This window comes from Pongo abelii, chromosome 20 (genome assembly GCF_028885655.2).
Source record: "Pongo abelii isolate AG06213 chromosome 20, NHGRI_mPonAbe1-v2.0_pri, whole genome shotgun sequence".
NCBI lineage: Eukaryota > Metazoa > Chordata > Mammalia > Primates > Hominidae > Pongo > Pongo abelii.
In genome coordinates, this window is record NC_072005.2 from 16,475,010 (window position 1) to 16,535,957 (window position 60,948).

At 51.0% G+C, this 60,948-nt stretch overlaps 1 protein-coding gene and 1 long non-coding RNA gene across 3 annotated transcripts; one reads left to right on the forward strand and one right to left on the reverse strand.

Annotated features, from left to right (window-relative positions):
• Window positions 1-9,100: 9,100 nt before the first annotated feature.
• LOC129051897 (uncharacterized) lies at window positions 9,101-47,742 on the reverse strand. Of its 2 annotated transcripts, none has more exons than XR_008516430.1 (3): window positions 47,506-47,740; window positions 40,723-40,830; window positions 9,101-9,466 (listed from the first exon to the last, which is right to left on the reverse strand). It is a non-coding gene; the product is annotated as an uncharacterized LOC129051897 (long non-coding RNA). The 2 variants fall into 2 exon arrangements; XR_008516429.2 differs by lacking the exon at window positions 9,101-9,466 and adding an exon at window positions 38,933-39,739 and having other exon boundaries at window positions 47,506-47,742.
• A 239-nt stretch (window positions 47,743-47,981) lies between these two features.
• On the forward strand, window positions 47,982-51,909 carry KLF2 (KLF transcription factor 2). The gene is made up of 3 exons (XM_024237927.3): window positions 47,982-48,198; window positions 48,432-49,251; window positions 50,073-51,909. Exons 1-3 carry the CDS (start codon window positions 48,124-48,126, stop codon window positions 50,246-50,248), a joined length of 1,071 nt encoding a protein of 356 aa, XP_024093695.1. The 5' UTR covers window positions 47,982-48,123; the 3' UTR covers window positions 50,249-51,909.
• The last annotated feature ends 9,039 nt before the right edge of the window (window positions 51,910-60,948 follow it).

Below are 60,948 nucleotides of genomic sequence, written 5' to 3' on the forward strand. Positions count from 1 at the left end.
CCTGCCTCAGCCTCCCAAAGCGCTAGGATTACAGGCATGGGCCACCGCACCCAGCCTAAAGCCTTGATTTTTAAAAAGTAGTGTACTTGGCCGGGCGCGGTGGCTCACGCCTGTAATCCCAGCACATTGTGAGGCTGAGGTGGGTGGATCACAAGGTCAATAAGTCAAGACCATCCTTGCCAGCAGGGTGAAACCCCACCTCTACTAAAAATACAAAAATTAGCCAGGCGTGGTGGCGCTCGCCTGTAGTCCCAGCTACTCAGGAGGCTGAGGCAGGAGAATCGCTTGAACCTGAGAGGCAGAGGTTGCAGTGAGCCAAGATTTTGCCACTGCACTCCAACCTGGAGACAGAGTGAGACTCTAACTCAAAAAGAAAAAAAAAAAGTAATGTACTTAATCAGATATAGAAAGGAAAGAAGCCAGCGCTCCATTCTACAAGGAGGATGAGCTCGAAAACATAACGCCAAATGAGAGAAGCCAGACCCCAAGGCTGCATAGTGTGAGATTCCATTGATATGAAATGCCCAGAACAGGCAAATCCATAGAGACACAAAGAGGAAGAAGAGGAAGCATGGTTGCCACCGGCTGTGGGGCAGTGGGGAGTGATTGCTGATGGGGACAAGGCCTGCTTTTGGCAGGGATAAAAGTATTTTGGAATTAGATAGAGGTGGTGGTTACACAATATTGTGAGTGTGCTAAATACCACTGAATTACTCACTTTATTTTTGTTTTTATTTTCATTTTATTTTTTGGGACAGAGTCTTGCTCTTGTCGCCCAGGCTGGAGTGCAATGATGCAATCTCGGCTCACTGCAACCTCTGCCTCCCAGGTTCAAGTGATTCTCCTGCCTCAGCCTCCCGAGTAGCTGGGAATACAGGCACCTGCCACCACACCCGGCTAATTTTTTGTATTTTTAGTAGAGACATGGTTTCACCATGTTGGCCAGGCTGGTCTCGAACTCCTGACCTCAGGTGATCTGCCTGCCTCGGGGCAGATTCTAAAGTGCTGGGATTACAGGCATGAGCCACTGTGCACAGCCTGCTGACTTTAAAATGGGTAATTTTATATTGTATGAATTTCTTAAAAAAAAAAAAAAAAAAGCCGGGCACGGTGGCTCACGCCTGTCATCCCAGCACTTTGGGAGGCTGAGGTGGGCGGATCACAAGGTCAGGAGTTTGAGAGCAGCCTGGCCAACATGGTGAAACCCCGTCTCTACTAAAAATGCAAAAATTAGCCAGGCATCGTGGCAGGCGCCTGTAGTCCCAGCTACTGGGGAGGCTGAGGCAGAAGAATCGCTTGAACCTGGGAGGCAGAGGTTGCAGTAAGCCAAGATTGCACCACTGCACTCCAGCCTGGGCAACAGAGCGATACTCCATCTCAAAAAAAGAAACAAAGCAAAACAAAAAAAAACGGCATATAACTTGGGGAGTGGTAAGAACAAAGGCTCTGGGTCCAAATCCTCCCTGGCCTGCCAATGACCAGTTGGTGGGCTTAAAGCAACAATTTGGCATTCTCAGACCTGAATCTCCCATCTGTAGGCAGAATGGGGATACTGAGGCTGGGCCTCAGGAAGACCACCACCATCTGCCACCCAGCTCACTGTAGTCAAATTTCCCCAGCTTCCCCAGTAACAACCTTTATGGCCACTTTTTCTTTTTTCCCTTAGGATCCGATCCAGACTCACACATTGCCCCTGGGGCTCTTGTTTCGTTCCCCACCTTTCATCAGGAACCATGCTGCAGTCTTTCCCAGCCTTTCACGACATAGACATTTTGGTGGAGTTGAAGTCAGTTGTTTTGTGGAACATATCCCAGCATGCTGGCCTGATGGTTCCCTGTGACCAGGTAGAGGGTGTGAATTTGGGGCAGGATCCATAGAAGCAATAGTGGGTCTTCCCTGGTGCATCGTATCAGGAGGCACCTGACATCGGCTTGTCCAGTTGCTGGGGATATTAACTGTGGTCTTATTTTTTTCTTTTTCTTTCTTTCTTTTCTTTTTTTTGAGATGGAGTCTCATTCTGTCACCCAGGCTGCTGGAGTGCAGTGGCACGATCTGGGCTCACTGCAAACTCCACCTCCCGGGTTCAAGTGATTTTCCTGCCACAGTCTCCCGAGTACCTGGAATTACAGGTGCCTGCCACCACATCTGGCTAATTTTTTAATTTTTAGTAGAAACGGGGTTTTCACCATGTCGGCCAGGCTGGTCTTAAACTCCTGACCACCCACCTCAGCCTCCCAAAGTGCTGGGATTACAGGCAGGAGCCACCATGCCCAGTCTCTCTCTCTTTTTTTTTTTTAGAGACAGAGTCTTGCTGTGTCACCCAGGATGGAGTGCAGTGACACAAACATAGCTCACCTTAGTCTCCAGGTCCTGGGCTCAAGTGATCCTTCTGCCTCAGCCTCCCAAGTAGCTGAACTACAGGTGTGCACCACTATGCCCTGCTAATTTAAAAAATATGTATTTTTTTGTAAAGAAAGGGAGTCTCACTGTGTTGCCCAGTTTGGTCTCAAACTCCTAGCCTCAAGCAATCCTCCTGCCTCGGCCCCTCAAAGTGCTGGGATTACAGGTGTGAGCCACTGCGCCCGGCCAAATGTGCTCTTATGATTCAGGCGATGGGATTATATGTCTTAAAATCTTCCCAGAGCAGGGACCCCAATGTGCAGGAGGAGCTAGAAATGACTCCCTTAAATCTCTTATCTGCAGAGCCCCGCTGGCCCTAGCCTCCATTCCGTCTCAGGGCTCCCTCATTGCAATGTCTTTTCCTTTTTTCTTTCAAAAAAACATCTGCAAGTAAGCCCAAAGTCTGATCAGGCCAGGTGACACGGAGCCAGCAGGGCCAGGGATGGCTTAGAACCTTTTCTGAGCAAGAAGCAGGACCATGTGAGGGCAGATGGGATGCATTCCTGGAGACTTCCTGGAGGAGATGGCCTCTGAGCCACATCCTAGAAATGAGCTGCACCTACTGCCATTTCAAGGGTTCTGGGGCTCCTGGAGAAGTCTCCAGGGGCCTTTTTCGGGCCTCACCCAGTAGGACAGCCCAGGGGTTCTCTGGTCCCCCCTCAGGGGCTCATCTGGACTCTCGCCATCAGATGTTGGTGGCAGTTTCCCCACGCGGTGGGGAAGCACATTCATGCCCCCATCATCAGGAAACAGACCACTCTGCCTTTTTTGAAGTTTACGATCTACAGGCAACTGGATTTGAATCTCTGATTTTATCCCTCCCTCTCTGGAGGCTGAACCACAGGCCACTGTGTTCAGTCCCTGCCTGGGAGCTATTGTGGGATCTCAGGTCTGTAATTTTTGCTGCTCGGGGAAAGCCTTGGCAGGAATATGGGGGGCAGAGAACAGAGGGACAGACGGCTGGCTTCTCTCACCAAGCCTCAGTTTACCCATCTGCTAATGGGGGTGAGTAATTCACACCTCACAGGAGGGCAGTGAAAAATCTGTTCAACGCTGGGTATGAAATGCACAGCCTCCTGGAGGCAGCCTCCATCAGAGTTTCTTTGTTTCTCTGTTTTGAAACAGGGTCTCACTTTGTCACCCAGGCTGGAGTGCAGTGGCGCTGAATCACCGCTCACTGAAGCCACCACCTCCCCAGCTCAAGTGATCCTCCCACCTCAGCATCCCGAGTAGCTGGGAACACAGGCTCATGCTGCCACACCTGGCTAATTTATGTTTATTTTATTTTATTTTATTTTTTTGAGACAGAGTCTTTGCTCTGTCGCCCAGGCTGGAGGGCAGTGGCATGATCTCTGCTCACTGCAATCTCCGCCTCCCGGGCTCAAGCAATTCTGCCTCAGCCTCCCAAAGTGCTGGGATTACAGGAGTGAGCCACCACGCCCAGCCCACCTGGCTAATTTATTTTTAATATTTTCGTAGAGACAGGGTCTCAATATGTTGCCCAGGCTGGTCTCCAACTCCTTGATTAAAGCAATCCTCCCACCTCAGCCTCCCAAAGTGGTGAGATGGCAGGAGTGAGCTACTGCACCTGGCCACACTCAGGGTTTTGTCTATTCTTGCATGGAGGGGGACGTCTGTGCTTTTTTTTTTTTTTTTTTTTTTGATGGAGTCTCGTTCTGTCGCCCAGGCTGGAGTGCAGTGGCACAATCTTGGCTCACTGCAAGCTCTGCCTCCCGGGTTCATGCCATTCTCCTGCCTCAGCCTCTCGAGTAGCTGGGACTACAGGCGCCCGCCACTATGCACGGCTAATTTTTTGTATTTTTTAGTAGAGTCGAGGTTTCACCATGTTAGCCAGGATGATCTTGATCTCCTGACCTCGTGATCCGCCCGCCTTGGCCTCCCAAAATGCTGGGATTACAGGTGTGAGCCACCATGCCCAGCCTTTATTTTTTACTTTTTTTAATTATTATTTTTTTTGAGATGGAGTCTCACTCTGTCGCTCAGGCTGGAGTGCAGTGGTGCAATCTTGGCTCACTGCAACCTCCACCTACTTCCCGGGTTCAAGTGATTCTCCTGCCTCAGCCTCCCGAGTAGCTGGGACTACAGGTGCACACCACTACGCCCAGCTAATTTTTTTTTTTTTTTTGTATTTTTAGTAGAGACGGGGTTTCACCATGTTAGCGGGGATGGTCTTGATCTCCTGACCTCATGATTGCCCGCCTCGGCCTCCCAAAGTGCTGGGTTTACAGGCGTGTGCCACCACATCTGGGTAATTTTTGTATTTTTAGTAGAGACAGGGTTTCACCGTGTTGGCTAGGTTGGCCTTGAACTCCTAACCTCAGGTGATCCGCTCACCTTGGCCTCCCAAAGTGCTGGGATTATAGGCACAAACCACTGCGCCTAGCCTCTGCTCCCTCCTCTACCTCCCATCAAAAATAGGCAAGTGGGATTGGTCAACTGGGGGGTAATTTTAACTGCTGACACCAGGCAATGTCTGGAGACATTTTTGGTTGTTGCAGAAAATCTGGGGAGGGGATGTTACTGGCATCTGGTGGGTGGAGGCCAGGGATGCTGCTCTGCACCCTACTGGGCGCAGGATGGCCCCACAAAGAGAATAATCCAGCCCCGAATATCAGTGGTGCTGAGGATAGGAAGCTACAGTACCCAATACTGTATTTCCCATGTATCCAGATGACTCATGGTTGGTGACTTTGTAATTTGATTTGATGTGATTTGTATATGAGTCAATGTTACAAGCTGCTACTGTTTGAATGTTTGTCCACTCCAAAAGTCAAGGAGGGCTGGGCGCGGTGACTCACGCCTGTAATCCCAGCACTTTGGGAGGCCGAGGCAGGCAAATCATCTGAGCTCAGGAATTCGAGACCAGCCTGGGCAACATGGTGAGACCCCCATCTCTACTAAAAAACACAAAAAATTAGTCAGGCATGGTAGCTACAGCTACTCAGGAGGCTGAGGCAGGAGAATCACTTGAACCCGGGAGGCAGAAATTGCAGTGAGCCAGGATCATGCCACGGCACTCGAGCCTGGGGAACAGAGAGAGACTCTGCCTCACACACACAAAAAAAGCCAGGCACAATGGCTCACACCTGTAATCCCAGCACTTTGGGAGGCCAAGGTGGACAGAACACCAGGTCAGGAGATCGAGACCAGCCTGGCCAATGTGGTGAAACCCCGTCTCTACTAAAAATACGAAAATTAGCTGGGTGTGGTGGCAGGTGCCTGTAATCCTAGCTACTCGGAGGCTGAGGGAGGAAAATCGCTTGAACCCAGGAGACGGAGGTTGTAGTGAGCCGAGATCACGCCACTGCACTCCAGCCTGGCGACAGAGCGAGACTCCATCAGAAAGAAAGAAAGAAAAAGAAAGAGAGAAAGAAAAAGAAAGAAAAAGAAGGGAAGGAAGGGAAGGAAGAAAGAAAAGAGAGACTTAATCCTCAATGTGGCAGCATTGAGAAGTGAGACCTTTAAAATCATGATTAGATTAGATTATGATTAGATTATGTTATGATTGGGGCCAGGCTCGGTGGCTCATGCCTGTAATCCCAGCACTTTGGGAAGCCAAAGCGAGTGGATCCCTTGAGCCCAGGAGTTCGAGACCAGCCTGGGCAACATAGTGAGACTCTGTCTCTGAAAAAAAAATTAAGAAAGAAAGAGTGAAAGAAGAAGAAAGATCTGAGATAGCAAGTTAGCATGCCCAGTACTCCTCTCCAGAAAGTCTCCACCAGGAGGAAGTCTCTCACCAGAACTGTCCCTTGACTTTGGACTTCCCAGCTTCCAGAAATTAACAAATACATTTTGTTTCTTTATAAATCACCCATCTTCAAGGCTGGGCACGATGGCTCATGCCTGTAATCCCAGCACTTTGGGAGGTGGAGACAGATGGATCACTTGAGGTCAGGAGATCGAAACCAGCCTGACCAACGTGGTGAAACCCCATCTCTACTAAAAATACAAAGTTAGCTGGACGTGGTGGTGCATGCCTGTAGTCCCAGCTACTCCAGAGGCTGAGGCAGGAGAATGGCTTGAACCGGGGAGACAGAGGTTGCAGTGAGCCGAGATTGCACTATTGCACTCCAGCCTGGGCAACAAGAGCAAAACTCTGTTTCAAAAAATAAAATTATTAATATTAATTAAATTAATTTATTAAATATTAAGCTGCTTTTATAAAAATAAGGTGAGTACTGCCCTGGTTCTCACAATGTCTGGGATACTTTTGGTGGTCATGGATGGGGACAGTGGGGAGGGAGGCAGGTATCCCTACTGACATGTGGCTCAGAAATCTTGAACTAAGAGAAGCATCTTCCAAGGGTGGCCTCTCTGCAGTCGTGACGTCTGAGCTGGGATCTGAACATGCCACCCTGAGCAAAGTTTGCAGGCCTAGGGTGGGGGTTCAGTGGACGCACACATGCGAGTCCAGAAAGACCCAGTGGGTTTGAGGAACAGTGACAACAGGCCCCTGGGCTGGGGCTGAGGGAGAGGAGTGACAGAAGGTGATGTCCCAGAGGCCAGATCCTGAGGCCTCTCCCTCGATCCCGTGATGTTTCAGAAGGTCCCTCTGGCTGACGGGCGGAGAATGAGCTGTTGGGCTAGGGGAGAAAGTAGATGGCTCGGGTTGATTCCCCGGGCAAGATGAAGGTGGCTCGGCAGAGTTGGAGGGGGCTGGTGAAACGAGGAGGAATTGCAGGCTGGGCAAAGTGTTCCTGCAAAGAGCGGGTTTTGCAAGCCATAGGGTCTGTGTTGCAACCACTGAACTCTGCCTTTGTGTCCCCAAAGCAGCCTTAAGATGAGATGTGACAAATGGGCACAGCCATGTGCCGATAACTTTATTTATGGACATCAAAATTTGAATTTCCTAGAGCTTTCACATGTCACAAAATATTTTTCTTTTAATATTCTCCCAATCTTTATAAAATGTAAAAAGGCCAGCCCAGGCAACATAGGGAGACCCCGCCTCTATGAAAAGAAAAAGAATTAGGCAGTCATGGTGGTGCACACCTGTGGTCCCAGCTACTCAGGAGGCTGAGGCAGGAGGACGGCTTGGGCCCAGGAGGTTGAGGCTGTAGTGAACTATGATTGTGCCACTGCACTCCAGCCTAGATGACGAAGACAGACCCCATCTATTTTTTTTTAAATGGTTAAAATGGTCAATTTTCTGTTAAGTGTATACATATATGTGTGTGTGTGTGTGTATGTGTGTGTCTGTGTATATGTGTGTGTGTATGTGTGTGTCTGTGTATATATGTGTGTGTGTGTATATATGTGTATGTATATATATATGTGTATGTATATATATATATGTGTATGTATATATATATATATATATATACTTTTTTTTTTTGAGTCGGCGTCTCTGTCACCCAGGCTGGAGTGCAGTGGCGCGATCTCAGCTCACTGCAACCTCTGCCTCCCGGCTTCAAGCAATACTCCTGCCTCAGCCTCCCGAGTAGCTGGGATTACAGACACCTGCCACCACACCCAGCTAATTTTTGTATTTTTAGTAGAAACAGAGTTTCATCATGTTGTCCAGGCTGGTCTTGAACTCCTGGCCTCAAATGATCTGCTCGTCTCAGCCTCCCAAAGTGCTGGAATTGCAGGTGTGAGGCACTGTGCCCGGCCTGTTATGTATATTTTATCACAGTTTTAAAAGATAAATAAAACATTCCGAGCTTGAAAGCCAAAACACAGGTGGTGGGCTAGATGGGACCTTGGGGTCATCATCTGCTAATCACAGAGCAATCCAAACAGGTTGGCACTTGGACCAAAAGTGTGTGAGACCCAGACCGAAGGCCAGGTGGAACCCAGACTCACAGGGGATTTGCTCATAAGGCAAATCTGGGTGAGGACGCACCTGCTCCAGGAAGGGAGGCGAGGTTGCTCTAGCGACGATGAGCCTGGGGTCTAGGTGGCAGCAGCAGGCCAAGTGCCAGGCGCCCCAGGGATGGGGAAGGATTGATTGAATAAATGATTAAAGGAACGAGTGAGTGGATGCACAGGTGGATGGGGAGGGGTTGTGCTGTAACCACCATGAAACAAACTCCACACTTTGATGAACCACGTGGAGAGGGAGTGGACAGAAAGAAGAAACTGGAAGTTGGGCCGGGTGCGGTGGCTCATGCCTGTAATCCCAGCACTTTGGGAGGCCGAGGCAGGCGGATCACCTGAGGTCAGGAGTTCGAGATCAGCCTGGCCAACATGGTGAAACCCTGTCTGTACTAAGAATAGGAAAATTAGTCGGCCGTGGTGGCACGTGGTGCAGGGCTGAGGCAGAAGGATCGCTTGAACCCCAGAGGTCGAGGCTGCAGTGAGCCGAGATCGTGCCATCGCACTGCAGCCTAGGCAAGAAGAGTGAAACTCTGTCTCAAAAAAAAAAAAAAAAAAAGAAAAAGAAAAGAAAAAAGAAATTAAAAAAAGAAAAAAAAGAAAATATTACCTAGAGTAAAAGAAACCAGACAGAAAAGGCCACATATTGTACAATCCTGTCTATGTGAGATGCCCACAGAGGCAAATCCATAGGGCCAGAAAACAGATTGGTGTTTGCCAGGGACTGGGGGTGGAGAAATGGGAAGTGACTGCTAATGGGGACAGGGTCTCCCTTTAAGGTGATGAAAATATTATGGAACTAGGTAGAGGTGGCGGTTGCACAACACTGCATGTATAAAATGCCACTACTTTTAAAGTGGTTAATTTCAGGTGAATTGCACTTTAATAAAAATAAACAGAAGTATTTAAAAATCCACCAATGCAAACATTTCTCTGTTCCTCTGTGGTGGGGGAAGGGACACGCACTTTTTTTTTCCGACCTTAGGAAGGAACAAGGGAGCTGGGGTCCCCTCCCAGCCTGGGAGCCCTGGGCACAGTCCCGGCTCATTTGTCACCGCTATCGGAGCCGTCCTCGGGCTGGTGGGAGTTCAGGGCTCTGAAAGGTTTTCTGTCAAGGCTTGAAAGGGGGCCAGGTTTTTTTCCCCCCGGAGCCGCGCAGTCTCGGGGCTGTTGTTCTCAGCAATCGCAGGGCCTCGTGTTAGCAGGAAGCACAGCCAAGTAGGGTTTCCTGCGTGTTGGAGAGAGGAAGCTCCGTAATGTTCTGGGAGGCGATGGTTAAAAATAACTCCAGTATATAAAGACAGCGGAGGGTCCCCTTGCTCGCTCACTCGGGCGCCGGCCGGCTGGACGCAGGGCCGAGCAGGTGGTTTGGGGCCTCGGGAAGGCCAAACCCCCGCCTCTGGGCCCCTGGCTGGGGAAGACACCAGCCAAGTTCAGAGCCCTAAGTCGGCCTCACTTCCAGAACTCAGCGTCAGGGACACCGTGGGCGTTTCTGTTTCAAAACGCTTTTCTCCAGCAAAGAACGTAACCTCAAGCTGCTGTCAGGGTAGAGGAATCCCTGCCCCCCGCCCCCACCCAGATAGGTTGGGCCGTGATTTTGGCTGTGCCTGGCAGTGACGATGTAGCGCACCCAGGCTGGGGGGCGCTGGCAGCCAGGGTTCAAATCCCAGCTCTGCCACCTAACGCTGGGACTCAGTTTCTCCATCTGTAGAATGGAACTAACAATAGCTTCTATGCTTTTGTAAGCACTAAACACAGAAGTTAAGCTTTGGGAGTTAGGAGGGTGTGACCTGGTAGATGGATGTCTGCCCTTTCATAAGCAGATTTTGTTTTGTTTTGTTTTGTTTTGAGACGGGTCTCACTCTGTCACCCAGGCTGGAGTGCAGTGGCAAGATCACGGCTCTCTGCAGCCTCAACCTCCCAGCTCAAGCGATCCTCCCTCCTCAGCCTCCCAAGTGTCTGGGACCACAGATGCACGCCACCACGCCTGGCTAGTTTTCTTTTGAATTTCAGTTAAGACAAGGTATCACTATATTGCCCTGGCTGGTCTCGAACTCCTGGGCTCAAGAGATCCCCCCATCTCCGCCTCCCAAACTCCTGGGATTACAGGCATGAGCCACTGCGCCTGGCCACAAGCAGATTTTTAGAGTTGTCATTGCCGTCGGAACAGCTGCCCAGACAGCAAGAAGAGCAAAAGCCTGTCTGGGGTCAATGCCAGGGTTTGAGGCTTTCAAGCCTGGGTGACCCCACAACAGATTCAACACATACAAAAAGGATCACAAGGACACGTTAGAAACATCTCGATGCCAAAATATCCAGTGACAGGGATGAAATGGACACATTCCTTGAAAGACACAAATTACCAAAGCTTACTTAAGAAGAAATAGATCAGCCGGGCGCGATGGCTCACGCCTGTAATCCCAGCACTTTGGAAGGCCAAGGCAGGCGGATCACCTGAGGTCAGGAGTTTGCGACCAGGCTGGCCAACGTGGTGAAACCCCGTCTTTACTAAAAAACAAAAATTAGCTGGGCATGGTGGCGGCCACTGTAATCCCAGCTACTCAGGAGGCTGAGGCAGGACAATTGCTTGAACCCCGGAGGTGGAGGTTGCAGTGAGCTGAGATCGCGCCATTGTACTCCAGCCTGGACAACAGAGTGAGACTCTGTCTCAAAAAAACAGAAAAGAAAGAAGAAGAAAGAGAAGGGGAAGGGGAAGAAGAGGAGGAATAAGGGGAAGAAGAGGAAGAAGAAGAAAGTAGAAAGAAGAAGAAGAAGAGGAAGAAGAAAAAAGAAGAAGAAAGTAGAAAGAAGAAGAAGAGGAGGAGGAGGAGGAGGAGGAAGAAGGAGGAGAAGGAGGAGGAGGAGAAATAGATCACCCGAATATCCCTGTATCTATGGAATAAATCAACATCGTTGTAAAAAGAACTTCCTACAGGCCAGGCATTGTGGTGGGTGCCTGTAATCCCAGCACTTTGAGAGCCCAAGGCAGGAGGATCGCATGAGGCCAGGAGTTCAAGACTAGCCTGGGCAACATAGCAAGATCCCGTCTCTACAAAAAATATAAAAATTAGCTGGGCTTGGTGGCTTGTGCCTATAATCTCAGCACTTTGGGAGACTGAGGTGGGAGACTCACTTGAGCTCGGGAGTTTGAGACCAGCCTGGGCAACACAGTGAGACCCCGTCTCTACAAAAACATTTAAAAATTAGCCAGGCATGGTGGGGTGGTCCCAACTACTTGGGAGGCTGAGGTGGGAGGATTACTTGAGCCCAGGAGGTCAAGGCTGCAGTGAGCTATGATTGTGCCACTGCACTCCAGCCTGGGTGACAGAGTGAAACCCTGTCTCTAAACAAACAAAAGCCTTTCTACAAAGAAAACTCCAGGTCTGGATGGTGTCCCTGGTAAATTTCCCCTAAACATCTAAGGAAGAGAGAGCATCACTTTGATAGGTTGGTGCAAACATAATTGCGGTTTTTGCCATGACTTTTAAGCAATTACATTTGCACCAACCTTACACAAGGGCTTTCACCAAACTGAACAGGAAAGAAAGCTTCCCGACTGGCATTATATCAGGGGCTGCTCCGGGCATGCTGGGGACTGTCCTAGGTGCCGATGGCTGGCTTGCTGCTGTTCACAGGGGCGCTGGGGCTCCCTGCCCCCCAAAACAAGATCCTGTTCCCTTCCAGGGAGGCGTGTTCTTCTGTCGTTAGGGCAGAGCCCCGGTGGGGCTCGGGGAAATGAAAGACATGTTTGCTCTCCAGAAATCTGAGCCCGCAGTGCCAGCTCCCCTGAAGGGCGCCTTTGTACGCTGCTTGTTGCCACAATTAGCGCCGTCCCTGACTGCGGCCTGCAGATCGAGGCCGACTTGGCTCTGAAGCCCCTTTCGGGAGTCACCAGCGTCCTCCATGGGCTCTGACGTGGGCTATTTTTAACTGGCCAAAGGGGAGTTGTTATGGGCCAGCAGCAGCGGGGGACTTGAGGGGAGAGAGGATGGGGGTGTTGGAGAGGCCAAGTGCTGTGGCCGGTGGCTGGGGTCTCTGTGGGGAGCAGTGTCTGCAGCCCTGGGCCATGGGGTGTGGAGGCAGGGACCTCGGGCCTCAGTTTCCTCATCTGTCCAATGGTGGCTTTCACTTCATAGGGGGCTTTTGTTCCAAAGTCGCAGGAGGTGGAATTCCATCAACCAGTCCCAGGGTCCTGCCCTGCCTGCCTCTCTCCATCCTGTTCTCTGTCCCTCCCTCTCTCTGTGTGTCTCTCTGTGTGTGGGGGTCTCTCACTCTCTGGGTCTCTCGCTCTCTGAGTCTCTCTCTCTCTCTCTCTCTCTGGGTCTGTGACTCTTTTCTGTCTCTCTGTCTCTCTCTGTGTGTGTTTCTCTCTCTGTCTCTGACTTTCTTTTTCTCTGTCTCTCTGTGTGTCTCTGTATCTGTCTTTCTCGCGTGAGCCTCTCCGGTGTGAGTCTCTCCCCCTTCTCTCTCTGTGTCTGACTCTCTTCACTCCTCTCTCTGTCTCTCCCCCTCTTTCTCTATCTCTTGCTCTTTCTCTCTGTGTCTCTGTTTCTCTCTCTATATCTCTCTCCCTCTGTCTCTTTTCCTGTCTCCGTCTCTCCCCCTCTGTCTCTCTTTATCTTCTCTGTCTCTGACTCTCTCTGACCCTCCACATCTCTCCCAGGGTATACAGTGTGTTTCTGCAGCTGTGTCTGGGCAGGGGGAGCACCCCATACCCCAAGAACAAGAAGGGTGGCCCTGCGGCCTCCATTCCTTTCATGGGGAAAAGACTGCAGACTGAGTGGCTCCCCGTCCCCCAGTCGACCCTCCAACTCCAAGGCACTCTGTGTGTTCAGAGCCGCCCCCCCAGTCTCCACGTCCCAGCAGGGAGACCCCGACTTCTGGTCTCATTCAAAGCTTTCAGAAGAAGGCTGTGCGCTCTTTGCAATTAGATTTTCTTAATTAAATAAGCAGATGTCCAGACCTCTCTGGGAAGGGACTTGGAGCTCCTGCCAAGCCGTCCTGGGTGACCATGAATTCCCAGGGGGTTGGTCTCAATAAGCAGCAGCCCACGGCCAAGAGCACACCTGCTGATGCTCTGGGGACATCCCTGTGCTGAGGGCAGGCACTGCCCCTACCCCACCTTACAGAGGAACGCAGGCTTAGAGAGGGGCAGTCTTGCAACCAGGCCAACAGGGGAGGCTGCCTGAACCTGGCTTTTTTTTTCTTTGGAGACGGAGCCTCACTCTGTCACCCAGGCTGGAGTCCAGTGGTGCAATCTCGGCTCACTGCAACCTCTGCCTTCCAGGTTCACGCGATTCTCCTGCCTCAGCCTCCCGAGGAGCTGGGACTACAGGCACATGCCACCATGCCCAGCTAATTTTTATATTTTTAGTAGAGACGAGATTTCACCATGTTGGCCAGGCTAGTCTCAAACTCCTGACCTCAAGTGAGCCACCTGCCTTGGCCTCCCAAAGTGCTGGGATTACAGGTGTGAGCCACCACGCCCAACCTTTTTAAAATTGTGGTAAAATACATGTAACATAAAATTTAACCATCGTAAAGTGTGCAATTTGGTGGCATTTAGCACGTTCACAAGGTTGTGCAACCACCACTAGTATCTACTTCAGAGCATTCCATTAGTCCAAAAAGAAACCCTGTCCCAGCGGGGCATGGTGGCTCATGCCTGTAATCCTAGCACTTTGAGAGGCCGAGGCGGGTGGATCACGAGGTCAGGAGTTTGAGATCAGCCTGACCAACATGGTGAAACCCTGTCTCTACTAAAAATACAAAAAAAATTAGCCGGGTGTGGTGACGGGTGCCTGTAATCCCAGCTACTCAGGAAGCTGAGGCAGGAGAATCTCTTGAACTCAGGAGGCGGAGGTTGCAGTGAGCTGAGATTGCGCCACTGCATTCCAGCCTGGGCAACAGAGCAAGACTCTGTCTCAAAAAAAAGAAAAAAGAAAAAAAAACCCTGTCCCCATCAGCAGTCACTCCCCATTTCCCTTCCCCCATCCCGGGCAGCCACTAATCTGCTTCCTGTCTCTACAGATTTGCCTGTTCTGGGCATTTCATATCAATGAAATCATACACCATGTGGCCTTTTGTGTCTGGCTTCTCTCACTCATATTTTTGGAGTTCATCCACGTTGTAGCGTGGAGCAGTGCTTCATTCCTTTTCACAGCTGCATAATATTCCACTGCATGGATGGACCACGTTTTGTGTATCTGTTCATCTGTTGACAGACACCTAAGTTGTTTCCACCTTTTGGCTGTTGTGAACAGTGCTGCTGTGAACATGCATGCACACATCTTTGTGTGAACACCCACCTTCAATTCTTTTGGGGATATTCCCCAAGAATACACCAAAGAATACCAAAATCCTTTGAGTATGAGTATATACCACTTCAGGGTGGAGCTGCTATGGTATATGGTAATTTTTTTACTTTGTTATTTATTTTATTTTATTTTTTTGAGATGGAGTCTTACTCTGTTGCCCAGGCTGGAGTGCAGTAGTGCAATCTTGGCTCACTGCAACCTCTGCCTCCTGGGTTCAAGCAATTCTCCTGCCTCAGCCTCCCGAGTAGCTGGGACTACAGGTGCACACTATCACACCCGGCTAATTTTTTTGTATTTTTAGGAGAGATGGAATTTCATTGTGTCGTCCAGGCTGGTCTTGAACTCTTAACCTCAAGCAATCCAACCGCCTCAGCCTCCCAAAGTGCTGAGATCACAGGCACGAGCCACTGCGCCCAGCCGTGATATGTTATAAGGTAATTCTATGTTGCACTTTTTTCTTTTTTTTGAGACAGGGTCTTGCTCTGTCACCCATGCTGGAGCTCAGTGGTGCAATCATGGCTCACTGCAGCTTCAACCTCCTGGGTTCAAGCCATCTTCCCGCCTCAGACGCCCGAGTAGCTGGGACTACAAGTGCATGCCACCACTCCTGGCTAATTTTTGTATTCTGTTTCACTTTTTGAGGAACCCTCCTGATTTTGGCCCTGGCAGAATTAAGGCTGAATTATCTACACTCCCTCGGACACACCTGCTGTCCACAGCTCCCCCAGCTCCCTGATGGCGGCCCCCAGGAACAATCCTCAAACTGCACCAGGTCTTTCCTCACCTTCTTCATCTGTACATCAGCCGTGGTGACAATGTAAGGAGATGACATCAGAAAAGGCCCCAGCTGTGGCCTGGCAGCTCAAGTGAAAATCATTGTTCCCTTACCCCACCCCCAACCCAGGTAGGGTTGACGGATTAAACACAGGACGCCCTACTCAAACGCGAGCATCAGATAAACAATGAATTCCTTTTTTTTAGTATAAGTATACCCATTCCATGCACTATTCGAGATATACTTATACTAAAAAAAAAACTTGTTGTTTATCTGAAATTCCAATTTAATGGAGTGTCCTGCATTTTACTTGTGAAACCTGATAAGCAGCCTTTGTAACAGTTGGTTCTCACAGCCAGGCAGAAATTGAAGGGGATGCTAGGTTTTCTGTTTGTTTGTTTGTTTCTTTTGAGACAGAGTCTTGCTCTGTCACCCAGGCTGGAGTGCAGTGGTGCGATCTTGGCACACTGCAACTTCCGCCTCCTAGGTTCAAGCGATTCTCCTTCCTCAGCCTCCCGAGTAGCTGGAACTCCAGGCATGTGCCACCATGCCTGGCTAATTTTTTGTATTTTTAGTAGAGATGGGGTTTCACCATGTTAGCCAGGAAGGTCTTGGTCTCCTGACCTCGTGATCCGCCCACCTCGGCCTCCTAAAATGCTGGGATTACAGGTGTGAGCCACCGCGCCTGGCTGATGCTAGGTATTTCAGACCCCAAGTCACCCATCCACCCATCCAGCCTGTCACCCAGGCTGGAGTGCAATGGTGGTGATCTGGGCTCACTGCAGCCTCGACCTCCTGGGTTCAAGCAATCCTCCCACCTCAGCCTCCTAGGTAGCTGGAACCACAGGTGCATGCTCTCATGCCTAGCTAATTTTTGTATTTTTTTGTAGAGATGAGCTCTCGCTATGTTGCCCACCTGCTGGGACTCAATCCACCAAGTAGATGTCTCCAATTCTCCACCATTCCCCAAGACAAGTCTGGTGACAAAGAATTGGTTCAGAACCTGGGAAGTCTTTGAGGGTCCACTTTCATCAGATGACACATGATCTAAATTGGTCCCCACCCCCAGGCCGCCGGAAAGGCTAGTGAGCATGGGGTGAGCATAGAATCACCACTCTATGAAAACACGCCTCCCTCAGCCCTGCCTCCTGGGCCACCGAGGTCTGATTCACGCTTCCTCGTATTCAAACAGAGTCGGTGCAGCTGGAAGCAACCCTGCCAGGGGTAAGTCAGCCAGAGCAGGTAACATTTCTCCCCCTCAATTTTTCCCAGAACCCGGCTCCGGGCCCAACACAGGATGCCTGGGGGATGTCAGAGGATTCTAAGTGAGGAAACCCCTGCCATCCATCGCTGTTCTGTTCCCCCAGGGATGCTTTGTCCAGGGCCCACTGATCCATCACACATACAAGGCCCAGAGCCCTGGAATGCTTAAGAGCCCACAAAAAAATAGCCTTTTTTTTTTTTTTTTCTTTTTTTTGAGACAGAGTCTCACTCTGTCGCCCAGGCTGGAGGATAGCGCTGCGATCTTGGCTCACTGCAACCTCCACCTCCCGGGTTCAAGCGATTCTCCTACCTCAGCCTCCCAAGTAGCTGGGATTACAGACACATGCCACCACGCCCAGCTAATTTTTATATTTTTAGTAGAGATGGGTTTTCACCATGTTGGCCAGGCTGGTCTCGAACGTCTGAGCTCAGGTGATCTGCTCGCCTCGGCCTCCCAAAGTGCTGGATTACAGGCATAAGCCACCACGTCCGGCCACACTCTATGTTTTTGAATGTTAGGAGGGACAGAGGATCCCATATCCAGCATGTACCGGGAGAGACAACCCATTTCTCAGATGATAAAACTGAGGCTGAGAAAAGAGAACCAACTCGACCAAGCTCTAGGCTGTTGTTCTCTAAAAAACTTTTGTGGGGGAAGTGATTTTTTTTTTTTTTTTTTTTAAGAGACAGGGTCTCATTCTGTTGCCCAGGCTGGAGTACAGTGATGCAATTGTAGCTCACTGCAGCCTCGAACCTCTGGGCTCACGTGATCCTCCGCCTTCAGCCTCCTGAGTAGCTGGGATTACAGGTGCATCCCACCACACTTAGCTTTTTTTTTTTTTTTTTTTTTTCATTTTTGTAGAGATGGGATCCTGCTATGTTGCCCAGGCTGACCTTGAACTCCTGGTCTCAAGTAATCCTCTCATCTTGGCTTCCCAAAACACTGGGAGTACAGACATGAGCCCCCGTGCCCAGCTTGATTTTGTATCTTTTTGATGCTCTGGGCTCTGTGGGGTGTAAGCTGTAGATACTTTTCTTTGTAGATAAAGTGCCTGCAACTTACGTTTAGTTTCAGGGGATCCATGAACCCCTCTGAAGCTCACACAGGGGAGCAATCCTGAGTCCAGATCAAAGCCTGTGAAATCAGTTTAAATTGTGGCTCAGCCAAGGATCAACCGTGCCTCAGTTTCCCTCCTCCAACACATCACTATAGAGTGGTGGAAATATTACTGGCTCTCTGAGTCCCAAAAACTAAGGAGGATCCATGCAGGGCCTGGCATATAGTGGGTTTTCAATAAACAGTTTTCTTCTCCCCTGTCTCAGCCTGATGCTCCACAAACTCTCAAACACACACACACACACACACACACGTGTGAGCATGAGCCCGCAAAAACACAGCTGGCCATTTCATTGATCGATTGACTTTTGTTATTATTATTTTTAGTAGAGACAAATTCTCACTATGTTGCCCAGGCTGCTCTTGAACCCCTGGGCTCAAGCAATCCTCCTGCCTTGGCCTCCCAAAGTGCTGGGATTACAGGTGTGAGCCCCTGCGTCTGGCCAAGCTGGCCATTTTATTTATTTATTATATGTATTTATTTATTTATTTGTTGTTATTATTATTATTTGAGACAGAGTCTTGCTCTGTTGCCCAGGCGGGAGTGCAGTGGCGCAATCTTGGCTCACTGTAACCTCTGCCTCCCGGGTTCAAGCGATTCTCATGCCTCAGCCTCCCAAGTAGCTGGGATTACAGGCGCCCACCACCACGTCCGGCTAATTTTTGTATTTTTAGTAGAGACAGAGTTTCACCATGTTGGTCAAGCTGGTCTCAAACTCTTGAGCTCAAGCGATCCTCCTGCTTCGGCCTCCCAAAGTGCTGGGATGATGGGGATGAGTCATCCCACTGCGCCCAGCCAAGCTGGCCATTTTAGACTCAAGACCTTCACATTTATTCCTGAGGAAAGGAAAAAAAAAAAAAAAAGAAGAAGGAAAACTCCCTCTCACTACACATAGTTTCAAAAACTGCCCTTTCAGTGGAAAAGTTTTTTACATCTTAAGAAAAACCTGATTGTTTAAAGTCAGGTCTGCAGTAAACGGGCGGCTATTTTTAAGTGCTTGGGGACATATGTCTGCAACCCATGGAAAGAAGAGAAGCCGTTTGTCTTGGGAGCTTGTCCAGAATGACTGGAGTGACGTGGAGTGCGGGGTTGGAGGTGGGAGTGGGGGGTGGGGGGCACAAGCTGTCAGCCTGCCAGAAGCACAAAAATACTCCCAAAATATTCCAGAACATTCCTTCTCGAGTCGTCAGAAATCATACCATCCGGGCCGCGCCTCAAAGTTCCCACTCAGCAAGCAGTTGTTTTCCGTTTCATTTTCCCTCTTCTTTTTTTTTCCCCTCAAATTACATTTGTTTTTCCACAATCGAAGGCGCTCACACACATCTCACCCTGAAATTCAGACAAACTGTTCTGACCTAGAATTGTAAACAGCAACCTCTCCACCCCCTCCCGTGGCCGGGTGTTTGGGTGACACTGGAAAAATCTTCTAAAGGCAGGGAGAAAAAAAGGGAGTTTTCCAAAAATCGACACAGGGCTTACGTTACACAGAGTTTATGCAATCAGCCCCTGGAAACAACTAGACGGGCCTCCCCAGCTGCAGAGGCTCTGAGTAGCAATAAAGTCGTGAGAAGGGAAAGTCAGTCTTTGGCAAGAATCCCCGACTCCCCCATGAAAGTGATAAGGGCGATGTGGACCGCAGCTGGGAGGCCAACTGCGTATTTGAAATATGTTGGCAAGGCCAGGTTCTCGTAAAGCATCACAGAGGTCCTGTGGAATAGATTCCTCCAGCCTGAGACCCTGGCGCACCCTCGGGTCATTGGTGGTGCGCCAGGATTTTATTTATTTATTTGCTTGCTTGTGTGTTTATTTTTTTAGAGACAAGGTCTTGCTCCGTCACCCAGGCTGGAGTGCAGTGGTGCAGTCATAACTCACTGCAGCCTCAACCCCCCAGGCTCAAGGGATCCTCCCACCCTCGGCCTCCTAAGTAGGCACATGCCATCCAGCTCAGCTAAGTTTTGTTTTTTTATTTTTTAAGTTTTTGTAGAGATGGGGGGAGGGGTTTTGCTATGTTGCCCAGGCTGGGCTAGAACGCCTGGCCTTAAGTGATCCTCCCACCTCGGCCTTCCAAAGTGCTGAGATGACAGGTGTGAGCCACCACACCAAGCCTCAACAGGAATGTAGACACTTTCTAGCAGCATCTCCTCCACACTCCTAGGGCCCTTGGGGGCTCCATTTGGTCCCTAATGTCTTCTCCCATTTTGCAGAAAACAAAACCCAAAGTGCAGAGAGAGGAGGTGGAATGTGATTCAGGGATAAACCACACAGAGAAAGCCTAAAGTGAAATCTGTCTGCTGCCGTGGGATTTCCCTTAAAGATCCCTGTCCCTTGGCCGGGCGCAGTGGCTCATGCCTGTAATCCCAGCACTTTGGGAGGCCGAGGTGGGCGGATTACTTGAAGTCAAAAGTTCGAGACCAGCCTGGCCAACATGGCGAAACCCCGTCTCTACTAAAAATACAAAAATTAGCCAGGCGTGGTGGCGAGTGCCTGTAATCCCAGGTACTCAGGAGGCTGAGGCCGGAGAATCGCTTGAAGCCAGGAGGCAGACGTTGCAATGAGCCAAGATCGCACCACTGCACTCCAGCCTGGGCAAAGAGGGAAACTCTGTCTCAAAAAAAAAAAAAAAAAGAAAGAAAAGGAAAAGAAAAAGAACAAGAACAAGCACCGACTACATGCAGAACATGAAAGAACTGAGTGGACGTGACGCTGAACAATGAAAACGGGCCAGCTATGGTGGCTCACACCTGTAATCCCAGCATTTTGGGAGGCTGAGGTAGGAGGATCTCCTGGGCCCAGGAGTTCAAGAGTAGCCTGGGCAACACAGTGAGACCTGTCTCTACAAAAAATTTAAAAGTAGGGCAGGAGGATCACTTGAGCCCAGGAGGTCGAGGCTGCAATGAGTTGTGATTGCACCAACTGCACTCCTGCTTGGGCGAGAGGAGTGAGACCCCAACTCAAAAAAAAAAAAAAAAAAAGGAGGAGGGGGAGGGAGAGGGGGAGGAGGAGCATCACTGTGATTCCACTTTAGGGAAATTAGGCAAAACTCCTCTCCAGCGACAGAGCTTGGAGTCACTCAGAGAGGGAGCCTTTGCAGGCGCTAGACATTCCTGTGTCTGGATCCGGGGAATTGATCATGCCAGCAAAATCCAGCGTGTACACTCTAGATTATCACGCTGTGCTGCATGCAGTTCTATCTTCATTTGAAAAGATCAAGGCTGGGCGTGGTGGCTCACGCCTGTAATCCAACCACTTTGGGAGGCAAAGGCCGGTGGATCACTTGAACCCAGGAGTTGGAGACCAGCCTGGACAACATAGTGAAACCCCATCTCTACCAAAAATACAAAAAATTAGCTGGGCATGGTGGCGCATGCCTGTAGTCCAAGCTACTTGAAGGGGTGAGGTGGGAGATTTCTTTCTTTTTCTTTTTTTTTTTTTTTTGAGACAGAGCCTCTCTCTGTTGCCCAGGCTAGAGTGCAATGGCACGATCTCGGCTCACTGCAGCCTCTGCCTCCTGGGTTCAAGCGATTCTCCTGCCTCAGCCTCCCATGTAGCTGGGACTACAGGTGCTCACCACCACGCCTGGCTAATTTTTTGTATTTTTAGTAGAGATGGGGTTTCACTGTGTTGGCCAGGATGGTCTCGATCTCCTGACCTCGTGATCCGCCTGCCTCGGCCTCCCAAAATGCTGGGATTACAGGCGTGAGCCACCGCGCCTGGCTGAGAATTTCTTGAACCTGGGAGGTGGAGGTTGCAGTGAGCTGAGATCGCGCCACTGCACTCCAGCGTGGGCAACAGAGTGAGACTCTGTCCTAAATTAAAAAAAGAAAAGATCAAACAGGCATTTATTGAGCACCTGTTCCATGCCAGACCCTAAAAAGGCAACGAGGACAGAGACCCCCGCCACTCTGGACCAGGAGGCCAGATGGAGGAGATGCAAACCAAGCAAGATGCTGCTGTAGAAACTTCCAGCCACGGTCGATCCAGGCAGGTGGTTGGAATCCCAGAAGCTCCGTGCCCCCGAGAACCCCTGCTGTGTCTGGAAAGAAAAACCAATCAGTTCTGACTCTGGCTGTGCAGCAGGGTGAGCAGAGGGAGTCCACAGATCAGGGACAAGGCTCTGCTCTGGTCTCAAAGATCAAGGAGGAGTGGATGGTGGTGGAAAGAGGTCCCGGCGCGTGATTCGATTGGACCAGTGTTCACAGGGCCACCTCCCAGTCCAGGATGAGCAGGTGTGAAAATGCAGCCTCCAGCCAGGCGCAGTGGCTCATGCCTGTAATCCCAACACTTTGGGAGGCTGAGGCAGGTGGATCACCTGAGGTCAGGAGTTCGAGACCAGCCTGACCAACATGGAGAAACGCCATCTCTACTAAAATTACAAAATTAGCCAGGTGTGGTGGCGCATGCCTGTAATCCCAGCTACTCAGGAGGCTGAAGCAGGAGAATCGCTTGAACCCAGGAGGCGGAGGTTGCGGTGAGCCGAGATGGCACTATTGCACTCTAGCCTGGGCAATAAGAGCGAAACTTCATCTCAAAAAAAAAAGAAAAAGAATAGAAAATGCAGCCTCCGTGACTTGCCCGAGGTCCCCAAGCTGGGACAAAATGGGATACATCTCAGCAGCCAGGTTTGTCCCCAAAGGGAGCTGTAAAACCTCGTGGGAACCCACCCCGCCCCTTGAAGGTGGTGATGGTCCCCACTGCCTGCTGGCTTCGCTGGTGACTCAGTACCCACCAGGCCAAGGTGTGTCTGGGAGCTGCCTCTCTGGACGGCCACCCCACCTTTTGTACACGGCCTCTTGGTGCCTGGGACACAGTGAGTCACAAGACAAAGCCATCGGATTGTCTGGGGCAAAGCCCTTTGTGGCAACAGATCGACAAGCCTGGTAAATGGCCCGGGCAGCTGGGCAGCCAGCGCTTTGTAAAACCTTTCCAAATGGTCCTCTTTGAACCCAGTGAGGACAAAAGCCAATGGCCAATCATCTCTGAAAGTCCTCAAAAGTGCACAGACATACCCTTCCTTGTGCATGGGGACAGAAGACTTTCAACGTGAATGTGATTCTTTCATTCTGTCCCAGAGAGCCTCACTCATTCGGGGCATCAAATATCCCAGCCTGGAAGACAAATTGCTTTTCACCTTCACCATGAATGGTGTGTGTGTGTGTGTGTGTGTGTGTGTGTGTGTGTGTGTGTGTGTGTGTGTGTGTGTGTGTGTGTGTGTGTGTGTGTGTGTGTGTGTGTGTGTGTGTGTGTGTGTGTCGGAGTCTCACTCTGTCACCCAGGACAAATTGCTTTTCACCTTCACCATGAATGGGGGTGTGTGTGTGTGTGTGTGTGTGTGTGTGTGTGTGTGTGTCGGAGTCTCACTCTGTCACCCAGGCTGGAGTGCAGTGGCGCGATCTCAGCCCACTGCAACCTCTGCCTCCCCAGTTCAGGCGATTCTCCTGCCTCAGACTCCCAAGTAGCTGGGACTACAGGCGCCCACCACCATGGCCGACTAATTTTTGTATTTTTAGTATAGACAGGGTTTCACTATGTTGGCCGGGCTGGTCTTCTGACCTTGTGAGCCGCCCACCCTGGCCTCCCGAAGTGCTGGGATTACAGGCGTGAGCCACCACGCCCGGCCTGTTGTCTCTATTTGGAAGGAAAGAGCAGCGTGTTGCCCCTGACGAGGAGAAAGGGAGAGACAGGACCACAGCCTCCTCACCCCCACCCAATTCCACCCACTGGTCACCTGAGCAATCCTCTCATCTTGGCCCAAAACCAACCAGGGGCAGGGAATGAGGCTGGATTCAGTGTAGGCAGAACTCTAAGAGGCTCCCAAGATTCCAGGCAGTCTGCGTATACACCTGCTATAATCCCGTAAGTCTGGGTGTGACTAGTGAGTCAGTGAGGGTGTCACTTCCTTGATAAGGTGACATTTTAAGGCAAAGGTGAAAAAACCTTACCAATATAATTAAGGTCCAAAATAATTTGATTTTGAGTTCATCAAATGGGAGCTTACCTTGGGTGGGCCTAACCTAATCAGGAGAGTGCTTTGAAAGAGGATCTAAAGATAATTTTTTTCTCAACTATCAATTTCGCTCCTGAGTCTAATGGCAAATTTTATGTTATGTATATTTAACCACAATTTAATTTTTTTTTGAGACGGAGTTTCACTCTTGTTGCCCAGACTAGAGTGCAATGGCGTGTGCAATCTTGGCTCACTGCAACCTCCACCTCCCAGGTTCAAGCAATTCACCTGCCTCAGCCTCTCGAGTAGCTGGGATTACAGGCATGCACCACCATGCCCAGCTAATTTTGTATTTTTAGTAGAGACAGGGTTTCTCCATGTTGGGCAGGCTGGTCTCAAACTCCCGATCTCAGGTGATCTGCCCACCTTGGCCTTCCAAAGTTCTGGGATTACGGGTGTGAGCCACCATGCCCAGCCCTTAAAATTTTTAATTAAAAAAAAAACAAAAAACTGTGATGGCAAGTGAAAACAACCAAAGCGTTGTATAGTGTAGCCATACAGTGGAATATTACACAGATCGCTTGAGCCCACGAGTTCAAGACCAGCCTGGGCAGCACGGTGAAACCCCGTCTCTACAAGAAATTTAAAAATTAGGCAGGTGGTGATACATGCTTGTAGTCCCTGCTACTCAGGAGGCTGAGGTGGGAGGATCACTGGAGCCTGGGAGGGTCGAGGCTGCAGTGAGCCGAGATTGCACCACTGCACTCCAGCCTGGGTGACAGAGTGAGATCCTGTCTCAAAAAATAAAAAGTGGCAATGGTTACGTAACATCATGAATAAACTTAATGCCACTGAATTGTACACTTAAAAAGGGTTAAGATGAGGCCAGGTGCTCACGCCTGTAATCCCAACACTTTGGGAGGCCAAGTGGGGCAGGGGGGTGGATTGCTCGAGGCCAGGAGTTCAAGACCAGCCTGGGCAACATGGCAAAACCCCGTCTCTACAAAAAAATACAAAAATTAGCCAGGCATGGTGGTGCACACCTGTAATCCCAGCTACTCGGGAGGCTGAGGGACGAGACTCACTTGAACCCAGGAGGCGGAGGTTACAGTGAGTCGAGATCACTCCATTGCACTCCAGCCTGGGCGACAGAGTGAGACTCTGACTCAAAAAAAAAAAAAAAAAGGTTAAGATGAATTTTAATAAATGTTATATATGTTATTTTACCATTCAGGGGGTTGTCTTTGTTTTGTTTTAGAGACAGGGTCTCACTATGTTGCCTGGGCTGGAGCACAGTGGCACTGTACCATACAGGACACCCTGTGATATGGTTCGTAATCTCCGGGGAGGAGAGAAGAATGATATTACTCCCAATATCGTGGGGAGTGTCCACCCCCCTGTGATATTGTTCATAATATTCAGTCCCCCCCTCAATATTACACATGGTATCACGGGGAAGTGTACACACCCTACACACCCCCTGCGATATTGAGGGTACTATCATCTTGTCACTTCCTGGGCTCAGTGGCTCACACCTGTAATCCCAGTATTTTGGGAGGTGGAGGCAAGGGAATCATTTGAAGTCCAGGAGTTCAGGACCAACCAGGGCAACATGGAGTGCCCTCTGCCCACCAAACCAAAAAATAAAAATAAATTAGCTAGGTGTGGTTGCTAATTATTAATATTATGTGCGATACCACAGTGGGGTGTACACACTCCCTGTAACATTGGGGGTACCATCATTCTGTCCCCCCTTTGATATGATGCACAATATCACTTGAGGGTGTACGCATCCCCTACAATATTGGGAGAACTATCATCCTGTCCTCCCCTGGATATAATAACTGGTATCACAGAGGGGTGTACATGCCCCCTGCAATATTGGGGGTACTATCGTCATGTCCCCCCTGTATAATATGACTAGTATTACAGGGGGTGTACATGCCCCCTGCGATATTGGGGGTACTATCGTCCTGTCTCCCCCTGTATATTATGACTGGTATTACAGGGGGGTGTACACGCCCCCTGCGATATTAGGGATACTATCATCCTGTCCCCCCTGTATATTATGACCGGTATTACAGGGGGGTGTACACGCCCCCTGCAATATTGAAGGTACTATCATCCTGTCCCCCCATCTATATTATGACTGGTATTACAGGGAGGTGTACATGCCCCCCACAATATTGGGGATACTATCATCCTGTCCCCCCTGTATATTATGACTGGTATTACAGGGGCGTGTACACACCCCGGTGACATTGGAGGTGTGATCATCCTGTCCCCCTTTGTATATTACACATGCCATCACAGGGGATGTATACAGTGGCATCACAGCTCACTGCAGCCTGGATCTCCCGCCTCAGCCCCCCAAGTAGCTGGGACTACAGGTGTGAGCAACCACACCTAGCTAATTTATTTTTATTTTTTGGTGGGGTGGGCAGAGGGCACTCTATGCTGCCCAGGCTGGTCCCTAACTCCTGGTGTTCAAGTGATTCCCCTGCCTCCCTCTCCCAAAATACTGGGATAACAGGCGTGAGCCACTGAGCCCAGCTCACCTTAATTTTTTTGTTGTTTAAAACAAAAATGAATGCATACAGGCTGGGTACTAGTTATTTGGGCAACTAGTCTCAAACTCTTGGGCTTAAGCCTGTAATCCCAAAACCCCATCTCTACAAAAAATACCAATAAAATTAGCCAGGTGTGGTGGTGCACACCTGTATTCCCAACTACTCGGGAGGCTGAGGTGGGAGGATTGCTTGAGCCTAGGAGGCCGAGGTTGCACTGAACCAGATCACGCCATTGCCCTTCAGCCTGGGCAACAGAGAGAGGGGAGACTCCATCTAAAAAAAAAAAAAAAAAATGCTGAGCACGGCCACTTATGCCTGTAATCCCAGCATTTTGCGAGGCTGAGGCGAGCGGATCGCCTAAGGTCAGGAGTTCGAGACCAGCCTGGCCAACATAGTGAAACCCTGTCTCCACTAAAAATACAAAAAAACTAGCTGGATGTGGTGGCAGGCACTCCCAGCTACTCGGGAGGCTGAGGCAGGAGAATCGCTTGAACCCGGGAGGCAGAGGTTGCAGTGAGCCAAGATCGCGCCACTGCACTCCAGCCTGGGCAACAAGAATGAAACTCCATCTCAAAAAATAAAAAAATAAAGCCAGGCTCAGTGGCTCACAACACCTCTAAGCCCAGCACTTTGGGAGGCCGAGGCAGGTGGATCACCTGAAGTCAGGAGTTCGAGACCAGCCTGGCCAACACAGTGAAAACCTATCTCTACTAAAAATATAAAAATTAGCCAGGCATGGTGTCCTATGCCTGTAATCTCAGCTACTCAGGAGGCTGAGACAAGAGAATCCCTTGAACGCAGGAGGCAGAGGTTGCAGTAAGCCAAAATGATGCCACTGTACTCCAGCCTGGGCGACAGACAGGCTGCCTCAATTAAAAAAAAAAAAAAAAAACAATGGGAAGCCTCTGAAACTCCCCTTCTCCAGGGGTCTCTGTGGGTCTCCACACTTCTCAGCTGAGTCAGCCTTCCTCCTGCAAACAGCCCGGGGCTCACCGTGCACAAGGCTGTCGTGGGCCCCATGCCCCTTCTCGCCACAGGCTTGTGCAGGCACGGGGCCCTCCCAGCTTGATTGCTAGGGGTTTAGCCAATATTTTCCCACAGGGGCGCCATTGCTGGGACGCAGGCACAGGTGTGACATCGTGGGCCGTGAGTCAGGCCTTGGCGCTCCTTGCACGGCCGGCCGGCATGAGTCAGGCTGCATTTTCCCACTGTTCCTGTGTTTTCTCTTGTTCTGAACACCGCGTGTGACAGGCCTTCTGTGGGTCATCAGCCATTATTTCGGGTATGCAGCGCAGATCACTCAGGGACAGACTTCTCTGGGTCAGGGGAGCTGGGACTTTACTTCTCAAATTGCAAATGTCCAACATACCCCATGCAGAACCAGTGACACGGAGAGAGGTTTCCATCCCAGGGCTGGGGTCGGGGAGGGTGTCGAACACCCAATACAGCCCCCAGGGTTTCCTAGAAATGCAAGTCACAGCTCTGAAGTACAGCCTGGCCTCTTATGGTTAGACACAGGTTCACACCTGAGAAAGCTTGGCAATGTCTAGAGACGTTTTTGGTCCTCATGACTCGGGGAGGCGGGTCGGGGGGATGCTATTAATTGTGGGTTTTGCCATTAAAAGTAACGGCAAGGGCCAGGTGCGGTGGCTCACGCCTGTAATCCCAGCACTTTGGGAGGCCGAGGCGGGTGGATCACCTGAGGTCAGGAGTTCTAGACCAGCCTGGCCAATATGGTGAAACCCTGTCCCTACTAAAAATACAAAAATCATGGCCGGGCGCGGTGGCTCACGCCTGTAATCCCAGCACTTTGGGAGGCCGAGGCAGGTGGATCACTAGGTCAGGAGATCGAGACCATCCTGGCGAACACTGTGAAACCCCGTCTCTACTAAAAATACAAAAAAAATTAGCCAGGTATGGTGGCGGGCGCCTATAGTCTCAGCTACTCCAGAGGCTGAGGCAGGAGAATGGCATGAACCTGGGGGGCGGAGCTTGCAGTAAGCGGAGATCACGCCACTGCACTCCAGCCTGGGCAACAGAGCAAGACTCCATCTCAAAAAAAAAAAAAAAAAAAAAGTACAAAAATCAGCCAAGCATGATGCCGCACACCTGTCATCTCAGCCACTGGGGAGGCTGAGGCAGGAGAATTACTTGAACCCAGGAGGCGGAGGTTGCAGTGAGCCGAGACTGCAGCACTGCACTGCAGCCTGGGCGATGGCATGAGATTCTGTCTCGAAAAAAAAAAATAAAAAATAAGTAATGGCAAGAACGGCAATGACTTTTGCACCAATCTAATAGTATCTGGTGGGTGCAGGCCAGGGATGCTACGATGCACGGGATGGCCTCTGCCACACAGATAATCCAGCCTCAAGTGCTGAGGTTGGGAAATCCTGCTTACCAGCCCCTGAAGAGTCCATTTCTCATCTCATGCCGCTTACCCCCTACCGCCGTTTTGTTTTGTTTTGTTTAGACAGTCTGGCTCTGTCCCCCAGGCTGGAGTGCAGTGGCACAGTCTTGGCTCACTGCAACCTCTGCCTCCCCGGTTCAAGTGATTCTTCTGCCTCAGCCTCCAGAGTAGCTGGGATTACAGGTGTGCGCCACCACGCCCGGCTAATTTTTGTATTTTTAGTAGAGACGGGGTTTCACCATGTTGGCCAGTCTGGTCTCGAACTCCTGACCTCAGGTGATCTGCCTGCCTGGTGCTCCCAAAGTGCTGGGATTACAGGTGTGAGCCACCACGCGTGGCCTAAATAATTTTAAAATAGGTCAGTTGACAGTCTTCAGGCGGCAAGTTAGAGAAACACACGCAGGCAGATGCCTGTTTTCCACCTTGTTTGAGGCTGTAAAGCATCCACACTGGGAAACTGGGGAGAAGATAGGAGAACCATGTAGGGGCTCTAGGTTCTGCAGCTGGCAATATTCTTCTATGTCCATTTCCTCCCATTAAAATTCGGCCTCCAGCCAAGTGGCCAGTGTCTGGGATATGTTATTGTGTCTGGCTCTGAGGAACTGGAACTCCTTCCAGTTCTTGAAGATACTTGGGGAGGGAAGACACTTGGGGAGCATTTGTTTGGTGCCCCAGCCATAATGCACAGTATTGGCACGACTGGGGGTATGGATGGGAACACTGGGCATCCCCGATATGACGTGCTGAGGAGGGCATGTTCCCGTCTTCTTCCCCAAACCCCACAATTCCCATCTAACCATAAGAAAATGTCAAACACAGATTGGGGTACACTTGGATGCCCTGGGGGGCACTGGCCAGCACTCTTTAAGACTGCCAAAGTCAGCCAGGCATGGTGGCTCATGCCTATAATCCCAGAACTTTGGGAGGCTAAGGCAGGTTGATCACCTGAGGAGGGCAGGAGTTCAAGACCAGCCTGACCAACAGATGAATCCCCCTCTCTACTAAAACACACAAAAAAGTAGGTGGGTATGGTGGTGGGCGCCTGTAATCCCAGCTACTCAGGAGGCTGAGGCATGAGAATCACTTGAGCCCAAGAGGCAGAGGCAGAGGTTGCAGTGAGCTGAGATGGTGCCACTGCATTCCAGCCTGGGCAAGAAGAGCAAAACTCCATCTCAGACAGAAAAAAAAAGACTGACAAAGTCTCTTACACCTGTAATCCCAGCACTTCAGGAGGCCAAGGCAGGAGGATCACTTGAGTCCAGGAATTCAAGACCAGCCTGGACAACATAGCAAGACCCCATCTCCACAAAAAGTTTAAAAAAATACCCAAGCATATGGCACACACCTATGGTCCCTGCTACTAAGGAGGCTGAGGTGGAAAAATCACATGAGCCCAGGAGCTTGAGGCTGCAGTGAGCTGCGATCAAGTTACTGTACTTCACCCTGAGCAACAGAGTGAGACCCTGTCTAAAAAAAAAAACAAAACAAAATTGGCCAGGCACAATGGCTCACATCTGTAATCCCAGTACTTTGGGAGGCTGAGGCAGGCAGATCACTGGAGGTCAGGAATTCGAGACCAGCCTGGCCAACACAGTGAAACCCCATCTCTACTAAAAACACAAAAATTAGCCAAGTGTGGTTGTGGATGCCTGTAATCCCAGCTACTCAGGAGGCTGAGGCGGGAGAATCGGTTGAACCCAGGAGATGGAGGTTGCAATGCGCTGAGATTGCGCCACTGCACTGCAGCCTGGGCAACAAGAGCAAAACTCTGTCTAAAAAAAAAAAAAAGAAAAAAAAAAAAAAAACGAGAAAGAACACTGCTGAGGTCATGAAAAACAAGGAAAGACTAAGAAACCATCACAGACCAGAGGAGATCAGGGAGGAACGGGGGCTAAATAAGGTGAAGGATCCTGGAAGAGAGGGAGGACATTTGTGGGAACACTGGTGGCATCCACATAGAATGTCTGGAGTTTAGTTGATAGCATCATTGTCCCAGCATTAATTTCTTAGTTTCACCAAATGTACTGAGGTAGGGAAAGATGTCAACATCAGGGGAAGCTGGTGGAAGGGCATACGGGAGTGCTGCATAGCCTCTTTGCAACTTTTCTGCCATTAAATTGATTCCAAAATAAAACATTTGTAAGACGTTTATTTTATAACTCAGGCCAGGTGCAGTGGCTCACACCTGTAATCCCAACGCTTTGGGAGGCCAAGGCAGGAGGACTCCTTGAGCTCAGGAGTGTGAGTCCAGCCTGGGCCACACGGCAAAATCACATCTCTACAAAAATTAGCCGGGAGTGATGGCATGTACCCGTAGTCCCAGCTACTTGAGGGGTCGCAATGGGAGGATCGTTTGAGCCCAGGAGGTCAAGGTTACAGCCTGGGCAACAGCGTGAGACCCTGTCTCAAAAAAAAAAAAAAAAAAAAAAAAGTAAGCTAAGAAGGGGAGACACAAGCAGCAATATTGGACCTTACCCATACGTAATAAAAAATTCCTTCCCTATCTGAAATTTATTTATTTATGATTATTTTTTAGACAGGGCCTCACTCTGTTCCTAGGCTAGGCTGGAGTGCAGTGGTGTGACCATGGCTTGTTGCAGCCTTGACCTCCTGGGCTCAAGCAATCCTGCTGAGTAGCTGGGACCAGAGGCATGAGCCACCATGCCCGGATAATTTTTTATTTTCTTTTTTTGAGATGGAGTTTTGCTTTTGTTGCCCAGGCTGGAGTGCAATGGCACGATCTTGGCTCACCGCAACCTCCACCTCCCGGGTTCAAATGATTGTCCTGCCTCAGTCTCCCTAGTAGCTGGGATTACAGGCAGATTCCACGACGCCCAGCTAATTTTTGTATTTTTAGTAGATATGGGGACTCACCATGTTGGTCGGGCTGGTTTCGAACTCCTGACCTCAGGCAATCCACCTGCCTCAGCCTCCCAAAGTGCTCGGATTACAGGCATGAGCCACCATGCCCGGCCTCCCAGATAATTTTTAAAAAATTTTTTGTGGCTAGGCGCAGGGCTCACGCCTGTAGTTTTAACACTTTAGAGGCCGAGGTAGATGCATCACCTGAGGTCAGGAGTTCGAGAACAGCCCGGCCAGCATGGTAAAACCCCACCCCGTCTCTACTAAAAATACAAAAATTAGCTGGGCATGGTGGTGGGCGCCTATACTCCCAGCTACTCGGGAGGCTGAGGCAGGAGAATCACTTGAACCTCGGAGGTGGAGGTTGCAGTGAGTCGAGATTGCACCACTTCACTCCAATCTCGGCGACAGAGACTCTGTATCAAAAAAAAAAAAAAAAAAAATTGTTGAGATAAGGTCTTGCTGTGCTTCAGACTGGTCTCAAACTCCTGGGCTCAAGCGATCCACTCGCCTTGGCCTCCCAGAGTGCTGGGATTCCAGGCATGAGCCACTGCACCTGGCCTTTATCAGAAATTTACATTTAAGTGGGGGGTCCTGTGTTTCAGCCCAAAACTCTAGTCTAGGCGGTAGAAAGGACCCAGTGGGCTGGGGGTGGGGTCCAGGGTTAGCACCCGGTTCTGGATCTGGCACCTGGGTGGTGGGGGCTCCATTAACTGGGGTGGGAAACACAGGCTGGAGTGGAGGGGGGATAATGAGCTCATTTTACAGAAGCTGCTAATGGGTCTTAATAATAATGATGATGATGGTAATTGCACCTCCCCCACAGCATAAATCTTGCTCCACCCAGGCTGGTTTTGGACTCCCCTGGCTCTCTTCCCGGCCTGGGAACCTGATGGGCATCGAGCCAGACTCACGCCTGCATCCCCCACCACACCCAGCCCTGGTGTGGATGTGCACAGATGCCCCCACTGCCCCCTCCCACCAGCGAGTTCCCTGGGGTTGCTATTAAGAAACCTGTGACCTGGAAGCTCCCTTCCGGCTTCAAGTCTTTCTGCCTTTGCTTCGAGTTGTCCTGCCTTTCAACACTGAACCAATGAACTTCTTACATATATTGATTGATGTCTCCTGTCTCCCTAAATGTCTAAGACTAAGCTGTGCCCCGACCACCTTGGACACATGTCATCAGGACTTCCTGAGTCTGTGTCATGGGTGGGCAACCCCAACCTTGGCAAAATAAACTTTCTTTTCTTTTTTTTTTTTTTTGAAATGGAGTCTCTGTCTGTCACCCAGGCTGGAGTGCAGTGGCACGATCTCGGCTCACTGCAACCTGTGGCCCTTGGGTTCAAGTGATTCTTCTGCCTCAGCCTCCCGAGTAGCTGGGATGACAGGCGCCTGCCACCATGCCCGGCTAATTTTTGTATTTTTAGTAGAAATGGGGTTTCACCATGTTGGTCAGGCTGGTCTTGAACTCCTGACCTCAGGTGATCCGCCCGCCTTGGCCTCCCAAAGTGCTGGGATTACAGGCGTGAGCCACCATGCCCGGCCGCAAAATAAACTTTCTAAATTAGCTGAGAACTGTCTCAAATTTTCAGGGTTCACAGTGGCTTCCAACAATGGAAACGTGTTCTCTCACAGTCCTGGAGGTCCCAAGTCGAAGGCTGACAGGGTGAGTTCCTTCTGGGGACCTTGAAGGAGGGGAGGGACAGGGGGCTAAGGTGACTCCCAAGGTGGCAGGTGGATCGTAGTCCCAGCTACTCAGGAGGCTGAGACAGGAGAATCGCTTGAACCTGGGAGGCGGAGGTTGAAATGAGCCGAGGTCACGCCACTGCACTCCAGCCTGGGCAACAGAGCGAGACTCCATCTCAAAAAAAAAAAAAAAAGTGTCAGAAGAATGCAAACAAATCCTTACACACACACACACACACACACATACACACTCACAATAGCCCCAAAGGGGAAGCAAATCAAGTGTCCATTAACAGGCAAACGATCAACACAATGTGGTCCATCCACAACATGGAATATTATTCAGCCATGAAAAAGAAGGAAGCACTGACCCATGCTTCAGCGTGGATGAACCCCGAAAACATGATGCTGAGAGAAGCCAGACACAAAGGCCACATAGTGTGAGATTCCATCTGTGTGAAATGCCCAGAACAGGCAACTCCATACAGCCAGGAAGCAGATGGGTGGTTGCCAGGGACTGGGGAAGGGGAATGGGGAGTGACTGCTGATGGGGACAGGGTCTCCTTTTGTGGGGATGAAGATGTCCTGGGACTAGTCAGAGGTAGTGGCTGCACAACACTGTGAATGTGCTAAATGCCACTAAATTGTACATTTAAAAATGGCTAACTTTGGCCGGGCGTGGTGGCTCACCTCTGTAATCCCAGAACTTTGGGAGGCAAAGGTGGGAGGATCACTTGAGCCCAGGAGTTTGAGACCAGTCTGGGCAACATGGTGAGACCCATCTCTACAAAACATTTAAAAATTAGCCAGGCATAGTGGCACGCGCCTGTAGTCCCAGCTACTTAGAAGGCTGAGGTGGGAGGATCGCTTGAGCCTGGGAGGTCGAGGCTGCAGTGAGCCATGACCACACCACTGCATTCCAGTCTGGGAAAGAGGCAAGACCCCCCATCTCTAAAAATATAAAATAAAATAAGCTTGGCAAAGTGGCTCATGCCTGTAATCCCAACACTTTGGGAGGCTGAGGCGGGTGAATCACCTGAGGTCAGGAGTTCGAGACCAGCCTGGCCAACATGATGAAACCCCGTCTCTACTAAAAATCCAAAAATTAGCCAGGTGTAGTTGCAGGCACCTGTAATCCCAGCTACTCGGGAGGCTGAAGCAGGAGAATCACTTGAACCCGGGAGACGGAGGTTGCAGTGAGCCAAGATCATGCCACTGCACTTGGGCCTGGGTGGCAGAGTGAGATTCTGCCTCAAAAAATAAAATTTAAAAATGGCTAACTTTATGTTATGTGAATTCCACCTCAATTTTTAAAAAAATGAAAATGCAAAACAAATGGAAAGAGAAGATATTTACACTCCATTTTCCAAGGAAATTGTTACAGGCACCCAGAAACACCCAGTCACCTAAAAGATGTGGAATTTTACAAATACACTTCAAGCATGTTAAATGGAGTCCTTCTGTGACTTACCCCTTCTGTGTAAGATTTACCTCTTACATGAAGAGTTTCTCATCTTGATAGCTGTCATTATTAATAATATATAATGATATAATTGCTTAATAACATCATTACGATTTTCCACCCCAATTATGAGGCTGAAGGGCATCAGGCTGAACCACTGAAATTACAAGGCAAGTCAGAAGGCTGCTCCCACAAAAAGAGCTCCCCAGGAGCCCAGAATGTGGGGCTCAAACTCAACCACTGTCCCCCTGGCCCTGGGCCTCCCCGCTCTCCCCATCAAAATGGACCCATTCCTGCTCCAGGCACCAATTCTGCTGAACACAGAAGACACAGGAAGCCATCTGCTTCCTGGCTGTATGGAGTTGCCTGTTCTGGGCATTTCACACAGATGGAATCTCACACTATGTGGCCTTTGTGTCTGGCTTCTCTCAGCATCATGTTTTCGGGGTTCATCCACGCTGAAGCATGGGTCAGTGCTTCCTTTTCATGACTGAATAATATTCCATATTGTGGATGGACCACATTGTGTTGATCGTTTGCCTGTTAATGGACACTTGATTTGCTTCCCCTTTGGGGCTATTGTGAGTGTGTGTGTGTGTGTGTGTGTGTGTAAGGATTTGTTTGCATTCCTCTGACGCTTTTTTTTTTTTTTGAGATGGAGTCTCGCTCTGTTGCCCAGGCTGGAGTGCAGTGGCGTGACCTCGGCTCATTTCAACCTCCGCCTCCCAGGTTCAAGCGATTCTCCTGTCTCAGCCTCCTGAGTAGCTGGGACTACAGGTGCCTACCACTACACCTGGCTAATTTTTAGAGATAGGGTTTCACCATATTGGCCAGGCTGGTCTCGAACTCCTGACCTCAGGTGATCCACCCGCCTCAGCCTCCCAAAGTGCTGGGATTACAGGCATGACCCACTGTGCCCGGCCAATTTTTTTTTTTTTTTAATAGGGTCTCACTCTGTCGCCCAGGCTGGAGTACAATGACATTATGGGGAGGGGAGCGTGCCGGCCTTCTCTGGTGGGCAGAGCATGTCAGGGAGTCCAACAGGGCTGATCAAAGTGATGGCTTTGCCGGACACAGTGGCTCATGCCTGCAGTCCCAGCACTTTGGGAGCCTGGGGTGAGATAACTGCTTGAGGCCAGGAGATCAAGACTGCAGTAAGTTGTGATCATGCCACTGTACTCCAGCCTGGGTGACAGAGCAAGACACTGTCTCTACATAAATAAATAATAAATTACACTGTACTCCAGCCTGGGTGACAGAGCAAGACGCTGTCTCTACATAAATAAATAACAAATTATACTGTACTCCAGCCTGGGTGACAGAGCAAGACACTGTCTATAAATAAATAAATAAATAAATAAATTACACGTGGTGGCTCATGCCTGTAATCCCAGCACTTTGGGAGGCCGAGGCAGGCAAATCATCTGAGGTCAGGAGTTCGAGACCAACCTGGCCAAATCCAGTCTCTACTAAAAATACAAAAAAAAATTAGACGGGCGTGGTGGCAGGCACCTGTAATCCCAGCTACTCAGGAGGCTAAGGCACAAGAATTGCTTGAACCCGGAGGTGGAGGTTGCAGTGAGCCGAGATCGCGCCACTGCACTCCAGCCTGGGCAACAGAGAAAGACTCCATCAAGAAAAAAAAAGAAAAAAAAGCACACTGAGAGGCAGCGATAGTCTGGGAATTCAGTCCAGACTTTGGAGTTGAACATAGCTCTGCTGGCTTCTCCCTGTGCTTGAAGCTAATGTTCTAAGCTTTGGCCAGAGTCAAGATTTTCTGCTTTGTGGGCCACGTGGTCCCTTTCAAAATGACTCAACTCTGTCGTCATCCCAGGAAAGTAGCCATTGCCAGGCGCGGTGGCTCATTTCTGTAATCCCGACACTTTAGGAGGCCAAGGCAGGGTAGGATCTCTTCAGGCCAGGAGTTCGAAACCAGTATGGACAACATAGACCCTGTCTCTACAAAAAATCAGCTGAGCGTGGTAGCCCACGCCTGTAGTTCCAAGCTACTTGGGAGGCTGAGGTGGGTGGATCAACTGAGCTCAGGAGGTCAAGGCTGCAGTGAGCTGTGATCGTGCCACTGCACTCCAGCCTGGAAGACAGAGCCAGACCCTGTCTCAAAAAGAAAAAAAGTAGCTATAGATGATGGATCTATGAATGGGTATCGCTGACATTAAGATGTATTTATGCACACTGCAATTTGATTTTCATATAATATTTGTGTTTCATGAAGTACTTTTTTTTCCAACCATTCATAAAAGTAAATCCATGCTTAGCTCATGGGCCAAATGAAAAAGCTGCAGTGCCCACATATTATACGATTCCATTCATATAAAAATGTTGGCCAGCGCAGTGGCTCACACTTGTAATCCCACCACTCTGGGAGGCCGAGGCGGGCAGATCACCTGAGGTCAGGAGTTGGAGACCAGCCTGACCAACACGGTGAAACCCTGTCTCTACAAAAAATACAAAAGTTAGCCAACATGGAGAAACCCTGTCTCTAGTAAAAATACAAAATTAGGTGGGTGTGGTGGCAGGTGCCTGTAATCCCAGCTACTCAGGAGGCTGAGACAGGAGAATCACTTGAACCCGGAGGCAGAGGTTGCAGTGAGCCGAGATCGCGCCATTGCACTCCAGCCTGGGCAACAAGAGCCAGACTCTGTCTCAAGGAAAAAAAAAAAAAAAAAGTCTAGAACAGGCAAATCTATAGAGACAAGAAGCAGACTGGTGGTTGCCAGGGGCTGGGGGAGGGGAGTGGGGAGTGACTGCTGATGGGGACAGGGTTTTCTTTGGCGGTGACAGAAATGTTCTGCAGCTAGACAGAGGTGACATTCGCAGAGCACTGAATGTACCAAATGCCACTGAATTGTGCACTTTAAAATAGTTAATTTCAGCCGGGCGCAGTGGCTCACATCTGTAATCCCAGCACTTTGGGAGGCGGAGGCGGGCGGATCACCTGAGGTTGAGAGTTCGAGACCAGCCTGACCAACACGGTGAAACCCCATCTCTACAAAAAATACAAAAGTTAGCCAGGTGGAGTGGCGCACGCCTGTAATCCCAACTACTTGGGAGGCTGAGACAGAAGAATCACTTGAACCTGGGAGATGGAGGCTGCAGTGAGCTGAGGTCACACCACTGCAATCCAGCCTGGGAGACAGAGTGACTGTCTCAAAAATAAATAAATACGTGAAATAAAATAAAATGGTTAATTTCAGGTTATGTGAGCTTCACCTCGATAAAAATGTATATACATATATATATAATTTACATAGGAATATGCATAGAATATAAAGAATTACACTATTGATATTTTGATTTTTTTTTTAAGCTGCAAGCCACCATTTGCCAACCTCCAATGAAGATAAATAAAAATAGCTCCCAGGGATGGAAGGGTTCTTCTAGGAAAAATCTTTTTTTTTTTTTTGAGAGAGAGAGAGTTTCACTCTTGTTGCCCAGGCTGGAGTGCAATGGTGCGATCTCGGCTCACTGCAACCTCTGCCTCCAGGGTTCAAGCGATTCTCCTGTTTGCTACCTTCATAAACACATCATGGGCAGGCATTCTCATGCCCCTTTGATGAATGAGGGACTGATGTTCAAAAAGAAAACATCAGGCCGGCGCAGTGGCCCACGCCTGTAATCCCAACACTTTGGGAGGCTGGCAGGCGGATCATCATTGGGATCAGGAGTTTGAGACCAGCCTACCCAATATGGTGAAACCCCGTCTCTACTGAAAATATAAAAATTAGCCGGGCGTGGTGGCACATGTCTGTAATCCCAGCTATTCAGGAGGCTGAGGTGGGAAAATTGCTTGAACCTAGGAGGCAGAGGGTTGCAGTGAGTTGAGATTGCGCCACTGCACTCCAGCCTGGGCAACAGGGCGAGACTCCATCTCAAAACAAAAAAAGAATATCATTCACTCACGGTCAACAAGCACAAGAGCCAGAATCTAAACTCAGGGTTCCAGCTGTCTATCGCTTACCTCACTGAACAGACCAACTGGGAGGATTAAATGAGAAAATACATCCAGACAAGCCTGGCCAACATAGTGAGACTCCCGTCTCTACTTAAAATACAAAAATTAGCCGGGTGTAGTGGCGTGTGCCTGTAATCCCAGCTACTCGGGAGGCTGAGGCAGGAGAATCACTTGAACCTGGGTGGCGGAGGTTGCAGTGAGCCGAGATCGTGCCACTTCACTCCAGCCTGGGTGACAGAGTGAGACCTGGTCTCAAAAAAAAAAAAAGAAAATACATCCACATCCTCAGCATGGGGCCTAGTATACATTAGGTGCTCAGTAAGTATTGCTCTCTCCCCTTCTTCTGTTCTGTGTGTCAATAAGACCGAGGCAGTAATGGCCTGGCTGGCAAGATGATGATGAGAGGTTCTGATGGGAACTCATCAGTCATCAGCCCAGTGCAATCCCACATCTTCCCCAAGCACTTGCGACCTATTTATATAGCAGTAAGAAAACTCCGGAGGCAGGGCCAGGCGCGGTGGCTTAGGTCTGTAATCCCAGTGCTTTCAGAGGCAAGGGCAGAAGGATCGCTTGAGCCCAGGGGTTTGAGGCTGCAATGACCTATGATCACACCACTACGCTCCAGCCTGGGAGACGGAGCGAGACCCTGTCAAAACACACACACACACACACAAACAAACTCCAGAGACAACCAGGCAAATCACAAAGTGACCTTTCCTATCAGACCTCAGCTCCAAGCATGGCAGCGACAAGGTGGTGACCCGAGATAAGAAGCGCACTTGCAGAGGATGCCTCTGCCCATATCTCTCCGCATCCTCAAGAAACACAGAACTATCCAACATTTTTGCAACATGAGGAGCCAAGTTTTGCAACATACTGAAAAAGGGTTGTGCAAACCTCAGCAGAAACACCCCAATCGCAGCAGCTGGGAGTCATCATCCAGTTGCTGCTGTAATGTGATTGTAATTCCTCCAGTGTTCATAATTTGTCTTGGAAGCTCAGCTGTATTTTACATGACGTGTTTTCTGTAGAATTCCTGAGTACTTGCTCTTGGGATCTGAGCCAAGTGCACACAATAGCTATTTGGGGCAAAACAGCTGGTAAAGAGAAAGGCAGCTTAGACCCTAGAATAAAGTGGAAAGAATTCAAGGTTACTAGAAATGTCCAGGGCCCAGTAAAAGAAGATTGTAATCTCTCTATGTGCAGAAACAGGCCATATACTTCATCAGTTTCCTCTCCATGGCCAGCTCAGCATGGAGCGGAAGCTCAGTATTTATTTGTGGCTCAGACGAAAAACTTCGTTTGCAAGTTTCCTGAGCCCTTGAAGACAGCCCGGCAGGAGACAACAAATGCAAACCTGCACATGTACCACTTATCCAATCCCCTGTTGGTGACAGACATCACCAGTCAATCAGTCAATCACAGACATGACCAATCCATCACAGCACTGGGCCTGGCTACAACCTCAGAATCTGCACCAGCACAATGCTAAAAGCAACTATCATCAACAGATTTGAGGAAAATATTCTGCCTCCTTGATCTACATTTATAATGTTGAGTTGTTAGGAGAAGATAAGGGGCAGCAAGAAAGAGATGACAATAAGATAATCACCATCGAGGCTGGGCACTGTGGCTCATGCCTGTAATCCCAGCACTTCGGAAGGCTTAGGCAGGAAGATCACTTGAGCCCAGGGGTTCAAGACCAGCCTGGGCAACATAGTGAGACCCTGTCTCTACAAACAAAGATTAAAAATTAGCCAGTCGGGCCAGGTGCAGTGGCTCACACCTGTAATCCCAGCACTTCGGGAGGCCGAGGCGGGCAGATCACCTGAGGCTGGGAGTTCGAGACCAGCCTGACCAACGTGGAGAAACCCTGTCTGTGCTAAAAATACAAAATTAGCCAGGCATAGTGGCGCATGCCTGTAATCCCAGCTACTCGGGAGGCTGAGGCAGGAGAATTGCTTGAACCCAGGAGGCAGAGGTTGCGGTGAGCAGAGGTCGCGCCATTGCACTCCAGCCTGGGCAACAAGAGCAAAACTCCATCTCAAAAATAAATAAATTGATTAATTAATTAAATTAAAAATTAGCCAGTCGAGGTAGTACACACCTGTAATCCCAGCTACTCAGGAGGCTGAGGCGGGAGTATTGCTTGAGCCTGGAAGTTGAAGGCTGCAGTGAGCTATGATCGCATCTCTGCATTCCAGCCTGGGTGACCCTGTCTCCAAAAAACAAATCATCATCAGAAAACATAAAGTTCCCAACAGTGGCCAGGTGTGGTGGCTCACGCCTATAATCCCAACACTTTGGGAGGCCTAGGTGAGTGGATCACCTGAGGTCAGGAGTTTTAGACCGAGTCTCCCTCTGTCACCCAGGCTGGAGTGCAGTGGCGTGATTTTGGCTCCCTGCAACCCTGCCTCCCAGGTTCAGGTGATTCTCCTGCCTCAGCCTCCCAAGTAGCTGGGACTACAGATGTGTGCCACCATGCCTGGCTAATTTTGCTTTGTTTTTGAGATGAAGTCTCGCTCTGTTGCCCAGGACAGAGTACAGTCAGCTCACCGCAACCTCTGCCTTCCAGGTTCAAGGGATTCTCCTGCCTCAGCCTCCCAAGTTCCCAAGTAATTGGGATTACAGGCGCCTGCCACCATCCCTGGCTAATTTTTCTATTTTTAGCAGAGACGGAGTTTCATTATGTTGGTCAGGCTGGTCTTGAACCTCAGGTGATCCACCCACCTCAGCCTCCCAAAGTGCTGGGATTACAGGCATGAGCCACCACACCCAGCTAATTTTTGTATTTTTAGTAGAGACGAGGTTTCACCGTGTTGGCCAGGCTGGTCTCAAACTCCTGACCTCAAATGATCCACCCGCTTCGGCCTCCCAAAGTGCTGGGATTACAGGTGTGAACCACAGTACCCAGCCAAGGCTTGCAAAGCTTTGAGGGTAAAGTCACCTAACTAGTTCCAGGCAGGGCTGAGAATGTGACTTCATGCCCAGTGCTCTTTCTCCAACATCATCATTGGCTAAGACTTCATGAGGACAGATAACTATGCAGGCAGGTGCCGACCAGATAGCAGGTTCATAGGACAACAGCAGGAGAGGGTCTGTGCTCCAGGCCCCCTCCCAGTGACAAGCCTCTCCTGCACAGAGAGATTCCGCAGTGCCTGAGATCCCCTAAAAGACTCATTCACTCATCCTCACAATCAACCAGCAAGTACTGTTGAACACTGACAAATGCCATCTCATATTCTCAAAAGGAAACTGAGGCTCAGAGGTTAAGTGGCTTGCCTAAGGTCACACAGCTAATGTGGCAATTGAAGTTCTTCTAGGTTGGGCATGGTGGCTCATGCCTGTAATACCAGCACTTTGGGAAGCCAAGCAGGAGGATCGCTTGAGGCCAGGAGTTAAAGACCAATCTGGGCAACATAGTGAGACCTCATTTCTCTCTTTTTTGAGACAGAGTCTCGCTCTGTCATCCAGGCTGGAGCACAGTGGCGCGATCTCAGCTCACTGCAACCTCCACCTCCCGGGTTCAAGCAATTCTCTGCCTCAGCCTCCTGAGTAGCTGGGACTACAGGTGCCCACCACAATGCCTGGCTAATTTTTGTATTTTTAGTAGAGACAAGGTTTCACCATGTTGTCCAGGCTGGTCTTGAACTCCTGACCTCGAGATCCACCCGCCTTGGCCTCCCAAAGTGCTGGGATTACAGGCGTGAGCCAACATTCCCGCTTTTTTTTTTTTTTTTGAGACAGGGTCTCACTCTGTCGCCCAGGCTGGAGAGCAGTGGCACGAACTCAGCTCACTGCAGCCTCTGCCTCCTGGGTTCAAGCGATTCTCATGCCTCAGCCTCCCAAGTAGCTGGGACTACAGGCACGTGCCACCATGACCAGCTAATTTTTGTATTTTTTGTAGAGATGGGGTTTCACCATGGTCTCTTTTCACTCTGGTCTTGAACTCCCAACCTCAGGTGATCTGCCTGCCTCAGCCTCCCAAAGTGCTGACATTACAGGTATGAGCCACTGCACCTGGCCCACAAGACCAGCCCACGAGACCTCGTTTCTATAAAATAAAATGAGAAGTTCGTGTTCTTTCCTTGCACTGGCAGCTCTCTGCATTGGTTCTGCTGGCCAGGCACTCTGCTGAAATGTTTCACGCTGCCCTGGGAGGTCCTCAGTGGGTGGCCACTGTCTTTACATCACGTATGTTTCAACAAAGCGGGTCCACAGAGATGAGTCAAGGGAGGCCCCTGTCTTGAGAGGTTCACTGTCTGGAAAGGAAGCCAGGCAGGAGAACAGCTGGTTACCATGATGTATGAGTTTCCTGTGGTAGCCGCAACAAAAGACACAGACTGGGTGGCTTCCAACAATGGAAATGTATTCCCCACAGTTTGAGAAGCCAAAAGCCCCAAATCAAGGCATCAGCAGGGTTGGTTCCCTCTGGAGGTTCCAAGGGAGAATCTTCTTTTTTTTTTTAGACGGAGTCTCACTCTGTTGCCCAGGCTGGAGTGCAGTGAGTGCGATCTCGGCTCACTGCAGCCTCCACCTTCCAGGCTCAAGCGATCCTCCCACCTCAACTTCCCGAGTAACTGGGACCACAGGTATGCGCCACCATGCCCAGCCAATTTTTGTATTTTTTGTAGTGAGGGGGTCTCACTTTGTTACCCAGGCTGGTCTCAAACTCCTGGGCTCCAGTAATCCTCCTGCCTCGGCCTCCCAAAATGTTGGAATTACAGACATGAGCCACCACACCCAGCCATCTGAGAAAGAATCTGTTCCCTTGGCTGGGTGCAGTGGCTCACGCCTGTAATCCCAACACTTTGGGAGGCCGAGGCAGGCAGATCACTGGAGGTCAGAAGTTCAAAACCAGCCTGGCCAACAAGATGAAGCCCCATCTCTACTAAAAATACAAAAATTAGCCGGGCATGGTGGCACGCACCTGTAATCCCAGCTACTTGAGAGGCTGAGGCACAAGAATTGTTTGAACCCAAGGGGTGGAGGCTGCAGTGAGCCAAGATCACGCCACTGCACTCCAGCCTGGGCTACAGAGCGAGACTCTGTCTAAAAAAAAAGAAAAAAGAAAAGAAAAGAATCTGTTCCCAGTTTTGCTGCTGGTGGCTCCAGAGATATCCCTGGGCCTGTGGCTGCCTCACTCCAATCTCTGGCCATCTTCACATACCCTTCTCTGTGTTTGTGTTCCTGCGTCCTTTCTCTCCTAAGGACTCTTGTCACTGGATCAGGGCACACCTTAATCCAGGATAGTCTCACCTCAAGACGCTTCATGATGTCTGCAGAGAAACTCTTTTTGTTTTTGAGACAGTCTCACTCTGTCGCCCAGGCTGGAGTGCAAGGGTGCGATCTCGGCTCACTGCAACCTCCACCTCTTGGATTCAAGTGATTCTCCTGCCTCAGCCTCCCAAGTAGCTGGTACTACAGGCGCAAGCCACCATGCCTAGCTAATTTTATATTTTTAGTAGAGACGGGGTTTCCATGTTAGCCAGGCTGGTCTTGAACACCTGACCTCAGGTGATCCACCTGCCTCGGCCTCCCAAAGTGCTGGGATTACAGGCATGAGCCACTGCGCCCGGCCAAAGAAACTCTTTCTAAATAAGGTCATAGTCACAGGTGCCAGGGATTGAGACTCAGATATTTCTTTGTGGGGCCATCATTTAACCCATTACTCACGGATTGAATTACTCAGGGCAAGACCCTGTCTCTACAAACAAAAATCAGCCAGGCATGGTGGTGCGCATCTGTAGTCCCAGCTACTTGGGAGGCTGAGCTGGGAGGATGGCTTGAGCCTAGGAGTTTGAGGCTACAGTGAGCCATGACCGCGTCACTACACTCCAGCCTGGACGACAGAGCAAGACCCTGTGTCAAGATAAATAAATAAATAAACTATGCATTATTATTATTATTAGTTAATAACAATATATTCCTCTCTGCTCAGTAATTGTCACAAATGCACCACACTTATGCAAGATGATAATAGGAGAAAGGTTGGGGTGGTGCGAGGGGTGCTACCTGGGAACGCCGTGTACTTTGTGCTCAATTTTTCTGTAAACCTAAAACTGCTGTAGAAAATAAAAGTCCAGACCGGGCGCTGTGAGTCACACCTCCCAAATCCCAGCACTTTGGGAGGCCGAGGAGGGCGGATCACTTGAGGTCAGGAGTTTGAGACCAGCCTGGCCAACATGGTGAAACCCTGTCTCTACTGAAACAAAACAAACAAACAAACAAAAATTAGCTGCTGAGCATGGTGGCGGGTGCCTGTAATCCCAGCTACCTAGGAGGCTGAGGCAGGAGAATCTCTGGAACCCGGGAGGCAGAGGCTGCAGTGAGCCGAGATTGCGCCACCGCATTCCAGCCTGGGCAACAGAGCAAGACTCTGTCTCAAAAATAAACAAATAAATAAAGTACGTTAGTTAAGGGAGGTTGAAAAAAAAGAGAGAGAGAGAGACAGACAGACAGACAGAGATGGACAGAGCTGCACAAGTGGAAATGGAAGAAAGGAATGGTGGTCGGGGGCGCAGTGAACACAGAGGGGAATGGGTTTGGTGTGTTTCAGGACCCAAACAGAGACAGTGAGAGAGGAGGAAGGCAGAGAGGTGCCTCAGACAAGCTGCAGGTGCCAGTGAGCAAGGTTCGGAGACCCAGGGGACCAAGGTGCTCTCTGACAAACTAGAGGATTGCTGTGGTCGGAGGTATGACTATTATTATTATTATTATTATTATTATTATTATTAGACAGAGTCTTACTCTGTCACCCAGGCTGGAGTGCAGTGGCGAGGTCTCGGCTCACTGCAACCTCCACCTCCCAAGTTGAAGCAATTCTAGCCTCCTGAGTAGCTGGGATTACAGGCACGCGCTGCCACGCCCGGCTAATTTTTGTATTTTTAGTAGAGACAGGGTTTCACCGTGTTGACTAGGCTAGTCTCCAACTTCTGACCTCAAGTGAGCTGCCCGCCTCAGCCTTCCAAAGTGCTGGGATTACAGGTGTGAGCCACTGCGCCCAGCCAGCGGTCTTGGCCAAAGCAAAGGAACAAACAAACAAAAACCCTTCCCGGCAGCTGCCCAGGCATCCTATATCCTTGCGGAGAAATTTCTGATTCCCTTAATCTTTCCATCATTATCATACGGGGAAACTGAGGCCCAGAGTAAGGCAATTCAATTCCCAAAGCACACAAGCAGGCCCATCTCCCAAGCACTGGTAGAGAATTCAGTGTCACACAAGATGTCACCTACTTCCACAACAAAGAAAAGAGCCTGTGTGAACTCACAATAGCCATTTGGGGTAAGGTACTATTCTTATCTGCATTTCAAAGATTGAGGAGGCAAGCCCAAACAGCCAAAGCCACTGGTTCAAGGTCACACAGCACATGCTCAGTGGCTGAGGCTGACTCGCAGCCATTTCGGTGGCAACTGCAGAAAGCAAGTTTGTACTCAACTTGAAGTCTCCGGTGACTGGGTTTGGTGGGGGCTGCAGAGGGGACCCTGCAGAGTGCATTTCTGCAGGGGCTGAGAGTCCAAGCTTCCAGAGCAGGAGTTGCCTGCATCCCTCACCACCTGGCTCCAAGTTCCTCCTTGGGATGCTCTTCCTCCAATACCCACATGGTCCCCAATGACTTTTTCACATTAGCTCACATTTCACCTCCTGGGTGAGATTCAAAATTTCCCCATTTCTTCCCTCCCGCTCCCTCATCTCACACTCACTTTCTAGTCCCATTTTTCTTTTTAAACCCCTATCAGTAAGGCCAGGCGCAATGGCTCACACCTGTAATCCCAACACTTCGGGAGGCCGAGGCGGGTGGATCACCTGAGCCCAGGACTTTGAGACCAGCCTGGGCAACATAGTGAGACCCCATCTCTACAAAAAAAAATACAAAAAAAAAATTTAGCCAGGCATGGTGGCATGCACCTTGTAATCCCAGCTACTTGGGAGGCTAAGGCAGGAGGATCGCTTGAGCCCAGGAGTTCGAGGCTGCGGTGAGCTGTGATTGTACTACTACACTCCAGCCTGGGCAACAGAGGGAGACCCTGTCTCAGAAAAACTCAAATGAATAAACCTCTATCCTTCCCTCCTCCACTAAAGTGGAGGTCCCCTAGGGTAGGGATCTTGTCTATCTCTTGGTTACTGTGTCCCCAGTGCCCACTCAGGGCTGGCAGACAGTTGTAACAGGAGTGACAGTCCCTGGCCAGCAGGGATATGGTGTGGGGGACAGAGGTGGAGCACTGAAGGGACCCATTGGGCAGCATTGTCCTCTGACGCCCCTGATGCTGGAGCTGTATTGGGGGAATGACTGTCATCACCATCCTCTGAGTTACTTAATTCACTTATGCAAGTCAGTAAAGGAACCCAGCCTGCCTGTGCCTGCTGCACCTCCAACTTCTCCCAGCCACCTCTGCCTCAGTTTCCCTGCACTTGACGGGCTTACTTGAGGTTGCGGAGGAGGGGGTGGGTGTCTCAAATGTCAAAGATTTAATGTGTCTTGATGTTACCACACAAAAGTTCTGTTTGTTTTTTTGAGACAGAGTCTCCTCTGTCACCCAGGCTGGAGTGTAGTGGTGTGATCATATCTCACTGCAGCCTCGACCTCCTGGGCTCAAGCGATGCTTCCACCACAGCCTCCCACTATACCCAGCTAATTTTTTTATTTTTTAAGAGATGGGGGCCACTGTGTTGCCCAGACTGGTCTTGAACTCCTGGCCTCGAGTGATCCTCCAGTCTCAGCCTCCCAAAGTGGTGGTATTACAGATGTGAGCCACTGCGCCTGCCACTGCGTCTACACAAGGTGTTTTTTTTACACTGCGTCTACACAAGGTGTTTTTTTTACAGGGTGATGTGCACACGGTGGGTCCCTCTGGGTGGTCCCACAACAGATGAGGGGCCCAGCCTCACCCATCCATGAATCCTGGAGACTTCAGGCTTCCCATCCACCCAGGATTCTGCAGCCCTCTCTGAGGCTGGAGCCAATCTCCCCTTCGGTCAAGGGATCCGGGGAGGCCGCCAAGCCCGGTGCTCCCCTGAGAGTCTCTGAGAGGCCCCGACACCGCCCCCGCTCCAGGTCCCCGGGATGCTCGCGCAGGCGGGAGCCCGGGGCGCCCGGGGGATCCCTGAGCGTCACGCCGCTGTTGTGGAGCGCGTGTTGACAACGTCGCCGGGGAGACGGGCGGGGGCGGGGCCCGGGAGAGGGGGAGGCGCGGCCCCGGCAGCGCGCGAGGGGCCGGGCTGTCAGCGCAGGGCCCAGGCCGCCGCAGTGGCCACGGCCGCCGCCGCCAGCCGGCTTATATACCGCGGCTAAATTTAGGCTGCGCCCGGAGCTCGTCCCCATCCGGGACGCGTTTCCGCCGCCGCCGCTTTGGCCCGGCCCCCGCGCGCGCCGCGCCTATAAGGCTTGGGCGGGCCCGGCCGCGGCCCACAGAGCCGTCCCCGCCCGCCCGCGCCCCGACCAGCCCGGCCTCGGGCAGCCACTCACCGGTGTCCCCCGTCCGCGTCCTTCCTCCCCGGGTCCCGGCCATGGCGCTGAGTGAACCCATCCTGCCGTCCTTCTCCACTTTCGCCAGCCCGTGCCGCGAGCGCGGCCTGCAGGAGGTGAGGGCGGCGAGGGCGGCGGGGCGGCCGGGACCGTGGGCGGCGGGCTCGGGGTAGTAGAACGTGGGCTGCGGGGTGACAGGACGCGAAGGCGGTGACTGCAGACTCAGGAGAGGAGGATGCAGGCCACGGGGATCGCAGACTCAGGGTGGTAGAAGGCGGGCAGCGGGGGCGGCAGGCAGCGCCCCCCGATCCCCGCCGCCCACTCACGCCCATTGCCCTGTCGCCCGCAGCGCTGGCCGCGCGCCGAGCCCGAGCCCGGCGGCACCGACGACGACCTCAACAGCGTGCTGGACTTCATCCTGTCCATGGGGCTGGACGGCCTGGGCGCCGAGGCCGCCCCGGAGCCGCCGCCGCCGCCGCCCCCGCCGCCTGCGTTCTATTACCCCGAACCCGGCGCGCCCCCGCCCTACAGCGCCCCCGCGGGTGGCCTGGTGTCTGAGCTGCTGCGACCCGAGCTGGACGCGCCGCCGGGACCCGCACTGCACGGCCGCTTTCTGCTGGCGCCGCCCGGCCGCCTGGTCAAGGCCGAGCCCCCTGAAGCGGACGGCGGCGGCGGCTACGGCTGCGCCCCCGGGCTGAGCCGTGGACCGCGCGGCCTCAAGCGCGAGGGCGCCCCGGGCCCGGCGGCCTCGTGCATGCGAGGTCCCGGGGGCCGCCCCCCGCCGCCGCCCGACACCCCGCCGCTCAGCCCCGACGGCCCAGCGCGCCTGCCCGCGCCCGGCCCGCGCGCCTCTTTCCCGCCGCCTTTCGGTGGCCCTGGCTTCGGCGCGCCCGGGCCCGGCCTGCATTACGCGCCGCCTGCGCCCCCAGCCTTCGGTCTCTTCGACGACGCGGCCGCCGCCGCGGCAGCCCTGGGCCTGGCGCCCCCCGCCGCCCGCGGTCTCCTCACGCCGCCTGCGTCCCCGCTGGAGCTGCTGGAGGCCAAGCCAAAGCGCGGCCGCCGCTCCTGGCCCCGCAAACGCACCGCCACTCACACCTGCAGCTACGCGGGCTGCGGCAAGACCTACACCAAGAGTTCGCATCTGAAGGCGCATCTGCGCACGCACACAGGTGGGCGGCACGCACGGGCCGGGAGCGCAGGCGGGGGGACGCGGGAGGAGAGGTCGGATTCCCAGCGCGCGCCAGAAAATGAATTTAGGACCTCCCTTGGGGCGTGGCTAAGGGGAATCGGGTAGGGGGTGCACGCTTAGGACTCCCCAGGAGGCGTGGCTCGGGAGGTTGGTTGGGGGGGCACACAGGAACACTCCCTAAGGAGGTGTGATCCGAGAGGTTGGGGTGGGGGCTTGCAAGCTTAGAACGAGGGGGGCCTCAGGAGGTTGGGAAGAGCACTTAGAAAACCTCCTGGGGGCGTGGCTAGGGAGACAGTCTCAAAGAAGAGGAGGGGGAGCAGGTTTAGGAACAGCTGGGCACTTGGCTCAGAATCCCCGGGGTTGAGGCTCAGGTAGTTGGGGAGTAGGTGCGCGTTTAGGAACCCTGGGGAGATGCTGCGTCTCAGGAAGTTGGGGAGGGCGCGCAGGCTTGGGACTCCTCTGGGGACAAGGCTCAGGACCTTGGGGAGGGAGTGTGCACTGGGAAACCCTGAGAGATTCCGTGTCTTAGAATGCTGAAGAGAGGGTGCATGCTTAGGACCCGTCGGGGGGTGTGGCTGACAACAGTGGGGAGTGGACCTTGCGCTCCTCCGACCCCCTGGGGGTGAGGATCCGGATTGTGGGGGGAGTTGGGGGTGTAGGGCGAGGATCACTCAGGGGCGCAACACTACCGCGGGGAGCGCGTCAAGGCCCTGGTTAGGGATAGGTTGCGCTCGCCGGGGCAGCTATACGTGCCCTGTCCTGGGAGGGAAACTGAGGTTCACTCTCGCCCCCTCCCTGCAGGTGAGAAGCCCTACCACTGCAACTGGGACGGCTGCGGCTGGAAGTTTGCGCGCTCAGACGAGCTCACGCGCCACTACCGCAAGCACACGGGCCACCGGCCATTCCAGTGCCATCTGTGCGATCGTGCCTTCTCCCGCTCCGATCACCTGGCGCTGCACATGAAACGGCACATGTAGCCGGGACGCCCCCGCCCACCTGCGCGCGGCCGTGGCGGGTCCCACGCGCCGGGCGCGGCCCCCTCCCAAACTGTGACTGGTATTTATTGGACCCAGAGAACCGGGCCGGGCACAGCGTGGCTACAGAGGGTCTCCCTCGATGACGACGACGACGCCACCACCCCAGCCCCTGTCTGTGACCGAAGGCCCGGTGGGAAAAGACCACGATCCTCCTTGACGAGTTTTGTTTTTCAAAATGGTGCAATAATTTAAGTGGCATCTTCTCTCCCACCGGGTCTACACTAGAGGATCGAGGCTTGTGATGCCTTGTGAAGAAATAAGGGCCTTAATTTGTACTGTCTGCGGCATTTTTTATAATATTGTACACAGTGATTGTGACAAATATTGTATTACTGTACATAGAGAGACAGGTGGGCATTTTTGGGCTACCTGGTTCGTTTTTATAAAATTTTGCTGGTTTTTTTTTTTTTTTAATTAAAAAGTTTTGCATCTTTTAAAAAAAATCACAGCACTGGTCTGGCTGCTTGGAACTGGGGCCTTGGGGCACTTGGGAGGAGGGGGGAGCAGAAAGTTTGATGGAGGGCAGCCCCACTAAAGCATCGTGTGCAGTGGGTCCTGCCTCTGCCCCAGCACCCGGACTGCCAGCTGCTGTGCCCGCCTGCCAGGAACCTGTGGGTTTTTCTGTAAATTTAAACACTGCATTTTAGGACTGAGGGAGGGTTATTTTAAGGTTGTTCTTTGAGCCATAAATTGCCTCTTTGCCCCACAGCTGGGGAAAGTGCTGGTCCCACTGACGTGGCCTCCTCTACATTGAAAAAAGAAAAAAAAAAACAACTTACCTCTTCCTGGAAGCCTCTGAGGTTTTAGCCAAATTTCTGGAGTGCCAGCTCTATTTTTATTTTTATTTTTATTTTTAAAGGGGGTTAACCTGCTGAGTTTCTGGCATGTTCTGCCCTTTACTCATCTTGACATTTAGCAAGTCTTTTCTTAAGGGGTGAGTTCCCCATTCTGCTAGGGGAAAACAGTGAAACCTGCATTCGAGGGCCATGCATGAAGCTCTTTTGCAGATGAGGAAACGGAGGCCCAGAGGTAGCGGCAGGGTGGTGGAGTTGGGTTGTTAGCCTGCTCTGTCTGCCTCCAAGGGTCCCTGAACCCCACTGGAAGGGAGTGGTGGCTTTCTACGATGACTCACCTGTTGTGTGCATTGGAAGGCTAGGACAGCCTCCCCTGTAGGTCTCCTGGTGCAACACATTCACTGCCTCAATGGTAGGAGGTGACCAGTCTGGAAACCCACCTAGAGAGCAGAGGAGACCCCTAAATCCCACCACCCCGAGTGTCTCAGTCAGGCAAGGAGGTATCTCTCCCCCCACATTTCCCCTGCCACCCCTCACCTTCCCCATTCTCAGGGGCCCGGGGTAACCATGACCACCAACCATTGCATAAGTTTCCAGAAAGTGAAAATAGCTCGTAAGCAGCGCCTGCTTTAAAACACTCTCACCCCGTTGCGACAGAGGCTGGGATTTCCTCCCTCCCTCCATCCTTCCTCCTCCCCAACTACAGCAGCCCTGGAAACAGCTGAGAGGTGTTTGGTAATCCACGAAAAGCAGAAATACGAGTTGACAATCTGATTCATTTTTCGAGAGTAAATAGCCTGGCCTCACTTCCGCTGGTGATGAAGGGTGTGAATGTTTTTGAGCCTCCTGTACCCTCTGTGTGCAACTTCTGCAAAAACCGTCCCAAGACAGAATGTTGGCCCCTCGACCTGGGGAGATGATCCCCCTTTTTAAAAGCTGGCCTCTGCAGTGCAGGGGCAGAAGAAGGACTCGCGAGTGGTTTAAAACAATATTTTTTAAGGGTCTCCAGGTTTCCCTGTTCAGCTTGAACTTAGTGATCAAGCTATTTTTCTTGCTTATTTGAAAATGTCTTCCAGGTTTCTCCTGGAAGCTTCTGAGTCCAGCGAAAGGCAAATCGTTCACGGGGCTGAAGCTGTTGAGTTTCTGTTTCTTGCGTGTCTGTTCTGTTGGGGAACAGACAGAATAGAAAGTGTGATCGTTGAACACACAGTTGTACGTTTCAACAAGAGACACCAACTCAGGCAGCGCTAGGTCATACCGACTAATCCAGAAGTGTCCCATCATCATTTTTTTCTGCCCCTTTCTGACACTCAAATGCCAATTTCCATCAAATATCTTCTGGATCTGTGATGCTCAGTGGAGAGTGACCCAGTCTGGGAACATTTTTGGTTGTCAACTCGGGGGTGCTGCTGGCATCTGGTGGACAGAGGTGGGGGATGTTGCTAAGCATTCTGCAGTGTACAGACAGCCCCCACCACAGAGAATGGCCCAGCTCTGAATGTCAGCAGTGCTGAGGTTGAGACATCGCCTCTGGTTCCTAAAAGATCATTGCTCTTATCAGCAAGAAGGTGATTCTGTGCCAGGAAGCAAGCTTTGGTGGCAAATGCCACCCAGAAAAACGTACAAAGAAAACCTCACCCTGGGGCCGTCTTCACCTAAGATTCTACAACCCAATCCCAATGCAAGTTTTTCTTTCTTTCTTTCTTTTTCCTTTTTTTTTTTTTTTTTTTTTTTTGAGATAGTCTTGCTCTGTTGCCCAGGCTAGAGTACAGTGGCACAATCTCAGCTCACTGCGACTTCTGCCTCCCGGGTTAAAGCAATTCTCCTACCTCAGCACTCCCTAGTAGCTGGTATTACAGGCACGCCGCCACCATGCCCAACTAATTTTTGTAGTTTTAGTAAAGATGGGGTTTCGCCATGTTGGCCGGGCTGGTCTCGAACTCCTGACCTCAGGTGATCCACCCACCTCAGCCTCCCAAAGTGCTGGGATTACAGGAGTGAGCCACCGCACCCAAACTCTCTCTCTCTTTCTCTCTCTCTTTCTTTTTAGAGTAGGAGATTTGTGGTCACTGGCTGAATTCCTTTTCATGGCTGTGATTTTCACTATATTCTTTCTTTTCCCTAGGCAAAGTTATAATCATTTGTCCATGCTGTTTTTCCCCCAGTTATACATTTGTATTGTCATTTTCATGGCTGCATAATATTCCTTTTAGATATGGCAGGAGTTATTTATGCAAACAAGCACTGTGGGTAAAAGGGTTGAAAAGGGTGAAGGTTTTATTTTGTTTGGTTTGAGATAGGGTCTCATCTGTCACCCAGGCTGGAGTGCAGTGGCACAATCACTATAATCTTGACCTCCTGGGTTCAAGCAATCCTCCCGCCTCAGCCTCCCGAGTAGCTGGGATTACAGGCATGCATCACCATGCCCAGCTAATTTTTAAATTTTTTTGTACAGAGGGGATCTCACTATATTGCCCAGGCTGGGCTCAAACTCCTGGGCTCAAGCAATCCTCCCGCCTCAGCCTCTCAAAATGCTGGGATTATAGGTGCAGACCACCAAGCCCAGCTATGGCGGGGGGTGGGGGAGAGGTGACAGTTTTGAGGGGCTTATTGGCATGGTGCTGGGGAGAGATGTAGGAGCTACTTTTCTGCTAGGCACTTCCTGTAGTTCTGGGGGCCCCAGCACCCAGGCAGGCTGCAGAATGATGTGGTGTGAAGTGGGAGGAGGAAGGGGGCGTTGTCAGAGGGCAAGATGTATATAGGCTCACCCCTGACTCAGCACCCAGCCCTGTCAACACGGTTGAGTCAGCACCCGTGCCCGGCAGCCCCAGGTGGAGTCCCAGGACCATAGGCTCAAGCTGACTTGTCAGGTGCCAGGGCTGGGTGGCTCCGATTGCCCCGGCCTGAGCTGTCAGCTGTGCCAGACCAGTGAGCATCAGCCTTGGAGCTGGGCACGGCAGTGGCTCATGCCTGTAATCCCAGCACTTTGGGAGGCCGAGGTGCAGGGATCTCTTGAGCCAAGGAGTTGGAGACCAGCCTGGGCAACATAGAGAGACTCTGTTTCTGGGGAAAAAAAAAAAGAGAGAGAGAGAGAAGAAAGAAAAAACAAAAGACATTTGGAGCTGAATCATTCTCCAGTGCGGGGCCACCCTGTGCACTGCAGTGTTCAACAGCATCTCTGCCCTTCACCAACTCAATGCCAATTAACACCCGTCCCCTGGCCAGACCCGGTGGCTCACACCTATAATTCCAGCACTTTGGGAGGGCGAGGCGGGTGGATCACTTGAGCTCAGGAGTTCGAGGCCAGCCTGGTCAATATGGTGAAACCCTGTCTCTACTTAAAAAAAAAAAAAAAAAAAAATTAGCTGGGTGTGGTGACAGGCGCCTGTAATCTCTGTAATCTCAGCTACTTGGGAGGCTGAGTCAGGAGAATCACTGGAATCTGGGAGGCAGAGGTTGCACTGAGCTGAGACGGTGCCTGGGTGACATAGCGAGAGTCCATCTCAAAAAAAAAAGAAAGGAAACCCCTCAGATCAGCCGTGCGACTTTGCCTGCCTGTGCCTCAGTTTCCTTATGTGGAAAATGAGTTTGCTGCTGTGAAAATGAAATGAGACACTAAAGCTCAGAGCCCACCCCTGGGGTGTGGCCAGCACAGTGAGTATCCTCTGATAAAGTTGGTGTGCCTGAATTTTAAGGCCCCTTCCTCCCTCTCTCTCCCTCTCCCCACAACCCTCTTTGCTCATTCATTCATTCATTCACCTGTTCATTCAGAAGATGCTCTGTATGGCAAGCAGATATGACTCAGAATTTCAGGAGTGACTCTGGCTGGGCGCAATGGCTCACACCTGTAATCCCAGCACTTTGGGAGATCGAGGCAGGCGGATCACCTGAGGTCAGGAGTTCGAGACCAGCCTGGCCAACATGGTGAAACCCTGTCTCTACTAAAAATACAAAAATTAGCTGGGTGTGGTGGCGGGCGCCTATAATCCCAGCTACTCGGGAAGCTGAGGGACGAGAATTGCTTGAACCTGGGAGGCAGAGGTTTCAGTGAGCTGAGATCACACCACTGCACTCCAGCCTGAGAGACACAGCGAGACTGTCTCAAAAAAAAAGAAAGAAAAAAAGTGACGCAGCCTCTGGGCCTTGACCAGAGTCAGTGCCAAAATGTTTGTCGCATGACCTAACTTCATGCTAACGGTGGACCCTGTGACTCGAGCTTGGGTGCTTTCATTCTGGGCACCTTCAACAAATTATCTCTTTCAACCTCCCCACAAGCCTGAGGGTTGCCTACGCACCCCCATTTTCTAGAGGTGGAAAGTGGGATTCAGAGAGGGGAAGGTTAGCTGGGGGACCTGGTGCAGGTGGCAAAGCTGACGCTTCAACCCGGGTCTGCCTGGCCTGGCCCGCAACTCCTCCTGTGCCTAGAAACATCTGAATGCACCGATGCATCAGGTTTTCCCTGTTTCCCTCCACACACAGGTTCTAGGGGTTCCTGGAAGCCCTGCTGAGTTCCTTCTAGGCTTTTGTCTAAAAGGAACTGAGAAGCCCATTTTCCAGGAATATCCCAGACAGGGAGGGACAAGGGGACAGGAAGAGGCTGGGTGAATAGGGTTCCCTGAGGTGCCCTATAAGAAGTTAGGAGGAGGCCGGGCACAGTGGCTCACGCCTGTAATCCCAGCACTTTGGGAGGTCGAGGCAGGTGGATCATTTGAGGTCAGGAGTTTGAGACCAGCCTGGCCGACATGGTGAAACCTCGTCTCTACTAAAAATACAAAAATTAGCTTGGAGTAGTGGTGGGCACCTGTGATCCCAGCTACTTGGGAGGCTGAGGCAAAAGAATTGCATGAACCTGGGAGGCGGAGGTTGCAGTGAGCCGAGATTGCACCATTGCACGCTAGCCTGGGAGACAGAAGAAGATTCCATCTCAAAAATAAATAAATAAATAAGAGGAGCCTGGGGGCCAGGCACCATGGCTCATGCCTGTAATCCCAGCACTTTGGGAGGCTGAGGCAGGTGGATTACTGGAGGTCAGAAGTTCAAGATCAGCCTGGCCAGCATGGTGAAACCCCATCTCTACTAAAAAAAAAAAAATACAAAAATTAGCCAGGCGTGGTGGTGCGCACCTATAATCCCAGGTACTCGGGAGGCTGAGGCAGGAGAATCGCTTGAACCCAGGAGGCAGAGGTTACAGTGAGCCGAGATCGCACCACTGCACTCCGGCCTGGGCGACAGAGCAAGACTCTGTTTCCAAAAAAAAAAAAATGCTAAACATGGAATTGCCTTAGGCCCCAGTGATTCCATTCCTAGGTATAGTCCCAAGAGAAATAAAAACCGGGACACAAACAGATACTTGCACACGCACGTTCAAGGCAGCACCATTTACACGCGCCAGACGGTGGAAACAGCCCAAATGCCCATCAACTCATGAATCAATAAAAGTGTGGTGTATCCATATGACCCAATGGTTTTTGTGTTTGTTTTTTGGGATAGGGTCTCGCTCTGTTGCCCAGGCTGGAGTGCAGTGGTGCGATCACAGCTAACTACAGCCTCGAACTCCTGGGTTCAAGCGATCCTCCCGCATCAGCCTCTCAGGCTGGTTCCTACTAGGGGCTCCCCTGGGTGCAGAGGCCAGGCCCAAGTTGGTGCCAGTTAGGGAAGCTATCCTTACAGTTCTAGAAGGGATACTGAGCCCAGGAGGCTGGAGACAGGGGCCTCACGAACCCTCTGCTCGTAGCCTGAGCTCTTTCTCCAGCGTGACTTGATCTGCCCCATCACCCTGTTTTCTCTCTCATCCCATATTTTCTTTCTTTCATTCTTTCTCTTTATTGTGATTAAATATATATAACATAAAATTGACTGTTTTTGTTTTGTTTTGTTTGAGACAGGGTCTCACTCTGTTGCCCAGGCTGGAGTGCAGTGGTGTGATCACGGCTCACTGCAGCCTTGACCTCCTCAGGCTCACGTGATCCTCCCGCCTCAGCCTCCAGAGCAGCTGGGACTATAGGAGTGTGCTACTACGCCTGGCTAATTTTTCTATTTTTTGTAGAGACTGAGTATCACTGTGTTACCCAGGCTGGTCGCAAACTCCTGGGCTCAAATGAACCGTCCACCTTGGCCTCCCAAAATGCTGGGATTACAAGAGTGAGCCATTGTGCTTGGCTAAAATTCACTTTTTTTTTTTTTTTGCGACAGAGTCTTGCTCTGTCACCCAGGCTGGAGTGCAGTGGCACGATCTCAGTTCACTGCAACATCCCACCTCAAGTGATTCTCCTGCCTCAGCCTCCCAAGTAGCTGGGATTACAGGCGCCTGCCACCACACCTGGCTAATTTTTGTATTTTCAGTAGAGACGGGGTTTCACCATGTTGGCCAGGCTGGTCTCAAACTCCTGACCTCAGGTGATCCACCCGCTTCGGCCTCCCAAAGTGCTAGGAATACAGGCGTAAGCCACCACACCCAGCCCAAAATTGGTTATTTTTAAGTGTTCAGTTCAGCAGCATTAAGTACATTCACAGCATTGTGCCACCTTCACCACCACCTATCTCCAGAACTTTTCCCTTCTTCCCAAACTGAAACTCTGATCCCATTAAACACTCACTTCCCATTCTCCCTCCCCAGCCGCCGGCCCCCACCCTTCTTCCTTCTGTATCTACAAATTCGAGCACTCTGAGGACCTCCTAGGAGTGGAATCATACAGTATCTGTCCTTTCCTGCAGCTTATTTCACTCAGCATAATGTCTTCAAGATTCATCCACGTGGTAGTGTGTGTCAGAATTTCCTTCCTTTTTATGACTGAGTAATATTCCATTGTGTGGAAGGACCACATTTTGTATGTCCATTCATTCTTTGATGAACACTTGGTCATTTCCACCCCTTGGCTGCTATGAACATGAGTGTGCAAATACCCATTCCAGCCCCTGCTATCAGTTTTTTGGGGATGTGTCCCTAACAGTGGAATGGCTGGATACCCTTTTTTATTTTTTGTTAGTATTTTTTGAGACAGAGTCTCACTCTGTCGCCCAGCCTGCAGTGCAGTGGTGCAATCTCGGCTCACTGCAACCTCTGCCTCCCGGGTTCAAGCGATTCTCCTGCCTCAGCCTCCCAAGTAACTGGGATTACAGGCATGCACCACCTCACCCAGCTAATTTTTGTATTTTTAGTAGAGATGAGGTTTCGCCATGTTGGCCAGGCTGGTCTCGAACTCCCGACCTCAAGCGATCCTCCTGCCTCGGCCTCCCAAATTGCTGAGATTACAGGCGTGTGCCACCGCGCCTGACCTGGGTATCCTTTTTTAAACTTTATTCGTGGCTGCTGATACGCTCAAAAGAGTTTTTCTTTCCTGAGCAGCTCGCCTAAGAGCCATTGACCCAGGCTGAGCATCTTCTGCAAGCATCCCTGAGAGCTCAGATTCACACCAGCCGGCATCTGTCGCCTCAGCCTGCAACATTCTGGGCCTCGATTTCCTCTTCTTTGCAATGGGGGTGACAGCGCAGAGCAGTGGGAGCACGGCCAGTGCCCTGGCCTTGGGGGCCGCCCGGAAATCGGGGTTTTGCAGCAGCCTGGGTTGTGCAGAGAGGCAGAGGCTGTCAGGGAGATGGACGGGCCTGCGGTGGAGGTGCCGCTCACACCCGGCACGCCCACCGCCTGCTCAGCCCACAGCCTGCTCTGCGCAGCCAGCTCCCCTCCCCACCCAGGCCCCGGCCATCCCAAGACAGCCTCCTCCAGAGGGGACACAGACCCCTGCACATCAGACCCAGAGACTCTTAGACAGGCCGGAGACTAAGCTGAAAAGCCCTCACTCTGCAGGGCGGGGAAACTGAGGCCCGGGTATCCAAATCCTCCGGCAGACAGACGCCAACCAACCTACATGGGTCTTGGGGTCTTCCTGAGCCACAAACGCAAATCCCACAGGAGGAGCTGGTCCCGCAGGCGGGGTTCCTGCCAGGGATGTGGCTTGCCAGGATTTGACCCCGTTTTAACCTAGAACAGCCAGGTGTGCTGGCTCATACCTGTAATCCCAGCACTTTGGGAGGCTGAGGTGGGAGGATCACTTGAGGCTGGGAGTTTGGACCAGCCTGGGGAACATAGCAAGACCCCATCTCTTAAAAAAAAAATTAGCCAGGTGTGGTAGCATGCATCTATAGTCCCAACTACTCAGGAGGCTGAGGTGGGAAGATCACTTGGGCCCAGGAGTTTGAGGCTGCAGTGAGCTATGATTGTGCCACTGCACTCTGATATGGGTGACAGAGCAAGACCCTGTCTCTAATAAATAAATAATTTTTATAATTCATTATAAAATTATAAATTTTATAAAAATTAATTTCATTTAATTTAATAAAAAAAGCAAGGTAGCTCATGCCTGTAATTCTAGCACTTTGGGAGACCAAGACGAGCAGATCGCTTGAGGCCAGGAGTTCGAGACCAGCCTGGCCAACGTGGTGAAACCCTGTCTCTACTAAAAAAAAAAAAAAAAAAAAAAAATTAAGCCGGGCGCAGTGGTGTGCAGGTATAGTCCCAGCTACTCGGGTGGCTGAGGTATGAGAATCACTTGAACCCAGGAGATGGAGGTTGCAATGAGCCACGATTACGCCACTGCACTCCAGCCTGGGCGACAGAGTGAGACCCTGTCTCAAAATAAGTAAATAAATAATATAATCTAGAACGATGTAAACAGAACATTGCATTGACATTTTGTCAATTGCCACAAAATTGACATTTTGTCAATGGTTTGTCATTGCAAGACATTTTGTTTTTTCTCTCCCCGCCATCCCCCCTCCTTTTTTTTAAACATGGGGAGTTTATAAATCCATGAGACCTAACAAGCAGCTATAGGACACTCCACAACAGCAGGACACACTTTCTTCTCGAGGGTGCAAGAAACATTCCCTGGGAGAGGCCAAAGAAGAAATCCAATGCATTGAAAAGGATCGCAATTCTATAAACTATGTCCTCTGACCACAGTGGAATGAAGTGAGAAATAAGAAACAGAGAGGAATTTGGCAAACTTAAGAAATATGTGGAAATTCAAGAACGCACTTGTAAAGACAAGGAGGACCTTCTCTAAGATTCATCAGAAAATCCTAGCATTTGAGACCAGCCTGGGCCACATGGTGAGACCCTCCATCCATAGAAAAAATACAAAAAAATCAGCCGGGCCTGGTGGCATGCGCCTGTAATCCTAGATACTCAGGAGGCTGAGGTGGGAGGATCACTTGAGCCAGGGAGGTGGAGGCTGCAGTGAGCCGTGATCACATCACTGCACTCCAGCCTGGGCAACAGAGTGAGACCCTGTCTCAAAAACAAAGAAAAGAAAAGGAAAAAAGAAAAAGGCCATGTGTAGTGGCTTACACCTGTAATCCCAGCACTTTGGGAGGCTGAGGCAGGTGAATCACCTGAGGTCTGGAGTTCGAGACCAGCCTGGCCAACATGGTGAAACCCCGTCTCTACTAAAAATACAAAAAAAAAAAAAACACAAAAAAAACAACACACACACACACACACAAAACAAACTAGCTGGGCATGGTGGCAGGCACCTGTAATCCCAGCTACTCAGGAGGCTGAGGTAGGAGAATTGCTTGAACCTGGGAGGCGGAGGTTGCAGTGAGCTGAGATCGCACCATTGCACTCCAGCCTGGGCGAAAAAGTGACACTCTACCTCAAAAAAAAAAAAAATAAATAAAATAAAATAAAGACCAAAAAGAAAATTCTAGCAGTGGGAAGGTCCTTTAGGGGCCTGAGCTCCTGAGTGGGGACCAGTCCGGCTTTGTGCAGGGACTCAGTGCACCTGGGGCTCTCTCTGCAGATATGAGATGTGCATGGGCTCTTCTGGACGTTGCCCTAGTGAGTTC

Bases quoted from the DNA above. Each gene is read 5' to 3' on its own strand.
- KLF2 (XM_024237927.3), top strand. From the start codon at position 48,124: ATGGCGCTGAGTGAACCCATCCTGCCGTCCTTCTCCACTTTCGCCAGC. The intron at 48,199-48,431 runs GTGAGGGCGGCG...TGTCGCCCGCAG, and splicing joins GCGAGCGCGGCCTGCAGGAG to CGCTGGCCGCGCGCCGAGCC. The intron at 49,252-50,072 runs GTGGGCGGCACG...CCCTCCCTGCAG, and splicing joins GCATCTGCGCACGCACACAG to GTGAGAAGCCCTACCACTGC.